General features: G+C 31.9%; 6 protein-coding genes across 10 annotated transcripts; 3 read left to right on the forward strand and 3 right to left on the reverse strand.

Annotated features, from left to right (window-relative positions):
• Window positions 1–3,338: 3,338 nt before the first annotated feature.
• On the reverse strand, window positions 3,339–7,009 carry LOC118028552 (methylsterol monooxygenase 1-1). The gene is made up of 5 exons (XM_035032165.2): window positions 6,571–7,009; window positions 5,733–6,055; window positions 3,957–4,104; window positions 3,845–3,877; window positions 3,339–3,647 (listed from the first exon to the last, which is right to left on the reverse strand). The coding sequence occupies exons 1-5, from the start codon at window positions 6,898–6,900 to the stop codon at window positions 3,567–3,569; spliced, it is 915 nt and encodes a 304-aa protein (XP_034888056.1). The 5' UTR covers window positions 6,901–7,009; the 3' UTR covers window positions 3,339–3,566.
• A 14,376-nt stretch (window positions 7,010–21,385) lies between these two features.
• Window positions 21,386–25,044, forward strand: LOC118028551 (pentatricopeptide repeat-containing protein At4g22760). Of its 4 annotated transcripts, none has more exons than XM_035032164.2 (2): window positions 21,386–21,529; window positions 22,484–25,044. In XM_035032164.2, exon 2 carries the CDS (start codon window positions 22,615–22,617, stop codon window positions 24,343–24,345), a length of 1,731 nt encoding a protein of 576 aa, XP_034888055.1. In that variant the 5' UTR covers window positions 21,386–21,529; window positions 22,484–22,614; the 3' UTR covers window positions 24,346–25,044. The 4 variants fall into 4 exon arrangements, with proteins under 4 accessions (XP_034888055.1, XP_034888054.1, XP_073263963.1 ...); XM_035032163.2 differs by having other exon boundaries at window positions 21,395–21,529; window positions 22,542–25,044; XM_073407862.1 differs by having other exon boundaries at window positions 21,421–21,529; window positions 21,623–25,044.
• A 2,634-nt stretch (window positions 25,045–27,678) lies between these two features.
• LOC118028777 (uncharacterized protein At4g22758) lies at window positions 27,679–29,355 on the forward strand. 2 transcript variants are annotated; one of them, XM_073408015.1, is made up of 3 exons: window positions 27,679–28,203; window positions 28,420–28,627; window positions 28,698–28,860. In XM_073408015.1, exons 1-3 carry the CDS (start codon window positions 27,853–27,855, stop codon window positions 28,706–28,708), a joined length of 570 nt encoding a protein of 189 aa, XP_073264116.1. In that variant the 5' UTR covers window positions 27,679–27,852; the 3' UTR covers window positions 28,709–28,860. The 2 variants fall into 2 exon arrangements, with proteins under 2 accessions (XP_073264116.1, XP_034888378.1); XM_035032487.2 differs by lacking the exon at window positions 28,698–28,860 and adding an exon at window positions 28,879–29,355 and having other exon boundaries at window positions 27,680–28,203.
• A 7,264-nt stretch (window positions 29,356–36,619) lies between these two features.
• Window positions 36,620–39,029, forward strand: LOC118028742 (protein cornichon homolog 4). The gene is made up of 4 exons (XM_035032448.2): window positions 36,620–36,907; window positions 37,421–37,602; window positions 38,561–38,683; window positions 38,778–39,029. Exons 1-4 carry the CDS (start codon window positions 36,836–36,838, stop codon window positions 38,815–38,817), a joined length of 417 nt encoding a protein of 138 aa, XP_034888339.1. The 5' UTR covers window positions 36,620–36,835; the 3' UTR covers window positions 38,818–39,029.
• Window positions 39,030–45,145: 6,116 nt separating this feature from the next.
• Window positions 45,146–50,372, reverse strand: LOC118028661 (AT-hook motif nuclear-localized protein 1). The gene is made up of 5 exons (XM_035032348.2): window positions 49,382–50,372; window positions 47,151–47,218; window positions 46,662–46,793; window positions 45,929–46,090; window positions 45,146–45,779 (listed from the first exon to the last, which is right to left on the reverse strand). The coding sequence occupies exons 1-5, from the start codon at window positions 49,749–49,751 to the stop codon at window positions 45,552–45,554; spliced, it is 960 nt and encodes a 319-aa protein (XP_034888239.1). The 5' UTR covers window positions 49,752–50,372; the 3' UTR covers window positions 45,146–45,551.
• A 15,827-nt stretch (window positions 50,373–66,199) lies between these two features.
• Window positions 66,200–69,525, reverse strand: LOC118028737 (ACT domain-containing protein ACR8). The gene is made up of 7 exons (XM_035032443.2): window positions 68,997–69,525; window positions 68,439–68,484; window positions 68,182–68,296; window positions 67,965–68,032; window positions 67,304–67,870; window positions 67,091–67,195; window positions 66,200–67,000 (listed from the first exon to the last, which is right to left on the reverse strand). Exons 1-7 carry the CDS (start codon window positions 69,056–69,058, stop codon window positions 66,635–66,637), a joined length of 1,329 nt encoding a protein of 442 aa, XP_034888334.1. The 5' UTR covers window positions 69,059–69,525; the 3' UTR covers window positions 66,200–66,634.
• Window positions 69,526–71,573: the final 2,048 nt, after the last annotated feature.

Genomic DNA, 71,573 nt, shown 5'->3' on the forward strand with positions numbered 1-71,573 from the left:
CAAGTTTTTTATTTTTTTAATAAATTTAGAGATGTTTTGAGTTATAAAATAGGTTTATTGACATAATAAAGAGGTTTATTAGGTGTTTTATTTTGTGAAAATAAATTGTAAAACTATATATATATATATATATATATATCCGTGCTTGATTTTCGACCACCTCTTTGGTGATCATAAATGGTCAAAAATTAAGTAAGAAGACAATATATCATTTGTTTTTTTTTATTATTTTTCTTTTAGAGAAAAGATACATATGAAATATTTTTCAAAAGATAAAAAAAGGGTAAGACACTAGAGGCTGGCCCGCGCAAATGCGAACTTTTCTTTAAATGAGCCAGGAGTGTTGAGCTAGCCAGGCTGAGGCGTTAAGACTTTTATATATTGGGTCTATTACATGATTTGTATATATTTTTTTATTATTATTAAATTTCATGAAAATAAGTAATTTTAAAATGTTATTAAACATTTTTAATATATTGATTAAACATGTATATAAACTGTTGTGTTGACAATAAAAAAATTCTTCAAGTTAAAAACGTGTTGCCAATACTCGCATTTTTGGTTTTTAGATTAAAAAACTAATTTTCTATCCTAGTCGTAGCAAAATGCGGGTAAAGTTGGCTGCTAACCAGTCCCTGAAATTTGCTTTCGACACAGCGAGAGAAGGTGGGAGTGATCAGTAAACATGTCTCCATTGACATTTACCTAGGGATCATGAATGTCACGAAACAAGTAATATCTGATGTTTCCATGATCGATATTCTCCTGTGGACCTAAAATAATAAAGATTGGTGTGTTTGGATCCATGATTGCCAATTGGTGTGTTTGGATCCATGATTGCCAACGGATTTTGTCCACGTGTATGATAAAGATTGATAATAAGGATATATGACCTTCCCAAATGATGCTCAAGAAAAAGAAGCCAATGAGGTCTCAGGAAATAATGAGAGGTTTCATTTGCAAAATTTCAAACTTCCTTTATAAAAAGTGGGAAAGAAAAAAAAAAAATTAGACCAATCAGATTTTAATACATTCTTCTTCAATGATATAACTTCATTTCGCAAATTAGAGCAGGTGAACGGTATATCAAACACATCATTGATGGAGCTGTTTAATCTAGGATGTCTGAAAATATATAATAATGATTGTTTTTTTTAAAAAAAATTTACTCGAAGGTATATTAAAATAATTTTTAAAATTTATTTTTATATATTAAACTGATCTAAAAATACTAAAAATAATAATTTAAAATTTAAAAAAATCAAAATTTCATCAGAAATCAGCTTAATCCGCAATACCAAATTGGCAAGGTTCTCCTTCAATCTGAAAATCATTCAAAATTAACTTTGATTGGACAATGCTATTTTTCTCATCTTCTACATCCTCACACTTTGATTATTTCGTGGGCTAATAACAATCTTAACATGTTTATGGCTGTCCCGTGACTATGCGGGACAATAATAACAGTACAGCTAAGCCCAAAAGCAAACTCGAAGGCCTTAGTGTTGCGACTGACAATGGGAGTATGGCCCATGTCCATAAATGTAATTATGTGCATCCTTAATCCCACGACATTACCTCTCTCTGCTGCGTGGGCTTACTTGGTTCAAAATTAGCATCGCCATGGAGTTTTCAATCTATAATTATATTTACAAATATTTTTTACTGACAGAATAATCACGATGACTTACATATGATATATTTTGATATAAAAAAATACGCCATGTCATGAATAAATGGGTGAGTAGCCTCTTTAATCTTGTATTTTAAACAATATATCCAATAAATCTTTATATACAATCTTTATATTATCATCTCGTATTCCATTCACATCAAATAAAAACTCAAAAATCCGCACTTGATAAAAAATTTGATACCAATACATAAAAAAAAGTTGATTTGAAAGTAGAAAATATAATAAGGTTAAAAATCAACATCTTGTGTCAAAGATAAACTTGTTGTTTTTTATAAGAGAATTGTGTTTACTAACAAAAAAGATGATAATTTCATTCAAATATAATAAATACTAACTTAAACCCACTTAAATAAATAGAAAATTTTTAGATTTAATTGGATTAGAGTAAAACTTGAAAATAAAAATTCAATTTTGAGTTGAGTGAATATTAAAACTTCGAATTTTGAGTTGATTATGAATATTGATTGGTCTTCTTAGCTTAAAATAAATAAATAATTTTAAAGTTTGAAAAAACTATATGAATATCAAACTAATTAGGTGCTAAATAATTATAAATTATAGCATTGAGGTTCATGTCTAGGTTTGGGTCATAAATGTACTTAAAAGTCAATTAAGTCAAGTTCAAATAAAAGATTTTGGATTTAAATAAGTTCAAGTATAAAAAATTTATAACCATTTAGGTTGTGATTGGATTTAAATAGTTATTTTAAATTTAAATATGAGTTTGGACATGGATATTACAAACCCAAGCCGTTGAATATCGAATACCATCCTCTGATAAGCTGCCAAATGACTAGCAATCCCATATCCCCAGCTTTACGCCCCTGAGAGTGAAGTAATTCACTCTCACTCTCAGGGGAGAAAAAAGGGGCCCTTAAAGAAAGTTACACCGCGATATTTTGTGGAAAGGCCTACGATGGTAATGGTCCAGCTTCTGTAGACATATATTTGCAGGTCCATGGCCCTTTTCTCTTTTCGGCTGTCACACAGTAACAAAAATCAACATGGAGATGGGACCAATGATCGAAAGGTCATGAACGGTTTACCAACTGAACTAAAGGACGTGGACCGTTGATCCAAATGCAATAAGTCTCTATCTTGTTTTCTTCTTGCTTAAAAAACCAAAAACTATCTGCATTTCATGCACGGATAACACAAGAAAACGATTGGCACCTTCCAATTTCAATCTGTGGCCTGTTTGGCCACAGCCCGCTCTGCTAAGATTAAAAAAAGCTTGGTTCAAACCCACGTTAATATGATGGCCAAGAGGTTTGCTCCCTCTGTGGTCTCAGGTTCAAACCCCAGGTTGCTCATATGATGGCCACTGGAGGCTTACATGGTCGTTAACTTCAGGGCCCGTGGGATTAGTCGAGGTGCGCGCAAGCTGGCCCGGACACCCACGTTAATCAAAAAAAAAAAAAAAAAAAAAAAAAAAAAAAAAAAGGAATTTAAGTTTACTGTTCTATTTAAATGTAAAAAGTTTATCTTAGGAATTGTGGTTGTATTTTCCCAGTTCGAACCTTTCTCCTCATTCTGGTGTGTTACGAATAATTACATTAGATGTTGAATGTTGGGTTTGCGGTGGATATATGCAGCTTCTAAATTTGGATGTTACGCAGAAACTAAAATAACAACACCGAAAGAATCTGAAGTTGCAAGACATTGTATCCAGCAGCTTTTCAATTAAAGAAAACCCCACATTCTGAAACTTGACAACATTCAACGCTAAAACTCCCCTCCTCAAGTTACAGAAAACATGAAATCATATCCACCTGGAACACTAACAACTTGAAAGTAACCGGACTAGCATATGGACAACGTCAGCTTGAACTGGTAGGTTTTCTTGAATAGGAGTTGTGCTGTTCGACAGCTAGTCAGATTTAAGATCTTGTGTAGGAACATAGTAGGAACCTCCATTCTGATCAACACCATTTTCCACTCCCTTTTTCAACTGAATTGCACAAAAGGGATACGATATTAGCTGGAATTAATGACGCAGAATCCAAGTAGAAGGCATAGCTATATTCATACTGCTTCACATCGACCTATCTTGAACAATAATTGTATGTGATTGAGAGCATCGATACAAGACATCAAGCAAGTTCCATTGGTCAATCGATATGTTTAAAAAATGAAAAATGCATTTACCTTCCAAAGAAGCTTCTTCTGAAACCGATAGCCCTGATCAAAGAAAGCATTCAAATATCAGTTATCATAATTTTCAGGATTGCATGGTTAGTTGCAGAAAATTCCTGCTTACCTTGTCAGTTCCATAAATAAAATCACAGTATGTGAACACCGATGCAAAGTTGCTCTGGCTTTGTCCTCCAACATAATGATGGTAATCATGGTAGTCTGCACCACCATAAAATGGAATATATTTTGTGGGAGTCCAGGGAAAGTCGTATCTACATAGCAAGACATAAGTTACTCTCTTGCATGCCATGTGTTCTCCAATAGTTAAGTTAAAACATCATTGCATAACATATATATCCAGGAGATGAGGAGCAGCACAAGAGTAAATCCACGGTTGTTATGCAGCTTATCAACAAAAAACAGAACACATGAAGGAGCCGTATGTATGAACTGGATCTGAAAAAATCATAAAAGTTATGAAACATGCTCAATGTGGTTCGAGCTGTAATTAACATAAACATTCCTCAATGCATAACTATTCCTCCCTGATAACTGGGAAAAAGGAAGTCCGGGAAATGTCCCAAGCTAAATGTCTATCACAATGAAACAATACATTAATATGTCAGTATGGACACCTCTCCATTCTTAGTTTGTGGCACAGACCCCATCTTCTGGAAGTATCCTTTCTGTTTCCTTTTTTCTTCCTTCATAAGAGGAAGGAAACAACTGAGTAATATTTTGCTTCTATTTAAGCTCCCTATGGTTTCCCAAATCCGTATTGAGAAAGGAGTTTGAAAAAAATGGAAAATAAAGGCGGCATCATGATCACTACCTCCTAGCCCCACGCAAGTCATTTCAATGCAAAATGAAGCTATCTATCACTTCGAGCCATCCCAACAGAGAAATCAAAACCATGGCTCCTTGGAGAAGAATGCTCCTCTATTGTAGTACCACTGGATTTTATCTCCATATATCTATTGCATATAGATTTACATGTCTTAAAGCCTACACAACAGTAAAATACTACAACGCTTATGAGGAGACTATGTACTTCCCTAACATCAAATTTACTTTCGAACAATTTCAACCTGCGAACCACTCTGCATGATAGCTAGAAAGCAAGCAGCATTTAGCCAAATGCAAAAGCAGAAATACAATATCACCACGCCATAATTGTCATGCGGGCTAGCTTCAGGTTGCCTGATCACCACAAGTGACTGGCTCTAATACGACATAGAACTTAGCAATGTTTTATTACTTGCACCATTCATATACCTTTACAAGGAATGCACAGAACAGTGAGCTTGCATAAATTTTGGGAAAAGTCAATGGCCAAAATCTAAATAGGTGATATTCACTGATCTTACGCCACTTGTCATGAATAATCTAAGGATAGGAGCTAGCGTACATCATTTCTTAGCATTAATCACATTATTCATCCATCACCTATGCTATGATTTAAAAATTTACAAAATAATAAAATCAACAAGAAGATGGAATTTGGTACTTTACAGAAGCTCTAGCTTGCTGTGGAGGAAGTGACATGGCCTAACCTCTCCAGAAAAACAATAGCTTCTTTTTGCAAGTTTAGCTTTTCATTTACCGTAATTCTACTAATTGATCAGGTACAAAAGATTGTCGATTTGTTTATAAATCAATAACAATTCGCTGACTAAACCAAAGAAGAAGAAGAAAGAGAGAAAGAAAACGGGCCATGCTGATCCCCACATCAAGAAAAGGTAAGCCACTACTGAAGATACTTGAAATCTCCCGCTATTTTGCAGAAAAGTCTATAATTTAACAGTAAAGCAGCAAGGGAGTTCTAAAGTTGTTATCATTTTGTCACAATCAAGTAAAGCAGAAAAGGGCTCTCAGAAGAAGAAAAGCATAGCATGCGTACCCGCTGTGCGTCTCAATCGCCTCAATCTGCCGTAAAGCAATCCAAAGCCAAAATGTGATCATGTGTCCAGGAACCATAGCTGGACCAAGAAAAGATGGGATTCCGAGGATCAAAATTTCGGCCCAGTGCGCATATGGGGCAGCAAACCCAATAGGAGCTGTATATTCATGGTGAACTTTGTGGATTTTCTCGTATCCCCATTTACCATGGAGAAATCTGTGGATCCAGTAATTGGTAAAGTCTTCCACCATGAAATACACCACCAACTGTAGAAAGACTTCCCATCCGGAAGGCAATGGCAAACTTGTTCGAATCCCTATCATCTGTTAAATATGCAACAGCAGAAGCCTTAAATCTCATTTCAAAATTTAACAAAAAGAAAAAAGCAGTCAGCATCACATTCTGAAGAATCAAAAATTAAAACTGATCGCTCAATAAACCAAAATAAAATCAAACATAGTCCCAGAAAATAAATCAAAGGGAAAACCATTCAATACAGATGGCTTTAATTAATAGAAACTCCGCAACAATTACCCGAAAGCAAAACATCAATAATTATCCAATATTCACATAAATCAACAAAATCTGTGATTTCCATTAGCAACCAATGCCAAAACCCAGCAGATCCCATGGTACAGAATCTACTACAAAGCCAGAGTGCTCATCAAAAATCAATTTAACAAATCAAAGCCACACTAACAAATTCTTATAACAGAAGATGCACAAAATTTCCCAAGATAAGAAACAAAAAAGTGCCCAAAAACCAGACTTTTAGAAATCAAAACCACACGAAATCTCACAAATAAACTCTCATGAAAAAAACAAAAAACTGTCTCACCTTGACAGATGGATAAGAAACCAACTGTAAAGGCCCCACGACAAAAAAGAACATAAACATAACATCCTTGTAACACTTGAAAGTCTCAGAAGGAGACAACTTGACTTTAGGCTGAATCTTGTACTTATCAAACCCACCAGATCGCCATAGACTTATGAAAACCACGGGTAAAGGCACGACAGAGAAGAGCAGAAAAAGAAACAAGATATTATGGCAATAAAGACAATAATCTGACTTTTTTGCAGAGTAATTGAACCATAACGTCTCTGCTACTGTCAAATTCCTTCCTAGCGCCGCCGCTGCCTCGTCCAGGGTGGCGTACGGGAGCATTGCGGCGGCGGAGACTAGATTTTGGTGTGAAAACTGAGAAGGGGTGGGGGAGAGAGAAGAAGGGTGGTGCGGGGTGATGGTTGTTTAAAATATGCGGGAATTTTTGAACCGGTTTGAGGACACAAAACAAAAGGGGGTTGTCTTTATACTGGTGTTCCGTGGGACCACGGTCCTATAATATAATAGTGACAACTAACAAGTATACTTAGCTTTTGTTTTTGTTTGGAAATGCAGACGGTGGAAAATTTTGAAAATTAATATTTTTTTTATTTTTTTATTATATTAATATTAAAAATAAATTTTAAAAATAAAAAATTATTTTAATATATATTTTTTAAAAAATAATCTCTATCACTCTTTACATCACCCATCAATACACACCACAATTACACTTGGATGCCATTATGTTTTCTGCTGAAAGTATATTGAGTTTTTTTTTTTTTTTTAATGAAAAAAAGTTGTATAAACACACACACATGACCCACCAGTACACCAGCATAATTACACTTGGATGCCATTATGTAAAGGTGCTTGTGAGGATTTGTTGTGTTTGCGAGGAAGATGCAGTAAGAGAATAAAGAAGAGATCGAATGTGAGCTCCCCTTGCATCTATTATGAGTATTAAGAGAGATGAGATTAGAGCTTCTCGGTCTTACCTAGTGACTTATAGTTTTTATTTTCATATATCACGTAAATTTACTTATTATATAATAATTATTATTTTTATTTTAGATGGTTGAATTATCATTATAAATATTTACCTTGTCATTGTAGATGACTGTTTCATTATATTTAGAATTGCCTCATATAATGAGATGAGAAGTAAGCTTAATCCCAATTCTGAAAAGAGCTTGTTTTAGAACTTTATTTGATATTTGATATATGAGGTAATAGTTGTTTTTTGAAGTATTTTTTATTTGAAAATATATTAAAATAATTTTTTATTTTAAAAAATTATTTTTAATATTAGCATATCAAAACAATTTAAAAATATATATATATAAAATAATTTTAAATAAAAAAATCAAATTTTAAATAAACAATATTACATCCTTTTAATATTGTTTTTATGTGCCACGGAGAGATTTGCTAGAAGGGTTTGATTTGAATTAATTTTCTAGCTACCATGCTCGGTTTTGTAGCCTCTCTCTTTTTTTTTTTGGTTGACTGGGCTTGGTTTTACTCAGTTTTTCCTTTTTGCACTCCTCCATCTGCGTCTCTCCCCGATTTTGCACCTCCTCGGTTTAAAAAAGAAGAAGAAGAGAAACACCAACATAAGGTGATTAAGATTTTTGTATTGTATATATCTTTTTCTATATTCAATCTATTATTCTTTAAGAATTTATAAACAGAAATACAGGTTACCTATTTATAAAAATATAGTTGGTGAAATAATATGAGAGTGTGCATTTCATAATTCAAGCTTTTGACTAATTATCCGTTATGATTTGATTTCCTCAGCAGATTCTTGGTTCTTGGGTTTTGACTGATTGTTGGCGTGATCTTCTATCGTTGATTATTCTGATGCAACCGAAGGAGCTTAATCATTGGCATGATCCTTTACAGGTTTGCCCTTTTCCCCTCGGCTTGGGCCGCCCTGTCATGTGTCCTGCCTGGCGACTTACAACTCGTCTTCTTTGTGTCTCTGTTTTGCAAATCGCCATTTTTCTCTTAATAAGCAGACACATGACAGGGCGGCCCTGTTAAAGCCGTGCTCAGAGCCCGTTTGGCATTGCTGCCAAACCGGTGTTTTGACAAAATTCAATTTTTTTTTTTTTTGCTAAAATTGAGTTACGGTTGTATTTTTTGGATCGTTTTGATGTGCTGATATTAAAAATGATTTTTAAAAAATAAAAAAACATCATTTGCATGTATTTCGATACGAAAAGCTATTTGAAAAGCAACAACTACTACACTGCCAAACACGCTCTTAATTGTCCTCTTAAAAAAATAGGTAGGACACATGACATATGCTTAACTGTCATGTGCCCATTTTTTTAAGAGGACAATTAAGCACCACTTTAACAACTTTTCAATGGCTAAAAACTAAGTTCTAACTTCCAGACAGTTAACCCTTTAATTTTGCAAGCACTGATTTTCTTGAGTGATTCCCGTGACATGAAAGAAAAAATATACAGTTCCGAAATTGCTACTACTAATTTCTCAATTTTGCTAGGATAGAATGGTTAATGTAATGAGTTTAGAAAAAGCCTCGTTGTGGATTTGATTGTGGTTTTCGTTGTTATTATTTTAAAAAGGTATTCAATATTAATTTCTTGAAGCGTATTTCTTGAACATAAAATCAATCATAAAAATTATTCGTAAACGAAGAGTAAATTTTCAAATGTATCTAAAGATAAAATTTCTCTGTTTGATTATCTACAAGCAAGAAACCTGCATCTACGAATAAGAGCTAGAAATAGTAACGCAAGTCTCGAATAATAGTAAGAGACGTAGAACTATGGACAGCCAGACTATGTTAATGAATCTAGATATTACTAGTTTCATTTTCCATTTTTGCGGGTATAGAAAATGATTTTATAAATATTTTTTAAAAAATAGCATTAATTCAAAACATATCAAGTTAAAAGGGTCCAAACATGACCTGTCTATAAGATGAACATGTACAAACTCTATTTTTAAAATAAATTCTAAGCCCCGTTGTTTTCTTGAATGTTGAATAAATGGCGGGTCATTGGAAAATTTTTGTTAGTAACCTTAAAACCATCCTAACAAATTAATCTTGAAATATTTTGATTTGATTATTTATCTAACTCAAATTTTCAAATTAAATTATATATATAAAAATTATCATGATGTAATTCAGTTAGTTTGAATGATTCAAAAACAATATAAATGATCAATAAAAATTTGAGTTAGCTAAAACAAATCAGGATAACTATTTTTTAAAATATTAAAATAATAATATATTAGATCTTACCCGATCAACCTGGGATAGCCATCAAATTCACTACCCAAGGCTTGAACACAATTAGGATGCTCTAACCCAATCAGACAACTATCTATTTCCTTTTCCTTCGTTTATTCTCTTCTCAATTATATATTTTTTTAGCTTGGATAATATGAAGTTCCGCACTAAATTAAAAAAAGATTAGGATAAATTGAAATAAAGGGTTGGGGTTGAGTGGGGTGAGATTCAAGACTCAATTGAAGAGTTGTATAAAATAAAAGACTATATAATTTCTAATCAATACACCTATATGCATATTCATTACATCTTTATTTCATGTTTCTCTTCTTATATATTATTCTATCTTTCTATGATTATTAATTTAAGCATTGAGGTATCTTATGTTTAACAAAAAACATAGTAAATATCATGATGAATATAAATGAGTTTTATAACATCAAATAAATACTCAATGTAAATGATTTATTGGCATATTTTATTTGTAAATTATAGGTGTTGTGATAAAATAAGGTCTAGACACCAATTTTATCTACTATATCCTTAAATTATTATTTTTTAGGCAAATTAAGTTTTGCTGTGAAATTTTGACTCGTAGTCTAAATAATGTATCATTGAATGCTTTTAACAATTTGAAAAAACATAAAAAAAAATACATATATATTTGTGTTGATTAATCAAATGGACAATATTAAATTGACAAGATGCATAAAGTTTGTCATTTTCTAATTATTTTTATTTGTAAAAAAATAATAATAAATTGTTTCAAAACAATGTAATCTATAACATTTAGACTAATGTTTAGAGTTTGACTAGTCGTTTTAATAGTTAAATTTGATGGCGGGCCTTATTTTATCACAATTCCAATAGTTTAAGGATAACATATGTCAATTCCGAGAGTTGTAGTTTAACTGGTCAGGTTTTGAGTTTGTTTCCCATAAATCATCAGTTCAAGTCTTATAAACCTCAGAATCACTGGAATAAAGCTAGCATGGTCGTTAACTTTAGTACTCGTGAGATTAGTCGAGGTATGCATAAATTAACCCTGACACCCACATTAATCTTTTTTTTAAAAAAAAGATAACATATGTTATCAAACCCAATACAAATACAAGAAGTCTAGTTCTGCCAAAAAAAAGAGTGCAGACGACCTTAACTACTTCAATAAAACATCATCATCTCCATAAAAAAAACCCATGCATGTCTAATAAAAAAAAATGAAGTGGATATGAGAACAAAAATATTAAATCTAACAACATAAAATATAGATATGAAATTATTGAAAAAAGAAAAAGACAAAATGTTCTTGTCGTTGGTTTTAACTGGAGCTAAGAGAAAACATAAAAAAAACTCACAGAATATGAAAAAGACTTCCAACCAAGAGATATTTATTCAAATATTTTTATTTATTTTATTTTATTTTTATTTTTATTTTTATAATAATTGCAGTATCTTGAATATCAATTGTGTTCAATTAATAATCCTGAATCCAAAAAAAAAGAGAAAGAGAGAGAAAACTCCAATTATTTATGAAGTGTAAGCATTTATTACTTTTTGTTTGGTTGTTTGAAATTGTTTTTTAAAAGGTTGTTTATAAGTTAAGTATCCTGTCTAGAAATTTATGGATTTAGCAAGTTTTTAGATCCATCATCTTTAATTTAAGATATCCTTGATAGATGAAAGATATTTTTTTTATATTGATGAGATCATAATTCAGAGATATTTTATCCAAATGACATATATATTCTACGGACAAACCAATATTTTCCCTACAAGAAAGAGAAGCACTTGGAGGAATATATATAAAAATAAATAAATGATTAAGCACGTTAAATACATTTTCTCTTTGTTTTAACAATGACAATTCTATCTTATTATTCAAAAGAATAATTATTTTTTCCCTGCATTAATTTTAATTTAATCATAAAAAAATCTCTAAATAAATAAAAAAAGATTTTTTTATAGGTAACAATGATGATTTACTTGTGCTTTCACCTTAAAAAAACAAGTCAAATTACTAGAACTAGAAAATTAATGATTTTATCCTACATCTAAGCCTGACCTTCAAGATCACGAGATAAATCAAGACCTCATCAACCTAGATATTTTTTAATAGGATATCTAGTATGATAAAGATGAATTCATAAATCATTTTAGCTTTTTAATCATTTAACCCAACATATATGAATTTCTCAAAAAACTTTTGTCAGATCTATCCTCTTATCAGGGAGCCGCAGTGGATGCAGCATTTGTATTTTTTTAATAATTTCGAATGTAGGATCTAATATATTTTAGTTTTACAGTTTATATGATTTATGTACTTCTTATGAAGTTTTTTTTAATAACTTTTGTGTGGATTTGTGGTATGAGGTTTTTTATGTCTTTCGTGTGAATTTGTGGTTCTACAAGAGGATTTCCTCAACGATTTTGGTGATTGATGTCTAAATTTATCTATCGGAAAGAATGATAATTATAAGATTTTTAAATAAAAGTGTTATTGTTGGACTTCCGATGTTAAAATATATATCTCACTGATCCCTTTCTCCTATTGTGTGTGTGTAAAAGAAAAAACTTGTTTTTTCTCCTGATCTAGCATTGTTTTCAACTTTCCTCGTAAAAAATTTTTCTTTATTTTTTTAGGTGTTTATTGATTACATTGAAATCCATTATTCTTTATTTTTCTCTACGAGAATGCTGTTTTAGATTGGCTTCAATTATATATAACGTAAGAAGCATTTCTTTTTCTACATCAACAAAGATTATTTTTTTTATATTAAAAAAACATTTTAATTTTTCACATTAAAAATCCCATAGTATTAAAACCCGAACCGACAAGTCGATCTAGGACTTAACTGACTCAGGGCTAGAATTGGGTTGTGTTTAATAAAAAATAAAAAAAATTCAAAAACCCTAGTAACTTGACAGACCTGATAGGTTGATTTGGTGATTCGGTTGATCTGATAAGACCCGATTAAAAATCCAATGATAATTCGTTGATTATTTATTTATAATTTAATTAAAATATATTATTTTAATTTATAAAAAAATCTGGCATGGTCTGGGCAACCACGTGTAGATGTAGGGTACACTTGTTATTGTTATGCAGTAGAGACATGCAGGCAACAAGTAGCATTACAAGTCTATAAGCAACTGGCTGAAACTGGAGGCGTCAGCATCTCTACTACGACCTTGTCCTCTTCTCCAATCTTCCGAAAAAGAAAACCTTGATAAGCACGGGGTTGAATTGAAAAGGGGTTTAATGGTATCCTAATTCTCAACTTTTTTTTATTTATTTAGTCCACTACTTTCTTTTGTCCTAATATCATCTCTTAGTCTCTAATTATGCAATCAACTTAAATTGATCCATTGCTTGTGTGTATAAAATATTGTGATGTAATGCATTTTTTAATTCAAAATATATTAAAATAATACATTTTTTATATTTTTTATATTAATATATTAAATTATAAAAAAATACCTAAAATATCAATTTAATATTTTTTTAAAACAAAAATAATTTAAAAAACACTACCACAATATCCAATAATCACTTTGGCCAACTTAGATAGTGACACCTGTTCGGACCAATTTCTAAAAGACATATGGCATGTAACGGTATAATTTAACACCGTATATGACAACAGTTAACAAAATGATCATCAAATATTACAAAGATAACGAGTGATGTCATTAGAATAAAAAACCGTTGAGGATCAAAATGAAATAAATTAGTAGTCGAATGTCCGATGCATCAATAACCGAAATTACAAGCTTCTTTGCATAAATAAGAGTTGATGGGGCCTTGGACCGGTCCTGGTGTACAAATTGTTTGTTTTACAAAAATATGATTCTCGCTATTGAATGGCATAGAGAGAATTTATATCATATCCATACCTACAATGCCCTTGAATTTATGTGCAGTTTGGGAATTTGATCTGAATAATATTTTATTAAAAAATTATTTTTTTATTTTAAAATATTGATATTAAAAATAATTTTTATAAAATAATAAAAAATTTTATTTTAAAATATTTTTGAGCAAAATAAATTTTAAAAAACATCTCTTATCATATTCTTAATACTCCTTTACCGCTTGTTTGGAAGCGCGGGACAACCCGTATTTTTAAAAGATTTTGATTTTAAAAAAAAAAAATTTACATGTTTTGCATCGTTTTAATGCGCTGATCTTAAAAATAATTTTTTTAAAAAATAAAAAAATACATATTATTTTGATATATTTTGACATAAAAAAACAACCACAACCATAATCACAATACTAAACATAATCTTAATCACCAACAAATCTTTGAAAACTTCCCTCACTCACTCATATAAACGGACTAGGTACAAGAAAGCATGAAATATTTAAAAGATCTAAATTACAATTGCTTCCACATTTCGATGTATAAAACGAAAGAATTGATAATTTTCTCATTAATTAAAATCAATCGTCTTAATTTGTTGAGGAAAATATTATTTGTAAACCGTGTTGAAGATACGATTACTTGTTTTCTTGATCAGAGAGAATCGGTTTGAAAGCTAGGGATAAATGCCCAGACTCCAAGTTTCGGGTTACATTATATATAATAATCAAATCTTATTTTGACCGAATTGAAGAGATAAATCCGATACATAATGCATCGGTTTGAACCCTTTTTTTTTTCTCTTTTTTTTTTTAACCTGATAGAGGGCATAAGTACTCTTGTTGATTAGACGAGATCATATGATTTTGATCAGGGATGTGTCCTGATCACCTCAGCTTGCTGTCAAATGAAACAATGTGCTGATCTGCGATGTGTCCCGATCACCTCAGCTGCAGAAATCTGGATAAGAGAATCCTGTCTCCATTAACTGTTTCATGTCATATTCAAAGTCTCATGATCTTTTCCATTGATTGTTCGGTGGACTTTTTCACTTTCCTGACGGAGCCTCAATGATTGTTTCTTTTGAAACACAAACTCTCTGTGTGCTTTCCACTTGCGAACTGGACAGTTGTTTGTCGAGACTAAAATATGCTCCAAGCACGTTGAAGCTATACTTCTACGAGATATGTTTTAATTTATAGTTAAATAATTAACTACAAAATGAGATTTGATAGCACTGGGACTTAGATCCATCAGATATATTTAAATAATATTTGGTATTATAATAATAATAATTATTTTTTAAAATATTTTTAATTTAATCAAAATAATATTTTTTTATTTTTTAAAATTTATATCTAAAATTATTTAAAAAATTAATTTTAAAAAAAATAATTTAATTTTAAAAAAAAACACGATATCATCACAAAAACAAACATTATCTTAATCTCTTCATGCAAGAAAGTTTTGGGTTCTAATTCTAACAGAAAGAAAGAAAAAGATATTAATTCGAAATTCAATAAACTAAAAAAACGATAAATTAAGCTAAATTGATTTCCCAATTGTGTGAACTAATTAAGGCTACTTCCATACGAGGGTCAACACAAATAATAAGAATGTGACTTAAAATATGGGAAGATTTTGAATTCAAGTCTCACTTCTAAATAGCTTGTGTAACATTAGATATTCGTCAATTAAAGATAAAGCGTAACCTGATATAACCCCCATTGCTTATGCCTATTTATACGCATGCTATGAGCACTGAATTAAATATGTAATAAAAAGGAGAGAAAATCCAGGTCGAAGTTATAAGCATTGCGTCCCTACAAGAAGCATGCATGCATGCTTGGAAAGGGAAAACATCCTCTAAAAGCTCACTTTTCAATCATATTCTCGTGCATTACGAATCCTATTGGTTAATTTATCTATTGTTTGACTCCCATCATTTTGAAGAAAGAACAAAATCAAGTTTAGCTGAAGAATGTGATGTAAGAAACGATATTGTTACAAAAAGAGGATAAAGGAAACGCCATTGCTTTCACGTTTGTCTTTCAAAGCCATCAATTATTGTTCGATTCACATGATACATATCCGAGGCTTATGATCTTGAGCAAATTATATACACATGCTAGGTTAATCGATCCAGTAGAAGAAAACATTTCTTTATCATGTTTCTAACCACGTTACAATTGTATTGATATGTTGAAATATATGGCTTAAATTGGATAATAAGATGATTTGAATTGATCGATCCTTTGATTCAGTACATGAAGCCAAAAGGACAATGAGATTGCGAAAGTTTAGGTGGAATTAGGAGGAAAATGATTTTTTTTATACTTTAAAATAACAATATGTAAACATGATCAATAACAATGTTAACAACATGTAAAAAATAAGCTAGCGAGCTTGTAGTTCAACTGGCACCCACATCCTTTATTTTTTATCATGTAAAATGGAAGGTATACTTCCAATCTCAAAGCCTTATGTTTTCCTTAGATTTGAAAACATTTTTGCCTTAATCTATTTTTCAATAAAACATTTTCGAACAAGCAAGAAATATGGCATAAGCTCAGTTATTTCCTAACTGGAACGATTGCCATAACTTTTGCAGTACAGACTCACGTTCTATACCGATTACCAGAACCTTTGCATACAGATTCATGTTCTATACAGACAGCTTTCCTTTAAGACCGAATGATTGGGTTTTGAAATAAGACCCTAATTAATGAATATTAAGACAGAAAGGCAATCTAGTTTGCTTTTTCGAAGACCAAGGAAAATCTTGCTACATTTACAATTTCCTTGAGATCTCATCTTCCCAGATACAAAATTTTGATAGACGTGGACCCTGTTTTTTCTTTTCCTTTCTTTTTAATTTGACTTCCTTTATTTGATCTGGGTATTAGCTGTGAACAATTTCTCATTGCTGTTTGATTCCTTCCACCTATATACAGAGCTAGTAGAATATTATAAGAAAGCCTTACCATGAAACAAAGTCATTGAGTGTTTAGACCGAGAATCGTCACAAATGACAATAAAAAACACGGTCGCCATGATTATAAGCTGCTATTTGACTTCGTAATTTTTTTAATCATTAGTTTCTTTCACGCTATAGCACTTCCTAATTAATCAACAAGAAGACTGTATATTTACACGTCATTGGAGATGCCCTTTGATACTCAGTTTGGTCAGTTTTTGAACAATTTTGTGATGGAGTTCTCGTGAAATTTGCGTGAATGTCCTCGCAGACACGAATTGCCTAGCATCGGTTTCAATCCTTTAGAAATTACAATATAAATAATGGATTTTGTGGAAGGTGTTAATGAGACACACGTATAATTTTAAAAACTCCCACCAGATAATTCTGATAAATTAAGGTTTTTCTTTTTATCGGACCAATCCAACAATTGGTTCACTGGTCGTTGGACTGATAATATCACTGACAATATTCTGACATCATTTGCGTTATCCCAAATAATGAAAGCAACTTGTGTAAAAGTTTTCAAGCAGAAAGCCTAGACCTAAGCAAAGCTCGCTCTGAGGATAGCATCTTCTGTCATCTTTTTCAGTAAAAACAGTTTTGATTTACAGCGAAAGTGCAAAAGGGATCACGTATCAAAATCCAATCATGTGATGGGGTTCATCCATCTTCACTCTGATGCAGTAATTGGGCCTACCTTATTTTGATCAAATGACTTAGTGATGTTGATGATGATGTGATGTGATGTGATTTGATTTGTGCTGTGCAAATGATTTGGTGTGAGGACTGTGGCAGCACAAAAAGACTCATCTTTTACCACGTAGTTGTCGGGTTTGAAGACATGATTGACCGAGCAGTAGTGCAGAAACTGACTAGCATGCGAGACGAGGCAAAATGGATTGCTATAATTAATGAAAGGTACAGCCATGGCCTCTATGGTGATCATTAACCTTCCTATTTATTTGTCCTCCATTGTTGTGGTATGTCATCGGCATACTTAATTGTTTAAAAACACTTGTTGACTGATAATTTTTTAAATTCGTTATGTCCAAATCCTTCTATAGTTATATATGCGTAAGTGACATATAGCAGCCTAATAAAAACGTAATCGCCATTGTCATGAGCAAATTAAAACCAGGAGGGCGCCATTATTAAACCAAGAAGAAATTGTATGGTAGAACGTCAAAGATATAAACTAATTACAATATAAACTTCAATAGTTATCAAATTTTAATGTGGCAGATTGTGTAATCGCAGACATAGATGCCCTGAAGATTGTTATTGTGTAATGGTAGCGCATTCATAGTGTAAAAGTTATTGTTGTTTATACTCGTAAAATAATAATTTGATTTTTTTTTGTTTTTTTAATTCTTGTAGTTTTAGATATTTATGTTTCGGTTATTAACTTTTTTTTATTATGTTTTAGTTTATAAATGTTGAGAAAGAAAATTGTTGAAAATAAAAGGAGTGAGAAAATCTTTGATTCGCCATATTCTTATGATAAATAAAAAACAAATCTCAATGTTGATGGAATCATCTGAATAAGAGTATTCAATTAAATTGATTTGAATTTCTAATCATATCAGAACTTGAATTTTTTTATTATTATTTGATTTAATTTTAAGTTTCTAGATTAATTAGAAGGTGAGATTGTAGTTGGAGTTATTGAAGTTCTTAGTATTTTTAGGTGAGAATGAGTTAAAAATTAAATTTTTAGATTCAAATATCTCAAACTCGATTTTAAAACTGCTAGAGATGGTAGGAATTTGCTGTAGTGGAAGACACTTGATAGGACAAACAATGTGTCCTGCACTTGAGTTTTTTTAAAAGAGAACAATGCACACTGGCCTGGGTTTTTTTATGAGTCAAGTACACGAGCTTGGTAATGTAGGCCCATGAGCGCTAACCACTCCTCTTCTATATATATATATATATCTTAAAATAAAATTATTTTAAAATAAATATTAAAATGATGTTTTAAAATCCTTCAAATATCCCATATTTTTTTAAACCATGATTGGAGATTTTTACGATTATATTTACATTTTTTTAACAATAATATATAAAACTAATATGCACCATATTTTATATAAAAAAATATTCATGAGAATAAAATATATATTTTATTATTTATTATTTTCATTTTTTTATATATTTCTTTGACTTGATTTTTTTTTCATTCAATGCATAAAAATAATCAAGATTTATTTTTTTATTTCTTTGTTAAAAGTTAGTTCATAGATCATGATAAGTTTTTAATATGAAAAACCATACTCCTGGTGAGAAAAAAAAATCATCCAAATAAATAAATAAATGAGTAGAAAAATGGTAGTTTTGGCTAAAAGAAATTAAAATACATTTCCTTCTAAATTTAATCATTTAAATTCTTTATTTTAATTGCACTAATTTATTATTAAAAAAACCTTGTTGTTGATACAAAAATCATAAACTTATCAAATAAAAAAATGCATGAAATGTTATTTTTATTAAAGAAATGATTTCTACTCTAAAACTTAAATTATTAAAATTCTTTTGGGTAGTTTTTAAAATTATTGAAAAATTAAATAAAAATTAGTTTTGAGAATACCCCGCAGCCTCTTTCAAGAAAAAAAATATATTTAATTTCTATAGTGGAAAGCCAGTCGAGCTTTCCTGCTAGGGCCCGACCTACAGCAATTGAGCCGGATGGGACTAGCAGGCTAGAAATTCATGCCTAGTCTTGTTCAGGTTGGACTGTCGGACCCATGATCATATCACACTCCATGAGAGAGAGAGAGAGAGAGAGAGAGAGAGAGAGAGAGAGAGAGAGGCTTGCTCATCTCAATTATTGGTGTCTGTTTATTTGTTTCGTAGTTTGTCTTAAGTGTTTGAGAAATTGCATGAGAGAGTGTTGTTGATGTCCTGTAGCTCTCTGTGGAAGCATTCAAAACTTTGTTATAACCATTGCTATGTTCTTGCACTCGAGCGTGACCTAAGCCTTAAACATGGTTGGTGATATAAAACCTATCGACCGCCATTGATGCTTAAGATTTTGTAAAATCCCTCGCTATTGGAAACTTCTTTTTAATAGCAAATGACCTCAAGCAAAGAATATTCACGAGGTGTCGTGCTTTCGCTTCCATGTTTTTGCTCCTTTTCCTTCCATACTTTTACATATCAATAACCATGTTGTTTTCTGTTTTCTCAGGGCTTGATAACCCTTGTTAGCTTTTATAGTAGAAAAGGAACGAAATATTATAATATATGGCTATCACCATGCATTTAGCCGTACGTGAAAATGCACGCCATTTGAATATGATAATTGAAGATGGCAAAGCTTTGATGATTCAGTAAGATTAATACCATGCGAATGACGATGTGAAAGGGGATGATCTCGCTGGTGAATTGATTGGTGAGTATATATACTGATTAACATGAGGGCGAAACCGCGTGAATTGAGAGGCGGGCCTATGCGGAAACTATTGATTTTCAATGCTTTCTCTAAAGTGGTTTTAAAACATGAAATAAAGGGGGGGTCCTGTTGCGTTGCTTGCTCATGACTACAAGCCTGTCTTTTCAATGTTTGTATTATCACCCGCCACTCGCTAAACAATGTCCAATTACTCTCCAAGATCAATAATTTAACAACAACAACAACAACAACAACTATATATATATATAAAGAGAAATATTAAGTAAAAATATTTTTATGATTTTTTACGGATCTTGAATTTTATTTTATTTCTCATTCTCTATTTAATTCTTTAAAAAATATATATAATAACCAATAGGGTGTTACTAATTATTCAAAATATACCATAAATTTTTTAAAATTTTATGTGGAATCAATTTATTTTTATGGAAGGTGTTCTAAATTTCATCACTATTATTTTTGCAATTGTTTTGTAAAGGATTGCGATGGCTAAGACACTACATTATCTTACATTTTATTGATGAAATATTTCATTAGTAGTTAGATAATGATTCTATCAGCATTATTTTTACTGACGGGCTTATAGATGTCATGATTTTTACTAATGGGTTTATAGACAATTCTTTCGGCATAAAATATTTCATTAGTATCAATTTATTTTATGGAAGATGATCTACGTTGTGAAACCTTGAAACCCAGATCAATTTAATTTATTTTCGTCTCAATATTATATAATCAATGAAGCACGTTGTTTTTTTTTTTTCAAAAATGTTTTCTCTTTTTCCTTTTATTTTCTAAAAATTCTATTTTTCTATTTTTTTCTCTAATTTCATTATTTACCATTTTAATATTTTTAAAAGGGTTGTCACGATTTGTTTTGATTGTTTTATATATGAGATTATTGCAATATTAGACAAACATCTCAATTTTCACTAAGTGTTTATTTTTGTTATCATATCATTAAATAAAAATTAGTTTAGAAAACAAAAAACTTAAACTCAGTGGAGTTAATAATCCTAGTCATGGGTTTTGTGAGTTAAGCTATAAAACCCAAGTTGATTTAATTTGTGAGTTAAGCTTTGGGTTTTGTTATCATATCATACCATTTTTTTATTTAACCATTTTTTCCTTTGTTTTTCTTAAAGAAACTAGTACCTTTATTCCAAGTCTAAGGTGACAGCCTTACCCTAAGCAGGCCATAATTGTAAGCCCATTATTCCAAGAAGCCCTTGTTTGATAAAACTACAAAGCTTTTGATTGAATTCCAATAAAGAAAGGCCTTTGATTTGGGCTCTTTGTTAGCTCCTCATAGTTTACCGTCTTCAAGAGCAGAGCCATAAAAATGTCGTAAGTTTACAACTTTACATGTTTCGAGGCAGGGGCAGGGAGATTAAGAAGTCGAAGAGAAAGCCCAGATAATGGAAACGGCATCATATTCAATTCAGGTTTGGGAATCCATTTTGTATTTATTTTAATTCTACCTTTTCAGTTCCTTTGGTTATATGAATCTCTGTTTCTTTTTTTCCCTCCTTGTTAAGGTTTAAAGCTCAAAACTTGAAGTCTTTTCTTATCGGGTATGCAAGTGTGTATGCTTGCTGGTATACCTAATGAAGGGATGAATGCTTTTGTTTTTTTTTTAATTTAGTTTTCTGGTCTTAATTTGGTTTACTCGAGCGATTTATGGAGATTCTATCAAATGAAGGAAAGGATTTGAGCTCTTTTAGTGACACGGGCTCCTTTAAATGATGACTTTCTTGCATTTGAGTAATGATGATTCTGATTGCTGTTTGTAGTCCTATATTTTTATCCAGTATGACCTTTCCTTCATGTATTTGATTTCTCTATAGATGTAGTCTTAAAGACCAAGATTATGTGCTGGGCTATCAGATTATTGAATTCATGCTATTTTTTTTGTTACATAGATGTATGCTGTGTCCAATTGAATCCTTTGTTATGCGCTTTGTGGTGTTCTACTGCGTGTTTGCTTGCTTAATGTGTTCATCGTCGCTAAATTTGGTGGATTGGACAGTGGGTACCAATGCCTCCGAGCGACCAGCTTGTAAATTCTAACTTGCAAGTGTGTTATCATAAAAAATTCAGTTGGATAAATGACTTTTTGGTTTGATGTTATGTCAAAGTAAGGTAGGTGATTTGGTCTTACTGTTTCTGGTCTGATTTATCTTTAGGACAACTCTTTTGTTCAGGTGAATAGCTTCAAGGATTGAATTCCTGTACTATAATACATCTAACCTTACCATCTTTTATTTTTCATGGGTATCATGGCCAATCATCCATCAGTCTGGTGCATGGTTGTGTGTTGACCTTCACAAGAGATAAAGAAGTATCATTGTTATTAAGGCTTGCGTTCCCTTGTTTCTTTTGTTGTGATGCCATTTCAGAAGATCAAGATATAATGATCACGAGCCAAACTGAAACTATGTTTTCCTAATTGATTAGAAACGAAGAATTTGCGACCAAATGGTTTGAACAACCACAGGTTCTTTTTGGATTGTTCGACCTTGCCATCCAGATGCTGGCTGCCAAACTGACAACGATATTGAACAATTATCTGACTGCCAATCAGGCAAAACAAACTCATGCATGCATCATCATTAATGGTTTTAATAACCTGGAGCCTCTCTTGGTTCGTCAAATCCTCCAGTCTGCTGGCAATAACTCTAGAAGAATTTCTCAATATGTCCATAGCATCCTTTACCATTTGCCACATCCAGATTCATTCTCATGGGGTTTGGCAATTAGATATTTCTCTCAGCAAGGCCAATTCAAGGAAGCCTTGTATCTTTATGTTCAGATGCAGAGACAAGGATTGTGTCCAAGCACATTTGCTGTATCTTCTGCTTTAAGGGCATATGCTAGGACCACATACAAGATGGGTGGAATGTCAATCCATGCTGAGAGTTATAAATATGGGTTCTCTAATTGTGTTTATGTTCAAACAGCACTTGTGGATTTATATTCAAAACTGGGTGATATGAACACCGCGCAGAAGGTTTTTGATGAGCTGGCAGAGAAAAATGTGGTTTCATGGAATTCAATTTTATCTGGGCATCTGAAATCTGGGAATTTACTGGAGGCTCAGAGGGTGTTCGACCAGATTTCAAAGAAAGATGTCATATCTTGGAATTCAATGATATCAGGGTATGCGAAAATAGGGGACATGGACCGCGCATGTGTTCTGTTTCAACAGATGCCAGAGAAAAACTGTTCTTCTTGGAATGCATTGATTAGTGGATACATCAATTGTGGGGACATAAAATTTGCTTGGAGATTTTTTGACGCAATGCCCGAAAGAAATAGTGTTTCTTGGATCACAATGATTGCTGGGTACTCAAAATGCGGAGATGTTGACTCTGCTAGCAAACTGTTTGATCAGATAGCTAAGAAAGATCTGCTCACATTTAATGCCATGATATCTTGCTTTGCTCAGAATAGCCAACCGAGGAAGGCCCTCCGGTTGTTTAGTGAGATGCTTAAGGCTTATGCAAATATTCAGCCAGATCAGATGACTTTGGCAAGTGTTGTATCAGCTTGTTCACAATTGGGAGACTTGAGATTTGCATCATGGATTGAGTCATACGTAAATGATCTTGGAACAGAGATTGATGACCAGTTGGTTACTGCTTTACTTGACCTCTATGCAAAGTGTGGGAGTGTTGACAAGGCATACGAGCTATTTCATGGCTTAAACAAGAAGGATGTGGTTGCTTATAGTGCTATGATCTCAGGATGTGGCATAAATGGCAAGGTTGCTGATGCTATCAAGTTGTTTGACATGATGGTGGATGCCCAAATCCATCCAAATTTAGCCACCTTTACAGGGCTCTTAACTGCATGTAACCATGCTGGACTGGTCGAAGAGGGCTACCGATTATTTAGTTCCATGAAGGACCATGGCCTTGTACCTTCAATTGATCATTATGCAATCATGGTCGATCTTTTAGGGAGAGCTGGAAGATTACAAGATGCATATGAGCTGATAAAGAGCATGCCAATGCAACCTCATTCTGGGGTTTGGGGGGCATTGCTGCTTGCATGCACCGTTCATAACAATGTGGAGCTAGGAGAGATTGCAGCTCAGCATTGTTTTGATTTGGAGACTAATGCAACTGCTTATTATTCTCTTCTCGCCAACATTTATTCCTCTGCTGGAAGGTGGGATGATGTCGGGAGATTGAGAAAGTTGTGGAAAGAGAAGAAATTGGCCAAGTTATCAGGGTGTAGTTGGACAGAATCAACTTGACTTTTTCGTACTCAGAGGGTAAGATGCTAGCCTGTGAGTCCTTGTAGATCGTAGACCCTCCTGGCTCCAAATCTGGTCTTGGGATGGCAAATTCAATTTGCTAAATGTAGAAGAAAGTTGGTCAAGTCATGCATGAATCTGCTTTGAGTTTTAAATGTCCTTAAAGCTTCATCAGGGAGGCCAAGTCTTATATTACGAAGGCTAAAATCAACTTAAGAGCAAAATCTAGTATGATATGAAGGATGAAGCTGATTGGGAGAAAATGAATATCGTCCCTGCTTTGTCATGAAATTGTGGGTTGGGGTCTTATTTTCCAGTGGACCATCCTCCTCAGCATGGCAAGATCATTTTATGTCTGTGGACATGTCCGATTTATGGTTGGTTCATGAACTGCGGCATGGTTATATACCGATGTTTTCTTCATCCTCTGGTTCGTTGTCCACACAAGGTGCACGGATCTTTTCCTAGTAAGTCATTTATTTTCTCTACCTTGTTCAAATAGAAGCTGGTATTTTAATGGTTTCATAAAAGAACTTCACTTGTAACCTGCCATGCGGCAGCAAAACGAGTTCTGCCTTTCCCTGACTTGTTCTCGGCATCATTGATGCTTGTTCTTTTGAAGTTAATGTATTATTGATTCTTCAACTCGCTGATTTCAACCCTGAAGACGCTGAATAATATGTGGATTTGGTGGAGTTAGATCATTGACGTTTCACTGTCGTTTGAACACTATTATGTGGATGAAACAATTATGCAAGATGTGTATTCCAAGGAAAGATGGAGTAAAGAGGGGGAGGGGACAAAGGGCAATGATCTAGGAATGTTTTACAGCAAATAACCACCAGTCCAAGCTCAGGGAAACAAAAGAGATGGAATGTACTCGATTTAATATCATTACCTTCTTTTATATCTCGCCAGCTTGGTGCTCGTATGACAAGTACCTTTCCATATTTTAATATTTTCGAAAATATTTAAAATAATAGGTAAATCATATTTGAGTTTATTAATTCGATGAACAATACAATACCACAGGCAGGGGCAAAACCAGGGGAGGCAAGGGCCCTGCAAAATATTTCAAGTTTTTTTTTTTTAAATATAAAATAATATGGTATTTTTATTTTAAATAAATAAACTTTTTAATAATATGTCTTTGTTATATTAATTTTGTTGTCTCTTATCAAATACTACCAGCTCTTTTCCTGACTGCAGGCCTAGTTTTTTTCGAGGAGGGGAGGGTTGAATAGTCTGTTGATCTTGGGACTTTATAATATATAATTCTTTAGATTATTATTATTTCTCATGGAGATGGTTCTGCTTTTTGAAGAAAATGAGTAAGATGGGTAATGTAGTAGATATTGTTTTTTATTTAGAAATTTATTAAAATAATATTTTATTATTATTATTTTTAAAATTTATTTTTAATATTAATATGTTAAAACAATTTGAAGCAAATAATAAAATAAAATATTTTTAAAAATACTTTTAAAATTTAAAAACAAAAAAACCTTTATTAAAAGACGACGAAAATTCAAAAAGCAAAGAAATGGATGAGAGTTGGATGGATAATTGGGTTCCTTTACAGTTAAGTTACGACAAAAGCTAATTATCAAAAGGAACAAGTTGCCACTAAAACCTGTAAATGCCATTAAAAAATTATGGAGAAGAGTTATAAAAAGGACCAGGCAGCCACAAATATGATAAATAAAATTTAACGAAGAAAGAAAATAAATGGAAAATGGGCAGACAAACCGAGCATCTTCAGCATGCAGTGTCTGAAGCAAGGAATAGAAACCATCCAACTTTATTTCTTAAGACCGAAGTTAGATCTGGTAAGTTTTTTAAAACCATCTCCACATGAACATCGATGCTCACTATGTGATCAGACCACAGAACATGGACAAGTGAAATCCCTCGTCCAGGCAGTCCATGAATGAGAGGCGTTTGAAAATATAATAATTGTTTTTTTATAAATTAATTTAAAATTTTTATAAAAATATTTTTAAAACATAAAAATAATCAATTAACCAAAAGGGAACAAGCAACCATATAACTTGGTTTTTGGAGCAAATTGAGACCTTGATCACAAAAATTGGCTCTAAATGCGGCCTTAAAGGCGAATACAAACATTGAAAGTGTGATTTGGCAGTGGTCTTGGGTCGTCAAATGTCCAAAACGCTGCAAACCGCCTATTTGCGACACGGGGTTAGGTAATAATAAAATAGGAATCCTTCTAGGTGACCCCCGTGTCGTGAGACGAATTCATATCCACCGTTTATCGGTGGGATCAACGGCTGACACTCTTTCTCCCATAAAATAATTCCTGGCGGTGATGCTAGCCATCTATTGTATTATTATTCTACCACTCAAATGATTTATATACACAAATCTCGGTTCTGTTGACATTCTTTCTTTATGTACCACGTTGAAGAGTAGCCGTTAGTGGTTAAGATTATGGTAGTTATTTTTTTTTTAATTTTTTTTATTTAAAAATATATTAAAATAATTTATTTTTAACATTTATATATCAGAATGATTTAAAATTATTAATTTTTTTTTAAAAAAATTAAATGTATGAATAATAGAAAATCTGATTTCATTTTATATTTACAATCCAAGAAGATCCATGAACAAATTAAGATCAAGTCGATCAATTTCTGTATATAACCAATCAAGTTTATTTTTTGATAAATTTTGGGTATCTCATTTTTTATTGCTGCCCCATTTGTAATATTGATATAAAAAAAATAACTTCCTATAATAACAATATATAATACATTTTTATAAATCACACCATTTTATTATATATATATAAAATCCATTACCAAAATAATATATTTTTGGTTTTATGACTGGAATCTATTTGAATGAGATTATGAATTTGTCTGGTATTGGTAGTAGTTTTTTTAAAATATTTTTTTTTATTTAGAAATATATTTAAATAATATTTTTTTTATTTTTTAAAATTTATTTTTGATATTAACACATTAAATCAATACAAAAACAAAAAAATATTTTTTTAAAAAAATATTTTTTTTCAAGAATTCTTTTGAAATATATATAAAAAAAGCTCTACTTCTATTATTTTATTTATTTGATCAAGAAATACCATATACAACGAAAATATTTTAACACACTATATAAACTTACTTTATATATTCAGAGGATTTTTTTTTTTTTTTCGAACCTTTCTAAAAATAAGTAGAGGGAAAAAAAAATATTGCACCAATGGAAAGTAATGACGTTGACGTTGAGTTCAAAGAAAGGGAAAGGCCAGAAAAAAACAGTTAATAAGAAGGAAGTTTCCTCCATCGTCACGCGAACACTTCAACTACCTTTCCTTTGCATTTCATTTCCAACGGTAGATTTCCACCTTCTCTTCCGCGCCCGCAACCCACCCACCCCCCGCCAATCTCCGAACAAACTTTTCATCTCCATTCTAAGAAAAAACCCCCCATTAAAAATTCACCCTATTTTATCACTGTTTTAATCACACATACTACCACGTATATGCCAGAGAGTCATGTCAGGCGGAGAGTTCCGGCGAAAGGTGGTCGGAAGACCAGGCCACCACACCCATCTCCTTCTCCAAGTGCACGAACACCACCACCACGGCGATCGGTGAAGCCCTCCAAACCCATAAAGATTTTGAAACGATGCTCCTCAGAGCCCATGATGGCGTGGGGGAGCGGTACTGAAGATAGTATTGATCAGCAGAAACAGAGGAGTAGTTTCTTATTCTATGAGAGTGATGGTGGCAGGAGTATTTTATTTAGGCCTCATACTTGTACGGATGTTTTTTTATCCTCTCCTTCTCTGATCATGCCTCCAAATTTCTCTCCTCGCTCCAGTTTTGATCAGGTACCAAAAGTTCTTCACTTAATTAGCCCTTTACTAATACATTGTTAAAATATGGTGAATTAACCCTCAAATTACTGCCAATAATTTGGATTAAGATTTTACTGAATTGAAAAAATTTGAAACACAAATATATATATATAAAATCCTTTGTGATCCTTTGTGAACATTTTAGCTTTCATGTTTAATTGTTCGATGCAAATTTTGGAGTGCGTGCAGGGATACAAGAAGGATGCAAAAGTGGTGGTTAATGTAACAGTTGAAGGGAGTCCAGGGCCAGTTAGGACCATGGTTAAACTGGGATCCAGTGTAGACGACACGATTAAGCTTGTGGTGGACAAATACAGTGAAGAGGGGCGAACCCCAAAACTTGATGAGGACGCAGCAGTAACATACGAATTGCATCACTCCTATTTCAGCCTTCAAAGTAAGTCAAGGTTTGAGCTTTAAATCTGATTACTAGAATCGTATCACAGTGGATTTGCATTTTATTTCAGGATTTAAGTGAGTCTCTGTCATTCACCAGCCAAACGAAGCGAAAATCATCAAGGGATATTATTGTTTTGCTAATTTCTTTATAATTCAGCTAATATGCATGGATTTTGTTGATATACTCTTTAAACTAATCTTCTTATTTGCAAGTTGGATGTTTTAAATCTTATAACTTGGTGTTAACAGGTTTAGATAAATCAGATTTAATTGGGGATGTTGGTAGCAGAAGCTTCTATCTCAGAAGAAGCAGCAGCAATCGTAGTTTTAATGGAGGCTCAACTTCTTCCATTGCAGACACTGTTTCTGGAGGAGCCAACTTACCACCAACACCAATACAAGGTCCTCCATTCTTACTGACAGAATTCCTTGCTTGCAAATGGGGTAAAATTGTGAGAAGAGCGCGTAAGCTTTGGCGGGTCTTGGTTTGCTGGAAATGACCCCAAGATCTTGCCATTTTTAGAGTTCAATAGCATATTATTTACTGGACTCTAACATCTATTAAGATCCATTTTTTCATCTTCTTAAACTTGTAAATGCTACTGTAGATGTCACGGTGCACTTCTCCTTCACTTGCTGGTGTCTTTGGCTTTGTAATTGTTGTGAAAATCACCCTGTTGCGGAGGTAATTCAATCAAATGAAATATGATAGAGTACTCTGGTTTTGATGCGCTTTCTATTTCTGCTTCAATCAGTACTTGCAGGTCCATTTTTCTTCCATAACTTGTTTAAAGGCTTGAACACCTTGCACTTGAAAATGCAAAGATAACGTCCTCTAGTGCTGTAGATGAGAGAATAATACCATTCTATTTTTCAACAAATGGTCGGCAAATATGGCGTTCAAGGTCGGTCGCGGACCTTGAGGATTTAAGCCAATAATCTTGACTAGTCATTATGGAGTGTTTGCACATGATAGGATGGCTTGGCGATTATTCCTTTTTGTTTTTACTGTCTTTATGGACTGTTTTCATGACTCTTTTTTAGTCCAATTTTTGAAGTTCTTACTGGACTAGTGTTGGCTTATTGGGCTATAAAATGTTGGGTTTTCTCTTGTATGAGTTGGAGTCTTGGTCCATTTAGGTCTCGGGTTTGGGCTCTTGAGCTGCCTCAATGTCTTTTGCTCTTAATTATTACTCTTCCTTCTTTATTTTATACAACCACTAATTCCTCTACCGTGAACTGTTCGTGCGTTGTTGTTATTTTAATTCTTATACATCCTCCATGAAAAAATAAAAAAATTATCTAGCTGTTATTTTTTTCTCTTGAATAATTTAGATTGACTATCCGGAAAACAAAAACATTTAATAATTTTTCATAATGGGCCAACCCAGAAATCAAATCTAGATTTTTGGCCCAAGACCAAAAATAGCCCAGTTAAACAAGAATAGCCCAGCTCCCAAACACGATGGCGATGAGATAGAAACGGTGACGATTTGTCCTGATGTCTGTTTTGAATGGACTAGCGCTGGCTTGATATTTCCTTATTAATGGTTTAAGTTATAGCAACCATTTAGTAAATGACAGACTTCTATTATTATTTATGTATAAGGTGATTAATAGTGTGGTAAGAGTTGTTTTTAAAGTGTTTTTTTTATTAAAAAAATATATTGAAATATTTTTTTTTTTAATTTTAAAAAAATTATTTTTGATATAACACATCAAAACAATCTAAAAATATGAAAAAATTAATTTTAAATAAATACAAATTTTTAAAAATTTTATGAAACAATGATCTCACTGCATAACCAAATACCCTTGTAACTAAAAGAATGGGCTTTCATGACTACTTCTGTTAACGTGAATGATGAAAAAACTGCCTTCCCTTTCCTTTTCCTTTTCCTTTATAAATTATGTCTTTCAATTCCTATTTCTTTCCATTAAATTCTTTTACGGCTTAATTATATAAGATTAATTTTGAAATTTTGATAGGAATATCAAATTAAAAAACAAATAACTAGAATGTAAAATACAAAGAAAATACATGGTCAATTCTAAATTCATATCAATTTTTATTTTGATCAAAAAGTTTATTTTGTTCATTTTATATTTCTTGAGTTTGAGAAAAGAGATAAAAAATTATTTGTTGTCACGATTCTGACAATTAAAATAACTAAGCTTGGTATCAAAATTTTTATTCGAGAAGAAGAGCTGATGCCGATTGTTTTTGTTCTTCATCTTGCCAGAAAAAAGTGTACACATGTCTAGAATGTTTTGTGAATTTAGGTTATTTTTGTGATCTATAACTGATTTTTTGCTATTTTTAATGTCATGAATGTATTTATTAAGGTTTCCAGAATATTTTTAGGTGTTTTCATGTGAAAAATTGATTGAAATGGGTTTTTTGATCCAACAAAAAAACCTTGGTTTTTGGGTTATTTTCTAGCCACTAAAAATCTTGGCAATAGACGATACATACATTATCTACTTTATTTTTTTTAAAAAAAAAAGATATAAAGAATTGGATGACACTAATTATTGGAAGAAAAAAACCATATAAGCTCAAGTGCATGTGTATATGTTTACAAGCCCCGAACATGCCTGAGCTTCAGTTAATTAACCAGGTTTTTTCTTTCTCTCTTTATTTATTTTTGTGAAATTTTTAATTAATACCTTCTCTCTTTTGTATTTATTTTTTATCTTACATTAATTTTTTTTTAATTTCAATTTTAATAATACCCCATCTCTTTTATTTTTAGATTGTTTTGTCTATATCTTTTAAATACTATTTTTTTTAGTTATTTTGTATTTTTGTTTTTTTTAGTTGTTTTTTTTTTCAATTTTATCCTTTAATATTAAATTGATTGAGAATTAAGTTTCATAATTTGTTTTGACTTGAGTTCTATGAGATTATTCATGTCTCATGACCCGGTTTATGGTGTTTTTGGTTGACTCGAGTGGTTTTTTTATATTTTTTTAATTGATTTTTTTGATTTTACAATTCAACAATGGATTGATTGGGAATTGAGCTTTGTATTGTTTCAATTTTTTTGGGATTATCCTAATCTCTTGACCTATTTTTAACAAGTTAACTCGAGTTGACTCAATTTATTTTTTTAGTTAAATTTTGTTTCAATTTCATCATTTATTATTGAGTTAATTGAAAATTAGATTTAATAATAATTTTTTTATCCACCTTTTATTGAATTATCATAGTTTCATGATCTGAGAGCAGATTTAGTAAGTTAACCTCAATTAATTCGAGTCGATATAATATGTTGTCGTTTTAATATTTTTTTAAAAAAATATCATTTTGATTTTTTTTCAAACTATATTTTTATCAATTATCTAGATTATCCGTGAATCTATATAAGACAATCATGCTACATCAAATTAACCTCTACATATTTATTTAAAAAAAATTATTAAGAACACTTGAATATTTTTTTATGTTTGTTTTATAAAATAATCCAAGCTCTAACGTGCGAGCAATGATCTGAGTATATATCCAAACCAGATGCAAAATATTTTTGTTTCCAAAGTGACAGAAAACTGGGAAAGACGTAGAAGGGACATCCAGAACAAAACTCTCCGTGTTATTATCCAAAAGTCCAAGGGCAATCGCATATGTTAACACTTTCTAGGAAGTTTCCGCCTTTCTTTAAACCGTATCAAAATCCAAACATTATTGACGTTACTGAACACCACCTTCCTCTACCTCCATCTCCTGATGCATCAAAACCTCTTTAATTCTCTACTAAAACCCTAACAATAACAAACTTCTTCAGCTAACCTTTTATTTTGAAAAAAGTATACACATCAACAATGACTTCCCGTTCTCCATTCACCTTTCGCCACGTCATCGAAAGCAGGCATCGTCGTCCCACCTCCGAGAGGTCGTTGGAGACCTTCCCACCGGAGAGATACTCGGGCCTTGTACGGCGTCGAGGAGGGTTGATATCGGTTCCCAGAAATCTTATCTCGGCGAAGCAGAAAAATGAGTCATCGTCAAAGAAAGTGCTGACGAAGTTGCTGCTGAATGTAAATATAGAAAGGAGTTTAGGGCCCGTTCATGTTATTTTGTCGCCAGAGAATACAGTGAAGGATTTGGTAAAGTCAGCGATTGATATTTACGTAAAGGAAAGGAGAAGGCCACTCTTAGAGCAGATTGACCCCGATCGGTTTGAGCTCCATTACTCACAGTTTAGCTTGGAAAGTAAGTTCTTGACTGCGTGTATACTTTCTGTTTAATTTCATGTTTTCGTGATTTTTTTATTATTATTAAAGATAGTCCTCTGGTTTTGTAATTTCGTGGTTATTAGAATTTTCTTTCATGGTTAATTTGCCTGAAATTTAGTAATTAATGTGGTCAATTCTGAGTTCCTTTTTATTAACAGAAAAAACATGTATTGCGTGTAATGTGAGTTGCTACACTGAAATTATTATTTTGTTATTGAGTGGAAAACATGGGAGTCTTGTTGATGGAGTAATTTTTAATGACTCATTGATTATTAAAAGATTATTTAAAAGTACACTAGTCTTTTCAAAAAACATTTTACATATTTGAATGATGTATTTATTTCCTAGATTAACAAAATATACAACTATTGATAAAAAATTATTTTGTTTTTTCAAAAAACTTTAAAACAATGAAAATATTTCTTTAACCCTATATCAAAACATGACTCATATAAAAATTATCCATGAGTGGCCAGACCAATTTCATAGTCTTATTATAGACACGTGAAATGCTTTTAAATAGAACTGCTAAAATCAGCCCAAAGAAACCTTTCGCAGCTTTTCGAGGCCCAAGATGAAAAATCCTATAGTTTTATTAATCTTTGTGAAGTTGGGTTGTGTCCTTTTCTTTTGTTGCTGTTTTCTTACATATTCAAAGCTTGTGACGATGTTGGTATTGTGCTGCAGGTTTGAAGCCAGATGAGAAGTTGATAAACTTGGCTTCTAGAAATTTCTTCTTGTGCTCGAAGCCTCCAAACGCAGTCAATTCTTCTTGCAGAGAGGGAACAAAGATGACAATTAAATACCCATTTCCATTGACAAAGTTGATGGATTTCTTGCTATAACTCCTTCCGTTTCTCTAGCTTGTAAACGTTAATGGTCACGGCACATTACAGGTGCTTTCCACTTGTAATCAGCTTCTTGTTGTGCAGATGGGATTTGAAAATTCTACATTTTTACGTTGGGCAGATAAATTCTAAACTATTTGTGCACCCGTGCTTGCAAAGATGTAATTTCTATGTAAAAACGCTGGTTCGATTTAGCAGTAGTAAAATTTTACGCTTTTGCTTGATGCTCAAATAGTTCCCAAGCTTTCTTCCGATAAAAATTTAAATATTTTTTGCTATCAAGTCAACTTAGGTTTTTTCAAAAGATTCTTCATGTATGATACAGCATGTAGTGTCTTGTGTTTTTTCTTCTTCATGTGTTTTTATCATTTATGAGAATTTCCTTTTCATTGCACTAGGAACTTTCAATTTGAGTATTAGCTACTCTTAAACATTATATAAAATACTAGATTCTTATAATACTTGTCATGAAGTGCCTAAGAACGCCTTCGATTGTACAGATTTTATATCTTCTTTCATTTATGATTGTATTATTAACACAGCAATTCATTAAGAAATTATAACCAAATTCTTTGGCAACTTGGTAATGAGAATCAACTCATTAATATTCTATTCTTTATTTCCACCCAAGCACCACAAATTAATCTCACGGCCCACTGAACATTCTGCAAACTCAGTAAGCATGTAGGGATGACATGCGTGTATAATAAAGTTTGAACCTTGATATAAAAGAAGGGAATAAACCCCTTCTACCACTAGGCTAAACCTTAAATGCCCACCAAACCATTTTTTATAAAGTAATCCATAGTTATTTGTCACGTATGATTTCCTTTATTCTTATATTCCATGAAGAATTCACCTTTCTGCATTTCTTACAAGTTTCTGATTTCTCTTTCCTTTTCTGATCATCTTAAATTCAAAGTTTAATGCTCAATGCTCAATATTTCATACAAGCATTAAACTTTTTTATTTATTTATTATACTCTTAAATGCTTTGTGAAGATTGCATTTGATCATTGCAATGAAAGATTGAGCATTTATTAAACATGAAACAAATGAATATGCATATAAGCATCACATTTCATTCTATATCAAATATACAAGCAAAAAACATTCGATATCAAAACTTTACATATTCCTTTTTTTTTTAGTGTCACGCACTCACATTAATTAGGACCGATCTTGTATATATACTTTCAACCATTGATTCAAAGTACAAATCAAATAATACCAAGAGCTTTTTTAGAACATTCCAAAATTGAAATAGTTTTACAAAACCATTGCAATATATATAGTTGATAAATTTTATTTATCAGACTCTTGAATATGGACACTCGAATTTACAAATCATACACATGAATTTGCAATAGAATTTGTTCTTTTGAACAACCAAGCTTTAGAGCTTTTAAATATATCAACTTTTCATAAAGAAATATATAACCATCGAAAGTTATATTTCAGCAAGAATTTAATTCAAAACTTTATATATATATGTCTAATTAGAAATGCGGTTGAGGCTTTAACCTCCTGTTTGTTTGAATTTTTAGTTTTAACACATCGATACTAGATGTTTCAACGTATGGTAAACACTTTAAACTAGTATTCTAAAGAAAAAAAAATTGAAAAGATATTTTTTTAAAATTTTATTCTTTACACTTTGATCCTTAAAAGTTTTATTTTATTTACCTTGATCTTAAACCTTTTTAGTATTATAATCTAGCCCTTAAATTTTTGTTTCTTATACCTTGAATTCAACACAATATTTGCTTGTAAACCAAAACATCATTATTCCGAAGTCGTCCTTTATTTAATTTATCCATCATGCCACATTAAGTGAATTAACTGGTACTAAAATATTATTCACTTCAAAGTTTTTGAAATCTATGTTTGGAACTTGATTTGGTGCATAAACTAATGAAAAACAGTAAAAATGTTAAAAGTAAAAGAAAATTAACTTTATTGAAGAAAGTTGTCGTATGTAGGAAAAATATTTTCTTCTTTTAGGTCTGGCTCCACTCCAATTTAAATTTCCTCATTAATTGTTTCTTAAAATGTTAGGTGGGTTTTGTGACATCTTATTTAAAAATATCTAAATAAAAATTCAATTCTCTGGGATAAGGGCTGTCAATTTTTTACTTGGCTGATGAAAAAAAAAAGAGATAAATTCCAGCCAGATGCAGAAAATTTTATTAGGTTTACAGTCCTATTACTTGAGAAGTTTTAAACCTTCCAAGTCCAAATGACTCTGGTTTTAGAAGTGAAAGCTTTTACTCAATTGGATTTTGATTCTTCCACTCTGAAATACAAAACTCTTAACACCAATTGAGAGAGAATACTGATTATCTAAAAAGGGAAATGGATTTCTTTAGGTATAAATGAGCTGGATTTTTATTTATTTATTTAGTAAATTAAATGGTTTTTTTAATAACGGTAGCATGCTTTTAAAATTAGGTGTAACAAATCAACCTAAACTCAATATTTATTATACATATCCTAATAATATTTATTTATTATAACTTCTTATAATAAAATTATTGATTTAATTATAAGAAAATCTCTAAAATTTCCTAAAAAAACCTATTTAGCAAAAAATCCAGTTTCTGTTACCAATTCCTAGAGTTATTGGTTATGGAGAATAGAAAATGAACATGAATACACGATCATTTATTATCTAAATACGGCAAAAAATAACTTCCTTAACATTTTAGATTTAGAAGCATCATTAAAAAAAAAAATGGTTATTTAATAACCGTAGTATACTTTTTAAATAATGTGTAACAAATCAGCCGAAAATGAAATGGTGGGGAGGAGGCCTTTTTAAAAATAAAATAAAAAACATAACAGAACAAATATTCTACATGGAAACTTCGATGTCGGAAGACTGAACTATATACATGCTACTTGGACTCGTTTATAAACCCAGCCCAGAAAAAGAAAGAAAAAAAGAGTTAGAATCCTAAATTATCGAATCAAGGAAACGCGAACAAGAAAGGAATTGTTGCATTTCAGACAGAACGAAAACCAACGCAATCACTTAGCTGTGCCTCTTTCTGAGGCTAACAAAAATTTGAAACAGAGTTAAAAGGGAAGAGAGGAAAAGATTTAAGAGTAGGGTAAGGAGCATGGGAGATCTCTTTGTATGGTTGATATCCTTCTTCATCCTTATTTCCTTAATTGTTATCGTCATCTATCAGGTTATTCTTCTAATCCCTTTACTTATTTTTCTCTACTTTACTTTGTATTTTGGTCAAATTAATATCTTTCAAAAGTTCATAACTTTTGGTGACTTTTGAATGTTATCTGTTTTAAAATTAAATTAGGGTTTTGCTGAAAGTTTTGTGTTTGTTTCTATCCATTTTGTTCATTCTTTGACTTCGATTGCTTATTGGGTAGTGAATAATGCTAAATGCTGATGGGTTTTTTATCTTATTGGTTTTGATCAATTTACTGTCCAACTTGATAAGGCCCTGGAATTTATTGTTTTCTGTGGATAATAGCGAAGACCCATTTTATTAAAAAGCCTTAGCTTTAGGTAGAGTAACTGTAACAAGTAAGATGATTTTAGAGAATGTTTGCTAAAGAGATTCGAAGAAAAAATGTATGGGAATTGCTACATGTATGGATAAGTCTGGCATTTGCTTGCGTGTATGTTTTGAGGTGTATAATGTTGAAAAATGGAATTTGACATTTTGAAGAATTTGTTGCAGCTGATGGCCTTGGCGGACCTGGAGTTTGATTACATCAATCCTTACGATTCCTCATCTAGGATAAATAAAGTGATTTTGCCAGAGTATATAACAGAAGGGGTTTTGTGCTTATTTTTTCTTGTTACAGGGCACTGGTGTATGTCACTTTTGTGTGTTCCATACCTTTATTACAATGCGAGGCTGTAAGTTTTATCTTCTTCTTTGTTCTGAAGGATTATACTTTGCTCACATCTGAAAATTGTTGTTTATCTGTCTATGAGAGAGAGATAGAGATGTAGCTTCTAAGAGGGAGGTCTACTGTACTAAGACTAAACATCCATTGCCTACCAGTGAAAAGCGTACCATTTCATCAATGCAGTGTGAATAAGATATTTTCAAATAACTGCTGCTCAATCCATGCTATCATGATTGGTCAAGATGATTATTTGCTCAATTATTAGACAGAAGCATGAGAAGTACCTCAGAATGTCCAAATGAAGTAGTTAAATAGCTATAGTTTTAGAAGGCTTCAATGCTTTAGAAGTACAGCCTTGAATGCTGCTTGGACTTGAGTGTCCATGTTTGGAGCCATGAACTCATATTCCAGCAACCTATTTGTATCCCTATCATGAGCTTCACATGGTTTCCGAGTCTTGCACTGTTTATTTCATGTTTTTCAGTCTATGTAGGACAGTCATTTCTATTATTTAGCCATGTTCGTATTGGAGTTAGACTTCTATCTGAAATTCTGCCATTACTCACAGTGGATGCATCAATGCTTTTTTTTTTCTCCATCTTAATCTTAAACTATCATCTTGATTTTATGATTCACTGGGCTGACATGGTTATATTACATTCTGTGTTGCCATTGTGAGGTTCTCAAGCCATAGTTTTTAAGTTTTGGGGTTGATGGGTCAGGGTCTTCCCTGATATCCCAGGCAAGTTGAATTGATTTCATACATAGCTAGGGTTAACACTCTTTGCTTACCTTGCTGATAGAAGCAACCTCATGCATTACTTGAAGGGATCATCATGTAAACAATCTCATTTTGTTGCAGTGATCGTGACTTAGGAATATACTAAGCTTTGTATTTTGCTGGTTACTCATGATGGAACATGATATGCTTTGCTTCTTCCAACCTTTTTCATTCTTTTGATTAGTTACACACGAAGACAGCATCTGATAGATGTGACCGAGATATTCAACATGCTCAATTGGGAAAAGAAACAACGACTTTTCAAACTAGGCTATCTCATTGTTCTCCTGTTTCTTTCGCTTTTCTGGTAGGTGACAATGCCATATAGCTGCTACCTTTAAAACGTATCGATATCACTAGTGAAGAAACTAAAACAAGATTGATTTACTCGTTGTTTACAGGATGATTTTGACCGCCTTGGAAGACAGTGATTATGATTAGTTGGGATAATTGCCTGAAGACAGTGATTATGATTAGTTGGGATAATTGCCTGCTCCAGCGAGGAATGAATTGGAGATACTGGGTACCGTAAACTGCTCCCTTGTGCAAACTAAGGGGCCTGTTGTAACTGATATAGTTCCAGTTCTAGGACTGTAAGAATGCTATTGATTTATTGAATAACATTTGAGGTTCCACTGCTTTTGGCTAAGTCATGATATTTTGTGGTTCCCTGCTGGTTTCTTCATAATTTTATTTTGCTTTTTGTTGTTTGAATATCCTCCCTTGGTGACAAGATGAATTAATTCAGTTCTTGGAACAAGTTCTGAGAAGTAATACAGTTGTCAGAAAATTGTTTCAATCAATTGATGTGGTTTTAAGTGGCCTTCTTCAAGATGTTGGAAGCAACTCGACTTCAGCTGGAATTTTTTCTTTATTAAATTATTGGAATCATCAATTTATAGAAGTTTAAGATCAATTAATCAAAAAAAAAAAAAAGTACAAGAGTTGATCCCTTTACATAATGAAATGATCATTTTTACTCTTCACTAACAAAATCTAAGAGTTTTGTTTATGATGACTTATTAGTCATTGTAAAATTAATTGACAACAAATTGGTTGTGATAATTTTATCCATAATAAAATTACTTTATATTCTTAAAAGTTAAAAACTACAAAACTTTTTTCAAGTGATTTTTAGTTTTTTTTTTTATTATTCTGCACAATAAAATATCCTTAAAATCATAAAATTATTAAATTGAATTCAAGAAGCATTTTCAACTTTTCCTTAAATGTTTTTTTTATATATATATAATCATGTTGGTTTTGAAGAAATTTGGTTTTTTTTAACAAATATAAAATATCATTTTAATAAAAAGATAGTTGATATTTACTAACAGGTGAGAGTTACTTGTATCTTTTGAGTGGTGTGTGTGACCTCATATGATGACAAAAAAATGATCTGTCAACATGCTATCTGAAGAGTCGAGTGATGATGCATCCATTGAGATGGCATATGTTATATTATGAGCAACAATGAAAGATTTTTCTCTCCCTATCTTTTCTCTCTCCATGCCTTGGGATTCGTGCTCGGCAGCCAAAATAAAAACTTGTTCTCCCCTTTGTTTTTATTTCAATAATAGTTCTCATTTTTTTATTGATCTTTATTTGTTTTAAATTTTTATTTTATTTTATTTTTCAATGTCATCCATTACCATTTGAATTTATTTAATTTTTATATCAAATATGATCTTTATTCTTTTGATTACTATTTTTTTTTATATATCATTTTCTTAATTGAATCTATGTTTCAATTTCATCCCCTATTATTTTAATTAATTTTATTTTTATGTCAAATTTGCTATTCATTGTTTTTTCTTTCTTTGGATCCTTTTTTGAAACTAATTTTATTTTTTTAATTTCATTATTCAACATTATATTACTTAAGATATGAACTATGTCGTTTTTTTTTTTTGGTGCTATGATCTTAATCTTATGACTTTAGTTATATGCATGAAATGTTAACCCTAATTGATAATAGCCTTTTCTTCTTCTACTTTTTAAATTGATTTTATTTTTCATTTCCATCCTTCAGTATTAGATTTATTGAAGATTAAACTTCTTTACTTCTTTCTTTGTTTACTTTCTATAAGAATAACCAGACCTCATGACTCAGGTGAATTTACCATGCTAACTTGGATTGACTCATGGCTTTTACATCATTTTAATTTTATGTTGAGTTTTGTCCCCATTTGTTTTTTGGCTTTGGATCCATTTTTTAGATTGATTTTTTTTTTAATTTCATCCTTTAGCATGGATTAATTAAGGATTAAGTTTCTTTTTTTTTTTTTTTCAAATGCGGTGTTCTTGGTTTTGTGGCCCGGGTTATGAGTATTAAATGTTAACCTAGACTTCCATAATTTTTTAAATCTTTTTTTACACCATTTATTTTTCAATTTCATCATTCAATACCAAGTTTATTGAAGATTCAACTTCTTTATTTTTTTTTTATTTTTATTTATGTGAGGATATTCTGACTTAATGACCCATGTCACGAGTTTGTCATGCTATCTCACACTGACTTGAGGCTTTTTATATTATATTATATTATTTTATTTTATTTTATGTGAAATTTTGTTCTTATTCTTTTAATTGATTTTTCTTTTTTGGGTTGTATTCTTTTTTAAAATTGATTTTTTTTTAATTTCATCATTTAATATTGAATTGTTGAAGATTAAGTTTTATAATTTTTTTGTATACAATGATTTCGATGTAATGACCCAGATCAAGAGTATGAAATGTCAACCTAGATTAACATTAGTATATTTATTGTTGTTATTTTTTTTTTAATCATGTAATTAAATTAAATTCTTCTATTGGTTTTAGTAGAGTTTATACATAATTCTTTTAATCTTTAAAATACACTAACAACATTTGAACAGTATTTTTTGAAGTTATAAAAAAATTAACTTTGTCAACAATGAAACACCTACCACCTATCTAGTTTTAGGTGATTCTTGTTCGACCTCAATGTGATACGTTGCAATGAATACAAGGTAGTGTTTCTTTCATACTCACTTATTTATCTATCTGGGGGGATTGGTATGCTTTCAAGTTTTGATGGCATTATTTATCATTTTATTCTAATACAAGCCTTTCAAGAAAGTCATGTTATTCCAATGATAATTATATATTAAGTAAATTATGATTACAGTGTAACCCAATTAAAGTTAGAGATGACTGAAAAACACCTGCCCTGGTTTTCTCTCATGTCTCCCTGCTAGGTATTGGGGTTTCATAGCGAATCTATCCAGGTTCTCTCTTGTTTTTTTGACAAGTTTTTCCTCACAACTTGCGGGTTCTCATCGTAGGTGCTTTAGGTTCGTATTAGACAATTCTCTCATGGAGAGGGGAAAAAAAAATAGAAGCGAGGGTATTGTTAATTTGTTCAAGAAAACAATTATTAGAATCATAAAAACAAATTTTAACAAAGAAAAAAATTCAGATGAAAAACTAAGGTAAGCCATGGAAGGTAGAAAAAAATAGCTGGATAATTTTATAAAAATATTGTGTTGATATTAAAAATGGAAGTTTTTTAAACATATTAAAAAAACATATTTCCAATCTTTAAAACAACATATTTTTGAAAAATAAAAAATAAACTATAAAAAAGAGGCAAGCCGGTTGGATATAAGTGGCCTAGTGCCTAGCCCATTGAAAAAAAAAAAAGTCTGATGCATGGGTCTACAATAACCCTTTTTTTTATTGCACATACAATAGATCACTTGCTAGATTGTTGTCTAAAAATTCAGCCGCTATTATGATCACCGGAAAATCATGAAGAATAAAAAAAAATCCAAGTAATTTATTATTCACAAAAAATTTCTAAAAATCCCAAATGTTTTAGTTGTTTAGTTAATTATCTTCACGGCATACAGACCGGAGTTGAGGTTAAAATGCAGTTGAAGGATTCGTCCTGACCAGGTTTGCTTGTAGCTTGGAACCTTAACCTTGGGAGTTCACCGTGAACCAAATGTAATAGAAATATTTTACCCTCTGCAAGCAAGCGAGTTGAGTAGCAGGTTGTCCTCTGCGCATTGCATGTTTCATTTGACCACGTCGTTGACACATCGTGAAGCAATTTGGAAAAACCTCACCTTGATGTTTTCTTTTTTTTATTTTAATTTTATTTTGTGTGCGCGAAGTTTCTCCGAAATTGTTGAAAACGACAAAAAAGCAAATAAAGTCTGCTGATATGATTGAAGTCGGTTTCGAGGATCTTCTGGTGTTGTTTGTCTTAAAAAAATATATTGACTTTCAAAGGCAAATTAAAATATGTTTTTTGGTATGAGAATGCTGTAATAATTAATTTTTAAAGTGTTTTTTTAAATATATTAAAATAATATTTTTTTTTTTTATTATTTTAAAATTAATACAATAAAATAGTACAAAAACATAAAAAAAAAATCGATAAATAAAGTATGAATATTATGGTGCCATCAAGTAGCATCATGTACTTGATTATAAGATCAGATTTTAGTTTTTCTTTCTTCATTTTCAAACGAAGTCTGGTTTCCAGTCTCACACTTGAATGGACAAGTGAGATTCAGTGGACTCCGAAGACAGCTTTAACAAAACGTTCAGTAAAGTGGATTCTGTCCAGTAAAGTTACGTTTTGGTCATTCTTTCTCACATCAGTAAGGCAAAGACCAGAGTAGAGTACAAAAGGGAAACTTGATGAAGAGAACCAGTCTGGGTTCTGGGAATTGCAAAAACCATTGACTGTAAGTCTCAATACGTGTTTCCTCGAACCACAACTTATGATGAAGGTGACTGGTTATTGGTCCCTTCTCTTAACATTTCTTCCCTCCATCCTTTATTAACCTTAGCAATGAAGTCTTCAATTCTCTTCTCCAGATTATCATCAAGTTCTTCTGCAACATCTTGCCAACCAATCACACCGGCACTCCCATTGTCGTAGTCGTCTTCAATACAACCATCAGAACAACTGTGTTTCTCGTCGTTGTCTTTGCCATTGTCATTGTCCTGACCCTTCTCATTGCTGTGATTCTCACTCTTACTCTGAACACATGTGTGTCCAGCAACTTCACATGAAGATTCAGCATTCCCATTGCTCTGATTCTCACCTTTATTCTCTACATATGGATATTCACATAAAGACGGTTCAGGTTGCCGGAGTCCATCAAGTTCATCTTTGGATGGCTTATAACTCCATAAAACGATGACCCAAATTAAGATGTTGAGCAACAAATGCAAAAACACAGCAGATGAAAAGTTCCGAACCGGAGAAGCATTTAAGAACAGTGATACTGGTAACGCAACGAGCTTCATTTCCTTGTACAAAAGTAGATGATACAGCTAAGCAAATAAAAACCAGAGCGATGCTGTTGATGCCGTGCTTTTCTAAATAATTTGCAGTGGGGTTTCCATTATATAGTTGCATGGGGTTATACGTGAGACCAACCAATGTGTGATTCTCGGAAATTGCTGTTTTTATAATTGGTAGGGTATATGACACTTAATTTCACAGAAGTTTCGTCATTATTTCTAGCAACCCGAATTTTCAATCACAAGGCAGAAACTTCCGCAGAGCTTCTTAGATTATGTCAAATTATTTTTTCATTTTAAATTAATTAATTTTAAAAGAAATGGATTTGCTAATCTCAGCTTTTTAGAAATTTTCCTGTTTTTAAATTTTTTTTCTAAGAATGAGATTTTTTCCCATAAATTTTCACGATATCTTATAAAAATATTTTAAATCTCAGATCTTTTATATCTCACCTCATTTCTCCTAGATTTTTTCTAAATATAGGTTTCTCCATGATTTTCCTTTATATATTTAGAATTTTTTTCAAACATAGTGCACACCTATGTACACGGGTTTTGCAGTTTATTATCTAGGGTTTCAACCCCTTTTCTCATATTAAAAATATTAAATAAAATCATCATGATAATTGGATATTTTTATAAATATTTACGGATTAATACCGCAAAGACTTGAGGGCGGTTAATAGATCCAAATAAAATGAACTTAAAAAAACTCTCAAAATAAACTTAAAACATTCCCTTAAAATAAGCTTAAAAAACATCTATTGAGCTTAAGTTTGGTAACTCGAGTCCAATGTACAGTTGGGGCTAAGAAGAGCGGGCTCAGACATTATAATCCGAGCTCAATGTACAATTCACATTTTTTATATATATCTTATATTCACTATAATTTTTTCTTAACTCATTGATGTAAGATAATTATAGTGAAAATCATTTCATATATATTTTTTTAATAACCTATATTTACATCCATTGCCTCAAAAAATATATATAAAAAATTTTAAAATTTTAAATATTTTTTTTTCTTTAATTTTTCTAAATTAATTCAGCTTAACCCATGTAGCCTAAAACCTAGCTACTTGTTCGGTCAACCCATGACTGAGCTCAATAACTATGCTAAAAACAACCAGTTACGTGCCGTATATGCGTGCGCTTCCAGGGAATTTAGAACTCTAAGGGCGTTGCATTTGAAATGCTTGATCTCATTGACATTCTGATGATGACAGGGAGCTGACTTTAGTGGGAGTACTGTACATTTATGGAAGACCCACTTGCAGTTTTGCAACCAGAGAGGGGAGAGAACATAAAAAAATCAACACTTCTGCCTTTCTTTGTTAGCTTTGCTTTGGTTTCTGGCATTGAAAATTGTTTATATACTGGTCTGGAACTGCAAAAATACAGAGAATTTTAAACAGCTGCGAAGACTGAACCTGTATGATTACATGGAAAAATAACTAAAAGTAAATACATTCAAAAAGCATAATGAGAACAAAAAATTATAAAAATAGTTGAAAATGTCATTACAACTATTTCTAAGAAGTTGCCCTGTTGCATCACGCAGAGCAACATTAACAGCCTTTAAAAAGAGTAGATGAAATGTTAGAAATAACAGCAATTTGCAAAAGTCCATCAATCCCGAGAAAGGCAACTCTAGGGGGTAAATATTACATTAGCTATTCTACATGGCACAACAGCAACAGGGCCTAACGAATCAGCTAACTATAATTCTACCTGAAAAACAAAATAGGTAAAATCGACATGCCAGTACTGATAAATTGTTGATAAAATTACAGACAAAACAACACTTGAAGGTGAGATTGTAAGATTGGAGGTTGAATGCCATTGTCGTCAGTGACAAGCCTTTTGATGCACAATTGAGGTGAACCCCATTACCCTGCTGGCAAAGTTAAGTTAATGTCAGCCGGCTTATTCCTTGATTCCGGAGGCAACGGAGACCAACTATCTCCTCGAAATGAGGGAGATGAGAAGTTGGATTTGGGATCAGCAATAGAAATAGGAATGGCAGCAGTCGCCATGACACCTGATAACGAATCATGCTTCTGTTTCTTTGGCTTCTGCTCATGCTGGTTCCCAGCCAGAAAACTACCTACTACAACCTAATCAATTAACAAGAAGAAAAGGAAAAAGATTATCAAACTCTGTCTCAAAAGCCATCCATGATGATTATTACTTCTGAGATGGGTTTAACACCACAGTTTAGATAGTGCACTGGGATTGGGGAGAACAGTTAAATTGGAAAAACAACCTGTACGGGACTTGCAGCTACCAGCAGACCAGCAACTCCACCGCCTACAACTCTTCCATCAGGACTTGCTAATGAAACACTCATCCCACCAGATCTGCTTCTTGTTCCTCCAGTTTCAGTGGGCATAAATGAACCAGATAAAGACAGTATCTCAAAGCGACCCTGGAAAAATCACAGAAAAGATTGATAAATAATTATTAAAAATCAAAAAGTACAAGCAACGTGAGGTGCTAGGATTAGGTAGTTAACAAATGGTCCTAAAGTGTTATTACAAGTCCAATATTGAATTAGTGAGGAAAAGTAGTCTACAAGTTCAAAGGGCACCAGTAAGAGGAGGAGCAAAGTAGATAAAGATCCCATTTTACAAATGTGATTCCAGGACCATGTTAACATCCACTTTTGAAGAACTTCTAAAGGTCTAAACTAAGACCTTTATTTTAGATGAACAACCAGCACCGTAACCCAAGTATAAAAAGCAGCAGGAGAAGAGAATTAATTCTAAACAAGAGCTTATGATGAATCCCAGCATGGAACACATCACCAACCACAATCATATGTTTCTTTTTCATTTTATAAAGAGTTGAATGACACAGATTTCCTGATTAGAATTGTTAGAAACTCTTAATGTAGAAGTGCAGTTGCTGAACTTTTGTACAGAAGTGCACCTTTAAGGTAAAGGCAAACCATTGTTTTAAATGAATCATTGTACATAAGGAAGGATAAAATGCATCACCTCGTATGTTAGTGTACCCCCTGAAGAATCAGGCTGACGAAGTGTAACGCTAGAGATCACACCATTAGCTGAGAGCACACATATAGCTCGAGGACCTTGTTGGGAAAATGATATGATTTTCATTGTGACATCCTAAACAACCAAAAAATGATAATCTATTTATGTAAGTCATCCTTGAATCATAGGAAAACATATAATTCAATCTCAGAAGTTATGACAAAAAATAATGGTTTTGCAATTTCCAGGCTATTTCACCGAATATCAGGGAATGTTACATAAAGCAAAGTTTTTAATCAATTTTTTCTGCCTTCTCTATTTTGGAAATTTATGGCATCCTGATCAATGTTTACAGTTGCTCAAATCCCAGCAACAGTTTCTTAACACGAAATTCAGGTTATGTTTGCACTTATATGAACAAATGGCCATAAAGGAAAAAAAAAATGCAATGTCAATACTATGCATAAATACAAAGATTCAGTGGTTATGTACCTCGCCCGCATTGACTGTGATGATATGGGGAGTAAAATTTGCACCTACAGAGCATGCAACCCAATCACCTAGAAGATCAAATTGCCAAAGCATCAGCAAACCAAGACACAGAAATTCTCATTCCGCAATCAGATTCTCAATTCACAGACTTCAAGCAACATAATGCACCTCAAAGGTAATAGGAAAACCAAGGCAGAAAATTTCAGAAATTTCAAATTCAGAATTCTTGCTTTGAAAAGAAATGCAGGCAAAACATCATATTTAGGGTGGCCTTTTCGGCAATAGGAAACCCCATTGATGTGGAAAAAGACTACATGAAACCTTATGGTGGCATGGCCAAAGAAAAACAGCTCGTATTGCTTTCTAAGGCAGCATTACCAATAAAAAAAAGTGACATTTCTGCAGACCATCAAGAACTTAAAAATTGCATAATCATAGAAAAGTCTCATGCATCGATGACTGGTATGACTTGAGTACCAGCATAAAGATATTTGGCGGCTCTTCAACCTCCAGGCAGAAGTTCTCAGCAACAGTTGTTAAAGGCTCCTCAACCGATAGGGCATGGGTGTAGATAACTAACTCAAACAACCAAAGGAAAAGCTCCAAGCCATCTCATAGCAAAAGAAGAGCCTCTCTAAGGACAGAATCTCTATAATTAAGAGAAGGGCTTAAAGATATTGTCTTATGACCCGATTTCTAGATAATTATGTAAAGCTATTATGGTGTTTCATGCAAATGGAACAATCCTCCAAGGGGGGTAAAACCAATGCACCATCTAAGCTACCTGATTACTCATGAGCAGGAATCTCAATTCTATGCATCAGATTCAACACTGCTACTTGAAAACAGAAAGAAAACAGGAAAGCCAGAAATTGAAGCACTGTTGCTAAAGGGGTAGCAAGATAATCATCATGAGCTTAGACTGCCCAGTGGAGGTGGTCTCAAGAGTTCAAACTCATGGATTTTGTCTGTGGAATAATCAAACACCAGGTAAATTGAGGAGGAATTATAGAAAATGTCAAGCAAAACCCTTTTTACTTGATAAATAATATGCAAATTTTCAACTAACTATGAAGAAATGAAGTGTCTTGTCTAAAGTAAACTGTCGATGGCTTGTTGGGAATAGATGGCACTTCATTCTACTGATGACATGCTCAAAAGACAGCCATGCATTTTATGGTCTCTGCTGCAATTTGCAAAAAGTTCCAAGTAATGCAGCACCCATGAAGCTGGTTACCCAGGTCGATAGAGAACTACAAAATAATTATTCCCATCTTCGCTCTCTTTCATCTAAGCTAGAAAATTGTATTCCAGGAAGCAACCAAGAAGCCCAACTCAACCGGAGATGGAAGAGATAAGAAGTCAACACTCAAAACTACGTAACTAGATTGTGCGTGCTTAGTCACAGTTGACCACAATTCTTCTCTTCTATATGACTCATGTAGTAGCTACATGGATATTAAGAACCTTGAGAACTGCTCGGGTAGAGAAGGCCAATTTCAGCAAGTGAGCAAGCAGCACACCATGATAAAAGAGGCCAAGTTCGGCAACTTACATCCAGACCCTTTTGGCAGGAAATGATCACACAGCATAAGGAACAAGAATCTAAAAACTAGCCACAAAAATATCCAGAATACAAAACACGGTAAGCAGAACCAACCATAAATATCAGCAAAACATGGAAACTAAAAAAACTTCCTCCATTGTTTAGGAAGGAAATCGGTGAGATCTCTCTATTCCAATTTTGTTTAAACCATAACACAGCAGCAGACCTTTACCGGTCATTTAGCAAGTACCCAACAACAGTACCTTCCACAAATTCTCTTCCCCAAAAAAGGGTTCATAAGTGCCAAAATAACACCCTCATAACAAGATTCCCTCATTACCACACACCAACTCACATACCCTCGTTCTCTTTCTAAACCCACCACACACACTCAAACACACATATCAAGATCTCAACTGAAGCATCATTTCACAGGTCCCACGTTCACAGAACCTGTACTAAAAACCACCCGACTTTCTCTAACATTGAAACAGACAACACAAAAAACAACGTATAAAAACATCAAAGATGCAAACTTAAAACCTAAAACAAGCACAAAAACAATTAAGCTCAAAAGGTTACCTATAAAAATGTCAAGTTTCTTACCAAGATTCAAACTTTAAGCACAAAAAACACTTTAGCTCAAAAGGGAATAAATAAATTGACAAGCTTCTCCGTTCCTTACCTAAATTCTCCAGCTCAAACTTGGCCTTGCTCACTGGCTTTATTTTCTTTTGCTTCACAACCGAGAAATCAATCACCGGAGGAGATGGTGCAGGAGCCGCCGACGAAATCGGCTTCGGAGACAAAGCCATGGTGACACTCCCGTCTGGACCATACTTTCTAGGCCTCCCTCTCTTCTTCTTCAATGGCATAGTCGCCGCCGCGGAAGACGGTTGGGGAGGTGGAGCTTGCGGCGAAGCAGGTGGCGCAGATCCAGTTGTTGAATTCGGGTTGCTGTCGGACCTAGGAGCGATTTGGTAATTTGAAGGAGCATCGGATGTCACCACTGTTACCCCCCCGCCACCACTGTTACTACTCACAGTTGTTTCCATGCTTAAACCCTTTAAAAGAGATTTTTCTTTTATGAAAATCTTTCCTAAAAACTCATTTTGATTTTGAGCTCAAATCATCTCAAAATATTAAAAAAGTTCAAATTTTCATTGAAAATTAAACCTAAAAAAATCATCCTTTTCAAGAGGAAAAAAACAAGCTCCAAAATTTAAAACCCAGAAAGGAACAAAAAAATGAAAGGAAAGCTGAATATGAGGTAGAAGAGAGAGCTTTGTACAGGAGAAATTAATCTTGAAAGAGAAAAGAAAAAATAAATAAACACATGCGCTTTTTTTCAGCTTAATTTTTGAGATTAGAGAGCTCAGGTTAAGCAGAAACAGAACTTAACTGAGGTTTTAAGAAAAAGAAAAAAAAGCACAGGGAAAAGAAAATTTGTGTTTTAAATTTTAATTCTTTTTTTTGGAGTAAAGAGAGCGATGAGAGGAGAAGGAAAGATTGGATTTAAGCTGTGAAAGTGAATTTTGATTTTTGAATTAGTGGGGTGGTTTGGATTGGAAACTGGTTTTTTTTTTTTCTCTGTCATAAAAATAATAGAAAAGTTTGTTTTGTTTTTTAGTTCTTGTTGAGCCAATTTAGTTCTTAACCTTCCTCCTAAGTCTGTCTGAAATATGATTAGAAAAACAATAATAAAAATTGCAATTTGAAAGAATTTAATAACAAAAAGAAAGTTGGCATTGATGAATATAAATGTGCGTGCGCGCGCGTAATGATTATTGTAGAATTGTATTTTATGATAGATAATAAAAGATATTGATGTTTTGGTTGGAATCTGGTGGAAAAATAAATAAATAAAATAAAGTGGAAAGTGGGAGGGGTTTTCCTTTCTCTATCTCTATCTCTATCTCTATCTTCTCTTTTCATTATTTTTTTCTATTTTCGACAGAGAAAGGGACAAGAGATGGTGTTATTGCCATCATTTTATTAGCAGTTTTCTTTTCTTTTCTTTAGTTTTGAGTGAATGGCAAGTAAAATTAAGGTGCCAGGGAAATTTAAAAAAAAAAAATTGTCTAGAAAAGGGGAAAAGGAGATTGGCTCAAGGCAAGCATGTCCTTATTTTTTATGGGGCCTGGTGAGCTTTCATCGGATACAAGCAAAAACATGAAAAAATGGCTTCTGCAAAATGGCTTTCATCGATGAAAAGAGAGAGAGCACAGTGATCCAATCCTTTTGGTTATGCAAAATGGCTTTCATTCTCTTGCTCTTGTATTGTTCCCTTTGCCTGTCCATGATGATGCTGCCGTGAAAACGATTGATGATGAAAGCTGTTCTCATGGATTTGCCATGCATCCTGATGGTTGGGGAGTGAGCACATAGATCTTCTACTGCTTGCTTATTTGCCTCTCTTTTTTTTAGCTGGGCCCTACTTGAAAATCAAGTAATAACCAAAACTTTCTTCTTCTTTTAATTTTAGGTTTTTTTTTTATTATTATTATTAATATAGGTGTCTGGAGCAGTTTATTTGCATCTTAACTAATTTCATAGATCCTGAAATTAACGACTATGCAAGCTTTCAATGACCATCATATTAATAACTACAAAGTTCTTACCATCAAAAAAAAAAAAAAAAAAAAAAAAAAAAAAACTACCTTTTTTTTTTATTCTATGAGTGTGTGATATTCCAGTTTTTGAAGATGTAACAAAACATTTTTGTACAAGGTGTGATGAACCGACATTCAAAATGAATCGACATTCAAAAATACATTTATATGTCTATAATTCAATTGTTTATTTGTGTTTTTTTTTATGATCAAATAGTTACCCTCTCTTTTCTCTCTCTTGACCCAACCAAATTTTAATTGCCATCCCTTTTTTTATTTTTTTCAATTGCAATCTTTACGCTTTTGATTGCTTTTTATTTATCTTGAATTCTATTTTGATTGATTTGCTTTTTAATTTTATCGCTAAAAGTTTAGTTGTCATTCTTTTAATTGTTTTTATTTTTTTATGTTTTTTTTAATTAAATTTAATTTTCAATTTATCATTCAACATTTTATTTTTATGTCAGATAGATCTTTATTCGTTTAATTTTTTTTTTTTAATTTCATTATTCAATATTAGATTGATTATGAATTAAATTTTATTATTTTTTTCTATGCGATAATTCCAATCTCATGGCTCTGGTCACAAGTATAAAATATTAACCTAGATCAACATTCGAATTTTTTAAGAATATTTTTTTATATTATTTTTTTTAATTTTATTATTTAACATTAAATTTTTTTAAATTTTTTGTTAGATTTTGCTTTAGAAAACATCAACATCGCTTCATTGTCATTGAGTTACATAAAAAATTTACCACTTATGAAGAAGCAGGTTTTAAGCCAAACCACTTTGTACGACCAACATTGGATGAGTGTGCACGGGCCATTTATCTAGTAAGATGCATTTGGGTTTTTTCCTTTAGTTGAAGAGGCTGAGATCAAACTAATTTATTTTCATCTTAGCTGACTATTACTAAAAACTTGTTTGATTTTAAAAAAAAGAATATAAATTTTTTATTTTTTTTATTTTAAATTAATTTTTTTTATATTTTCGTATTATTTTGAAATATTGATGTTAAAAATTAATTTTTAAAGATAAAAATTTATTATTTCAATATATATTTAAATAAAAAATATTTTAAAAAATAATTATTATCATAATACCAAATAAGATATAATTAGTTTTATACTTCCACACTTGACTTGAAAAGGAAAAAAAAAAAAAACACAACTACACCCTTGTAGCGCCTCCTCTAAAAAACTTGTAGCCTCTGGGTAAAATTATTGCTCACATTATTTCGTTTCCTGACCAAACGTTAACTACTTTTGTACCGTTTACTGATATTCCGAATATATATATATATATATATATATATAGACACACATTAACTATTTTACCCTTGATTTGTGGCGCATCAGATTTTTTTTTTTCTAACAAAAACAAAATTAAATAGATATACACATAAAATTTATACTTATAATCAAATAAATTCAGAACTATACGTGCTATTAAGTGAAAAAAAAGTCATTGATAATAACTAACAATAAAATTGTAAAATTTAAAAGATAATTGTAAATCAAGATATTTAATTTTATAAAACAAAATATTTACTCGGTTGTGTTTGCTAAATTTATTTATCAAAATCATTTTTGTATTTGGTCAAACAATAATAAAAATAGATACACACATTAAATTGATTAAATGAAATAAAAGAGAAAAAAATATTATATAATGCTGTACATATTAGAAAATATGTTTTTCAAAAAATAAAGTTTATCTATACAAAAGATATATAAAAAAATTATAAATAAATTAGAAAAATCTCTTCAAAAGTTAAATACACAAAAAAAATTTAAAAAAAAAACTATATCCAAAAAAGGTTAAGTAAACAAAACAAAATCACATATGAATGATATTAATTAAAATATATATTTCAAATTTATGAAAAAAAAATTAAAAAATTATATCAATTAAAAAAAACATAATAGCCTAGCTGTTGCGGCTTAACTTGTTAAACATGTTATTCGGGCTATGGCAAAAAAGAATCCATGCACACCAGCCTTTGGTTAACACACCTGGGGCATTGCAAGGAAAATCCCGGGTTTGTATGTTGGCCTTCAAGCCTAAGGTTGCATGCCTGAGTTTTTTTTTTTTTTTTTCAAGGTGTTTATGATCTGTTTTTTTTTTTTAATTACATAAACAACGTGTCATCTGGAAGTCTAAATTTCAACCACCGCCATGAAGGCTGAAAAAATAAAAAAATATCTTTTTTGCTCGAAAAACATAAATTTTTAACTATTTCAACCAAAAAAACCTCACCAACACCCTTATAACACTTGCAAATCAACCTATCAACCCAAAAATCCCTAAAAAAAAGATTCAAAAACCCGAAATCAAACCGAGTTAGATTTATCCTTTTCGACTTAAATCTATTTTTTAAGTAATATTGAGGCTCTAAAACACCATCAACAAACCCATCACATAACATAGAACATGTGGAAACAAAAAAAAAAATTCTATTTTAATGGTTGGAAATGACTTCAACGAAGACTTTTTCTCCCATCACCGGAATTCGGCCACCTTCCTTTCCTTTATCTAATCATGAATTGAAAAATAATACAAATAAATTTTTATAACAAAAGCAATTTTTTAAAATATAAAGGGACATACACTATATAAATTGTATTATTTTTAAAAATTAAGGACTTAAGTGTACTTTTCATAAAATCTCAGGTACGCCATCCATGTTTGACATCTTTTTTATTTTGGTTTGTCTTCACTCAATTTCATTCTTGCCTAATAAATCAAAAGTAATTAGCTTTAATATAATTAAATTGTTTAAAATAAAACCTCGAGGATCAAAATAAATTATTAAAAAATAAACAATAATTCCGTAGTAAAACGGAACCACATCTTTTATTATTTTTATATATATACGTGAGATAGGAAAAATAGAAGGGATCACATATCATAAAATTAGTTTATTCTTCTTTCGCGGGACCACAACATATGACCTTCTTAAAAAAATGCTATTAACGACAGCTTTAAAATTCACAAACAAAACTAAAAAGCATCTTTTCTGAACAAGGGTTAAATTATTAGTTAGCAAAAACAAGAAAAATATATAAACTAAGCACCTGTAGATAAGAACCAATTAATTATTAAATTGCTTGAGCATTTGAATAAATATGGTGATGACCTCGATGCATATTAACTTCCACAACTTTCTTTTTTTTATTTATTTTTATTTCTTTTTGCAAGCTTATATACTAATATTTTAATTATTGGTCGGTAATCAGACCTAACTTGTGCATTAATTTAAGTAATGGGATAGAGAAAACTTGAATTAACAATAATAAAAATCTCCAAATTTGATATAAAGAAATTACCACTTGAAGTTAGTGGTGCTTATATTGCACGTCCATGTCAAAAAATGGAATCTCATGGAGATGGAGCATAAATCAATAACTTTTTTGTTAAAAAGAAATAAAAAAAACTTTTTTTTTTTTTCTTTCTGTCTTTATAATTATAAAAAAAAATTATTTTTATTGTCTTCGGTGCCGGTTCTCCATTTAATGTGGGTTATTGGCTTGACAAAATCGCAATTTTGGGAAAAATATATATTCACTGGTAATAGTTAGTCAAATCTAACCTAATTTCACTGACATTGTTGCCATGTTTAAACAAGCTTGTGTCTTGGAAGTATAGTCAGTATAAGTTGAAATATCAGTCAAATGAGTTGTTGCAATCTAGGTTAGATCTTGAAGAAAAAAGTTTTTGACTCTAGTTTAATAAACGGAGAAGGAGAGAGATTCAAGGTTTTTATTTTTTTCTGAATAAAAAATCAGATATCATGAGGGGTTTCTCTGTAGGATATTCATGCAGTGATCAAGCCCTTTGGATCATGGCAAGAGCCATTTCATGCTCTTTCTGCATCGTCTGGTTCATCATCATCCTCTTAGCATGATTCATGGCGGTAGAGCTCTTCATCCAAAGCTTGATGGTTCATTAACAGCCGAGTTTGTTAGCAACATCATTAATTTTGCGATTCTTTTTATTTTATATTTGGTGAAGATCTTTTTTATTGTAAGGCTATGAAGATGGAAACATTATTAATGCCATCAGACTACGACTCTTTCTTTATATATGTATAATAAAGGATATTTTTGAAAATTTAATAATTCTCTTGATTCAAGATTTGAATCTATAAATTGAAATAGAAAATAATAAAACTTTTTAATAAATTAACAGGGCTTAGGTTTAGAGGTAGGTGAGTCTTTTTACAAGACACATTGATGATTACTAGAAAGAAAGGGATTAGATGATATTTTTAACGTTTTCTTTATAAAGTATAATTTCTTAATTGCTGTTGAAAGACAAAAAAAAAAAAAAAAAAACAACAACTTGGGTCAATGGGCTTTGTAGTCTTTCGATTAATTTTTAAATAGGTAAGTGATTTCATTGCCCATGGAAATTAAAAGAAAATTATCTTTGAACAGGTAAGTGATTTCATTGCCCAAGGAAATTAAAAAAAAAATTTATCTTTGACTCAGGGTTCTTTTATCATGTAAATGTGGAGATTTTGTAGTTATTGAGTATCATTATAGGTAATGGGGTGATTTTATAAAAGAATTTTAAAAAAATTAAAAAAAACATGAATAGTGTTTGCCGCTTTTCAACCACGCACGTGGCACATTTAATAACCAAAACCATGATTCCAGGATGGTAAGTAAAGTCTTCCTAAGGTTTGTTGTACTTAAAATTTCCATTCCTATTCTCTTTATTGTAATTTTTAAAATTTAGAATAATTTGTGAAATCAAGGTTTTTTTTAAAAAAAAATTTCATCCTTGTTCTCTTTTATTGTAATTTTTTTTATTTAGAATAATTTATTAAATTAAATATTTTTTTCAATTTCATCCTTGATAAATATTTTCATCTATTATATTTTCGTTTCTATTCTTTTGATTTCTTTTTTCCATTTTAGATGGTTTTTGCAATTATTTTTTTTAAAATAATTATTTTTTTAGTTTTTTTTCTGTCAAATCTATTTTTTTTTTGACATTGAAAAACTTTTTAATTGATTGTTTTATCACTTCGTCCTCCAACATTTAATGAAGCGGATGTTTAGCTTCTTAGTTGAGTTTAAATATAGAATTTAACGATTTATGAGTTTAAAAGATTAACCCCGATTTATAAAGTTGACATGGATTTTCTTGGTTTTTTAAGCTTTTTTTTCAGTTCTCTATCATTTTTTTTAAGTCATTTTCTATTGTATTTTTTAGTCGTTTGAAAAAGTAATGGCTAAATAAACAAGGTATAAAACGTGTATATGTTTTGAGCTCATCATTATTCAAAGCCATCTTTTTTTTTTTTGAAAAATTACTAGTTATGGTAGGATGAGAGGAAAAGGGAGAAAAATACTATGTAAGTTTGGTTATGTGAATAACAATAGTAGATGTTATTTTCAACAATTAAAGATATATTAATTTATACATTAATTAAGATTTTTAATCAAAGAAATAGTTAGTTTAATCAAAGAAATACATTTCTATTGCTTTTAATGCTAAGGTTCGGAAGGTCAAAATTAAAAATAAACGGTTTTTGACCATCAAGGTAAACTTTGGATTGAATAACAATTATAATGATGATGATGATAGGCATTGTACCTAACAATCAATCCGTTTTGTCGTTAGTTAAAAAAACAAAAAACCTTTTCTCTGAGCCACACGAATCAGATTCATGATATAAATTTTCATGTTTTATAATACATTAATACCTCGAATGCCAAATCAGAACAAACAGTTGACAGGCTTCCTTAATGCGAAAATTTACGTTGGGTTCCTGTCGGCCCCTTCCAAAATTCTTGGTCTCAAGAGGCAAATACCCAGCCCAATTCAGTTAGCTAACAGCTGTTTCCCGACACATTCCTGCTATAAAAAGGCTTAAACATCTAACGGCCCATTAATATTATATGAAGTAAAATGATCCATTTCTAGGGCCTTTAAGAGGCCTAAGCACTTTCGCAATATTGGATTTGTGCTCTCGCTAGATAAAATTACAGGCTCTAACTTAAGGCCAGCGATCTCGATGCCCGACCAATTTCCTTGAACCTCTTCTGCTCTCGCCTTTGTTAAGCAAATATCTGAAAAATCAAGAAAAATAATTCAATCCTTATTGTTGAATGATTCCCTTAATTAGTTCTTCCCCAACATTTCAACTTGCTCCTTTTTCCTCCAAAGAAAACCACTAAGTACTTCAACTCTCTGTCTTGTTTTATTAACATTAATATTTTTATTCTCTTTGGAAATAATGGATCATTGCAGATTTCTTTCTTTTTTTCTTTTTTGATCATTAAAGAGTTTGTTTGCCAGCTCTCATCATGTTTATCTAACAGATTTTGAAGCATTGAATGCATGGAGTCTACTTATCCATGGCCAACTTGAAAATCCCCAGCATACTTGCAGCACCAAGGCTAATAATTCAACTCGAATATATATATATATATATATATATATATATATATAGCTCGATCAACTAGTTCGATCCTTTTCACAGGGAGACAAAAGGAGTCCCTACATGACATAGGCAACATTAACATGTGATGTGCCATATGACAAGAAGCTAGGGCACAGGGAAGCCAATTATTGTAGCATCATTCGATGATTTCAGCTAATGGCCAATGAGGATCTTCTTTCTGTAAGGTCTCATTTAGATGACAAAGCATCGTTTTGGAACATTCCATTAAAAATATTACAAACCTTCTTCCATCATCAGCTGGAAAATTCAACGGCACAGGCATGAGTATATTACAAATACAAAAGTCCAAAGGCAAGCATTTGGATAGATTCCGGTTACAAGCACAAGAGAACATTTAGTTTCCAAGATTCTTAAACAAACTGTCCAAATAAGTTAGGCGTTTTATACATTGGAATGATGATGTGTATTCACGGACGGGACTTTTACTATATTTAAATTCTATTACTTAATGGATAAAAATTCTAAATTTACATACTCTATTATTTATAAGGTTTGAAGTATTTACACGACTACTAAGTATTCGATACTATCATAAAATAAAAGCATCCAACGAGTGGCTAACCTTATCATAGCTATGTATTTTTAATTTAGTAGATGAATTTGCAAAACTATTATATAAATGATGAGTTGTTTATTTAATAAATTAAGAATATAATTTGACTTTGAGAAATTCATTTATTTTAATTGGTCAGTCAAGTGGTTAAGATACTTATCTAGTTGTCTTTTTCTTTTTTTAAAAAAAAGAAAAGAAAAGAAAAAGAAGAGACAACTAGGTAAGAAAAATAATATCCAACATTATTAACAAAGGCAGCTAGTTAGTCAAGTATTGATGACGGGAAGAGAACCTTTGTTCCTAGTTTAAAAATGATTATTTTATTTTCTATGTTATAGTATAAAAATTTTATAATTATAATAATTTTATAATTTTTTTTAAAAAAGAATTTTGGTCCTAAAAATTTTATCTTTACTGTAAATTAATTAAATAAATATTTAATATATATTAAAGATAAATATTTTATTAAAATAAAATTAACATCATATATAACTAATTGATTGGCTAAAGGATATATTCACTAACAAATGTAACACAAGAGTTGCAAACCATAAACTTGATAAATAGATGGATATTTTTGAAATGTCACTTTTCATGCCAATTCTAAAAGGAGGTCTCACTTCTTAACTTATTTTTTTTTATGAATTAAATTTTATTTGAAATTCAAATTAATAATCTAAAAAAGGATTTCAAATATAAGAATTGATTTTTTAACTCTATAAAATTAATTAAATTCACATGTTCCAGACCTAACATGCCGTGACCAGACGAGGTTGAGATACCTCGAGGAGAAAGATTGATTAAAGGAAAATGCCACCATGACACGACATATTGTATTCGCCTAGAATGATACGTATATTGAGGAGATATTCTTCATATAAAGACACTTGCTACTTATTGCTACTAGCTAGGTAATAACTAATCATAGTTCTTAGCATTATACGAGTATTTTCCAAGCCAAGTGGAATCTCCTTTGCAAAAAGGATCGATAAAAGGGAAAGGGGAAGAGAAAAGTGAGAGTCCTTACTATTTATTTCTGCTAGAATAGCTAAGGCATGCGGCGAAAGAATACTCATATGTAATAGATGCTTTTGCAGTGCATTTTGCATAAACAGGAATGAAAAGCTATATGAAACTAGAAAAGGCTCCGAGCAAGAATAAAATTAAAGAGATTCTTGCTTGCAAAAGAAAACAGCTAATGGCAAACAAAATTTCTAATCTTATTATAAAGCAATAGCCTGTTGGATTCCCCAACAAACTATAGCAAAAAACCGTTCAAGAAAAATAGATTAGTGGGATTATATATATAATTAAAAGCAAATGACTTATCTTAAGCAAAACAATACACATTCATTAATATATGTGTGTGTGTGTTTGGTTGTTTTTCATGCCATTATTATGACTATCTCAACTTATTCTTTGTCCCTTCTTATTAAGCATATATATATATATATATAATCAACATTTTTGTTTAAATTACGTACGAATTACCATACAAGGGGCAAGGAGATGAATTTTTTTTCTAACTTCCCCACTTTTTTTTTTTTTTTTTTTTTTTTCTTAACCTGATCCTTTACTATTTTTTTAATTTTAAATTTTCTTCATAAATTATTTTAATTTGCATTTTATGAAGTTATTCAAGCCTCTAATATCCTGATACATGGTTTGTGCTTGATTTTTATGATTATCAATTTATTTTAGTTATCGATCGTATAATTAAGTAATCCACATATATGTCGTCGGTTTAATATTAAAAAAAAAATTATTTTAATTGTTTTTTTTTAAGTCTAACTACTATTTTTACTAATTGATTCAGATGTCTTTGAACCTTTTAAGTTTGTCGGGTCATGTTGGAGCAATTAGGTTCATCATCTCTGTTGCGAAATTATATATTTTAATTTATATCTATCTCTTAATATTTTAATTTATTCTTTTAATCATTATCAACAATTTTTTTATATTTATTAACACAAATAATTATAGATTTATCTAATATACAAATAAAAGAAATTTATGTTAAAAAACCACGTTGAAAGGGCATGCGCTGACAGTGAAACGTGTGCCAACTGAATGTTTAGGGGCTAAGATTTGAGATTTGTGTGTCTCGGAAAAGCATCTAAATTGTATTAGGACCTACACACCTCCTTTTGACAATAGTATTAGACATTAAAGAGGATTTTATTTTTTCGTCGTTTGCACGAAAAGAATCAATCTAGTAGCTATTATCAAGAATAATGGAGGTGGAAAGAAAGTGATGGCTGTTAAAGAGTCACTTGTGGTGTGGATACTTGGTTTTTAAGAGCTGACTCTGAAAAATCCCCATGCAATATCTTGGAACAAATGCTTGGATCATCTGGCCAAATATTCCACTCGTAATCTCTGCGTTGCACAAGTAGCTTGTGATAAGGTTTGCTAAATGCATGAATCCTCTTTTACAGCTTGTCACTTTTATGGTTTTTTTAATGTTTTGAACTCTTGCCTTCAGCTAGCTTTAAAATTATACCAGTAGCAGCTGATTTACAATATGCTTCTTTCTGCAAATGGGCTGCAAAACATTATATTCGAATCGGTACACGACTTTATCGATCCCACACTTTAGCGTAAAGAAGCCACTGATTATTCAAATCCACTCTCAATAATTCTAATTGCCTCTATGAATCGCCGTGCCATCGGAATGTCATACATGTTTGAAATCTCAAAGGCTCTGCTAGGAGTAGCGAGCTCAACCTTTAAATTTTTTATGCTAAAGGTTTTGATTAATTGAATGTAGATCTCTATTGTATCTAAATTATATAAAAATATTAATAGATATACTTTTGGACTAGATAATAGACCTAGTCGCATCAACCGGCTTGTTTGATAAAAATAAACATTAATCTTTGAATTTACAATTAGATTTAGCTCGAATTATATCAAAAAAATTTACAGATCCGGTTTTATAGTATTATAGTATGTTGGCTTATTGTTGTAAAAAGTTAAGATTGGAAAGTCTTCGAATTATGCTAAAACATTGATGTTAATTTTATTATTTGTCTATTTAATTTTGAGTTTTTAACTCAATTTAATATTCATTTGTGCCAAAATTTGGCACAATTAAATTAAAAAAATTCAAAGTTTATGCTACTCCAAGCGATGCAATCTTTGAGAATGTAGCGCAACTTATTGAAATTTAAAATTTCAACAAGCTGCGCTCCTCATAAGGACAACCAGCAATAGTGTATTGTTTTTTTAATTTTTTTCCATGCATGCTTGTTTGCAAAAAAAAAAAAAAAAATGTTGCCATGCGTGCTATTTTGTAAATAACTCTTAAGAATAATGATCAACGTACGGGGGGGAAAAACAAAAAAATGATTAGTGTATGTAATTTTCGAGTAATTACACCTCAAAGTCTAGCGATAGCTAGGTTTCTTCTTCTTTTTCGTTTTTTTACAAGCGTCTATCATAGGTTTGGCAAATAAATTACAAAATTAAATTGAGTCCAATATGTGTGGACTACCCAACTAAATAATCGATGAACTTAATTAATATACGATGTAAGCACGTGCATACGCATGAAATCTCCCCTGCTATTAGTACAAAGCAACATTCATTATAAATACTTAATTAACTGATTGGTTAACAAAAATAGTTAATATATTTAAGATATATGAACAATATGTTTGCCCTAAACTTTTCTATCTTACAATTTCAGAAACTAACATGTGCAGTAGATCCACTAACCTTGGAGTTCACAAAGACACAAACCAATGACCGATGGAAGGATTGCTGGGTTTCTGTTCCAAGAAGGAAAAAGACCTCTCAAAGCTTGATAAAGGAAACTTCGAAGTATTCAAAGTTCCAAACTTCAAAACGACTGCCCAGTTTTCTCTTTTCTGAACTGGTATTAGCTATATTTTGCGCAAGAAAACGGTAATCTAGGCAAGGGTTGATTAGATGGGTAGTTTAAAACTCCTGTCCAGTCCTCTTTTTTTTTTTTTTTTTCTATTTTGAACTGTGGACTGCTGCCTATTCAAGAAAAGAAGAAAATCCGCAGACTATTTCTAATATTTTAATAAGAGAATTCAAAAGCAAACATGTATAAAATATGGGAGCCATGTGTGCTTTTTTGAGCCCCAGGCCCAGTCAAGGCAACATCCCCTTGGTGTCCAGTTTTTCTCCAAACTAGGCCACGACATGTCCGCAGAGCCGGAGAGAAAGAGATTAACAAATCTATGATTCTATTAAAAGCTGAGCCAATGAAGATTTTCAACTGTGAACAAGCTAGCACGTGCCTTGCACACCGCAACCTTCTCTTAATTCTTAGCAGTGATTGACAGCTCAGTTACCCGCCAAAACCGGCACGTTAGCCGGTGAGTTGAAGTCAGGTGTTGTCTTAAGTCTTAACCCCACGCTCACGCAAACCAGGGCCAGGGAGAACCATGCATGCAAATTGCTATTCAAGAATCAGCCTTTCGCCCTTTCAGGACTTCTGGACTCGCAAGTCAAGACTCTTAGTTGTATGTCACCCACCTCACTTAAAAGTGACAGAAAAAAACCCATTTCTATCTTCCTCACGTGAACCACTAGCTTGGTGGTAGCTCCACCAAGAACTTCTAGCATTGAAGATGAAGATCCCAGAATTGCCGTGTTTACATCCACCCAGATGACTCAAAATTATTTACTCTTGAGGTCTTTCATTTTCAATAATTAGGGGATTTTCTTAATATTCAATGGTGTCACGTTAAGTTCATTTTTTGGAACTTTTGTACAGTTAATTACTCGGATTAATTCAATTGATGTGTGTGTGTGTATACACATATATATATAATTCATGATCAATAAGATTAATAAAAAAAACCTAAAGACTCCCCTCCCAGGCATTAGTTGTAAAATATGAGGGAAAAGGCTCTGGATTGGAATAATGTTCTCTTTTTTCATCCTCTTTTGTCCTTCAAGCATTTTTCTATTTAAATAGCTGATTTTTTTTTTTTTAATTTTATCCTTATACATTGTGTTTATTAGAATTTGAAGCTGATGATTTGTTTAAAATAGTGGTTCTTCACAATTTTGAAAATATATTCTAACATTAATTAATTGGATGTTCAATTAGACTAAATATTTTTCTTAAAAGAAATTATAAAGATGTTGTCTTGTAAAGAAAAATTAAGTAAAGTTAGGCAGATTGAAATCATGTTTGGAGTCAGTGAGTCACCAGATTAACCGAGTCACATCAGAGCAACTCCCACCCAATTTGATTTTAAACAAGGGTCAAAGTGTTTTTAGCTTGATTCAATGAGCTGAATTTAATAACATTGTTAAAGAAGTTCAACATGGAAACTCATGATCGGTGTATTATTTTTATATATTTTTTTATATATGTGTGTCAAGTTTAACATAATATTATTATTTTTAATTAAAATTTGCTTTTATTTTTATGATTATGATAAGATACTGTCAAAAAAGTAAATCTTATAGTATAAAAATACCTAAAATGATGGAGCGTTTTAATAAAATAAAAAAGTTTTAATTAGAGAAATAACTTTTTAATCTATGTTTCAAATTAACTATTTTTTATATTTCTTTTGGTTTTTATTAAATAAAGAACATAGGAAAAAATATTTGTTGTGGAAAAAATATTAATTAAAAAAGGAACCATATTTCAAAAAAAAAAATCAATGAAACTTAAACTATTACTCTACTTATAAAAAAAAAACAATTATTATCATATAATTAAATATAAAAAAATTGAAGGACTTAATATTTATATCTAACTCTTATTTTCTCACCTTAATATTTAGCTAACATTAACAAAAAAATTTAAAATTAATTTATGTATAAGATTTTTTATTTTTTTCATTTTACAAATAAAAAAATTTATAACTTATTTATTCTGAATAGTGATAAGCTATAAAATTCACGTTTCTTAATTGTGACTAGATCAAATTCATGTTTTTCAATTGTAATTTGTATAAAACTATGTTATTTTTTAAAAAAAAAATTACCTGTGAATCTCACAACAATTTTTAAAAAAATGTACATAAGTGATTCATCAAGAGTTAATTGACATAAATCAGGCACCTGAAGGGATTTAATTGATGGATGTGGACTTGCTAGCATTGAAGTGATTGCTTATGAGGCAGCTCAAATGAAGCGTTATATGTATCAACTTACGAGCTAGGACAGGGGCAAGACTTGTTACCTCTATATATATCTAAATGATTTTTATTTATTTTTTTTAATTCCTATCACTTGGACCTGTCATGGTAGCTAGCATATGCATCTACAGTTATTAGTTGATAAAGACCACCTATGTTTAAACAAAACAGTCATCGAACTTGTAAGAAATTTAAAAAAGCATTTTATAATGATTTGGTTAATGTGCCGTTTGAAAAGGCTGGTAGAGGTATAGCATAAAGAATCATATACAGAAAAACCTAATATTAAATTTCAATTCTATTATTAAGAGCAAAAATTGATTTAATTAGGGAATGCAATACTCAAGGGAATATGGCATCTTGAAATATACAGAATGTTTTTTTTTTCTTTTGAAATTTGATTGCAGGGGTGGGGAAGAAGACGAATCAGAAGTTCTGAAACAAGAAAACCTGCTTTTAAGAGAGGGACTATATGCCGGCAGTCGTGTTGTTTTGGTTCGACAGATGGAAACATGGTAAAGACAACTAGCCGTCTTGCATTATCTTTTTAAATATTTCTATTTCCTGCTTTGACTGCTTTACCTCTGCAATTTGCAAATAAAATATTTGATAGTTAAATATTATGGCAAGCAAGGGACTTATATTCAATCATAATCTTCTTGCGTCAAATATGTCACGATATTTTCCAAGTTTGGAACCAACTAAAAGAATTCCATAGGCGAACCTTGTAATCAATATCTGCTGCAATCCAGCCGGAGATTGAGTAGTTGTAGCAGGACTAGGACTTACAGGTGTGGAAGGATTAGGAGAAGGACTTGGTCTCCTAACACCCTCCTCAAGCACATGGGCAAAGGAGCAACACGGGTCTTGTCTTTCGTGAATAGATCAAAACTATTACAAGAGAGTAGTTTAGTGAAGACATCAGTAACCTAATCAACTGAGCTGATATTTGAGCCAGTGAAACCTTGTCCCAAAAGTAAAGTATCAAGGCGAGAAAACCAAGCACTTGATTGATGCTTGTTTTAGACCATAAAAAGACGTACCCGGTTTGCAAACACGTAAAGGTAAGAACCAGGTCGCTGAGACATGAAGACTTTTTCTACTAGGGCACAGTTAAAAAAAGCATCATCACCACCCTCGAACCAGAGCTGTAGCCGAAACAACCCGAAAGCTTTTGAGACATTTGGACGATTAATGTCACTATTTCTATTTGATGCCATGACAGGAAGTTCCTAGAATAATTGGGAAGCTACGGATCCCTCCATATCCTGGACTATCTAAGAAATTGGTGGCTGTGCTCCCATTTCAACCAACATTTCAAAGAAAGCATCTCCTTCTTTTTGTTTGCAAAATTCAACTAATCATGAGGTTTAGGCCAGTGGATGTCATGAAAAGTCATCTTAAGCTGCTCTTCCAATTTCTAATTACTCAATAACCCTTTGATAAATATGCAGAAGGCTGTCAATGAATGATAATAGTCACATAATTCTTTACTTGATGCCGTCAGTTTTTTTCATTTTTCCAACTTCCTTCCCCAATCAAGATGAAGTCATGAATTTAGGCAAGTTGTAAAATGGTCAACAACTTGCGCCTAAGTAAGAGTTTTAAAATGGCATCGAGAAGCAGTGGGATACTTTTAATGCATAATTGTAGGACCATATGCTAATTCTTTTTCATCCATGGAAGAGGGGGGGGGGGCGAGAGAGTTAAATAAGACTGGTATATAGAATAAACCAAGTCAACTATTAAAACTAATATATTAAAGGGTTGTTATATGTACAACTGTGAAAGGTATATGAAGCCATTGATTTTCTATCTACCTAATTTTCTCCTCAGCAAACCTCTATTTACCACCGAACACCTTTTACTTTCCATCTGTTCTTCAAATTCAAATATTTCCCTTCAAACAGAGCATTCTCTAAATAAATAATAGTAATGGTGGAGCAGCCTCCGATCTGTGTCTCCATCTGTTCAATCAAATCCAACCCAACCCAGCTATAACCAATCTACTATCACCAAATTCCTCCACCTTTTTCCACATGTACAGAACAACACAAAAGCCCAAACCTCAAGCAAAGAATATGCCAGCAGCAGCAAAAGAGCAGTGAACAATAAAAATCTCTTGCCTAACACCAAATTGTCTTTTATGTTCCCACTTTAAGAATATGATCTGATCAATCCCAAATGGTATAAATTCCTTTTAACTAGGCTTCCAAGCGATAACAATACTGTCCCGGCAACCCCTGCTGTTTGATCTTCCCTTTCTGCCTCTTGATGGTAAACCAATGGTGGCAATTCCTTCACTTTCAAACTACTCATCCCTATTTTTTGTCTAACTGATTCGATTAGTTTAGGATCAGCCGCATTACCAATTGCATCTGTTACATAGAACACATTTAGAGCCATGTCTCTTGTTGTGGATATCTCAGCCCTAGTCACATTAAGACCATTCTCTCTAAACGTTCTCGTCACATCGGCTAAAAGGCACTGCCTATCGAGTGTACATAGTTCTAGTCTCACACCCTGTCCACCAAAAAAGTTCTCATTAACATTTATAATAAATGGCCTAACAAGTGCGGAGAAGCTCACTATAAATTGGAATAGAACAATCACCTCAGAAGCTCTTCTCTCAACCGCAGCTTGTAAGCATTGAATTACGCGTTGCCTCTCTGGCTCTGAACTAATTGGGGTTCCATCCGTGTGCCTAATGTAGAATTCCTGAAAGATATTAATTTAAATGAATTCAGTAAAACTAAAACAGACAATCAGGTTTAACAGCTTCATCTATAAAATGGCACACATTATACTAAGATGACTGATAAGTACCAGGTATGCTCTGTCTCCAGATGTTTTGATAGTGGCATGAAACACAATATATTCCATGTCTGTCAATGTGCAAACAACATCAAACAAAAGCTTCGTTCTGTCCCTGCACTGAACATTCACAACCGAATAGCCTCTCTCTACCCAATTTTGCACTGTCACTACAGGAGAATCACCACTAGGCTGCAAAATAGGATTTCTCTCATAGTCCCTATCAGCAAACATCATCTGATGCAACCTTCTCTCTGTGTGTGTGACTGCCATTGAAACCATAGTTTTCGCACTCCTAATATCATTGTCTCCCTTAAGAACATTCCTTAAACGTGCCTCTATTCTATCAATCTGTTGTGTATCCTCAATCGGCGACCCTGAATTGCAATCCTTCACAAACATTAGGGCCGCAATCCGGCCATTGTGAGTCCAAACTTTAGCATCGACCACGTTGCATTGCAAGTCAGCTAGCACAGCAAATACCTCCGAGAGAAGCCCAACCCGGTCGGTACCAGTTAGTTCTAGTGCTGTTAAACCATTAGAACCGGTTTTTCTCCCATAATGAATGGTAACGAGTGACTGTTAAAATACAAAACATGAAACACACTTCAGTTACCACTAACTTCCATCATTTAATTGTTAATTAACTAGTCATTTAAGGATAACAAATTACCTGCTCAATGTAGTTAATAACGCTCTTATCAGTTAACTTATTTCCGTTGAGATCAGTAACGTGAAAAACTGCAAAACGTAATTCAAAAGCAAAAGTAAATTAAAAGAGAACTTCAAAAGGATATGAAACTGCTAACGTGCGCATGTATACAGGCGCACGTTAGCAACAAAAAGAAAAATCAGCAAAGAAGATGCTGCTGATGTAACAAAAAGCTTACCATCCATGAACCACCGTCCATCAGAAGAAATGTATGCCTTCTTTATAGAAAGGTTCAGATCCGTGAGGACTTGAACAGCTTCAAGTAAAATTCCATGTTTTCTAGCACTATCCACCTGTAAAACCAAACAAAAGATTCCCAAATGATTAGTCAATTTTTTTGAAGAAACTATCGATGAATAGTCGTTTTTTTGAAGCACTTAAAAGAAGACTGGTTTGTGCTTTTGTGTGGCCCTGAGGGTTTCGTAGAAGGATTACCTTGACAACCGTCGCTTTGGGGCAAACAGCATTGTCGATGACGACTCTGTGAACACAGGAAGGTCCATGTCAGGGAAGAATTGCGTTTTACATGAGAGTTTAAATTTCAAAGTTAAGGAATTGCTGGAAAAGTCTGGTAAGAGAGGTTTTAAAGTTCCAGAGGCTTGAAAATCACAAGACAAAGTCAAATAATTATTTTTAAAAAATACAAGTCTTCAAAATTAATTTAAATTGGTAAAAAAGGAAAAGATTTGAAGGGGAGATTTGAAATCAGACCGCATGTGATGTGGGGTTGGCGACCAGTTTCAGGAAAAAAAATGGAAAGTTAAGATTTTGATGCCAAGCAAAAAAAAAAAATTAGCACACAAATTGTTTATTTCATTCAGTTGATACAGATAGGCTACAAATCAAGAAGAAAATCACAAGAATAATTGGCAGGAGAAACAATGAAACTCAAACAAGAAGGCAAGAACAGCAAAGAAACTCAAGAAAAGCTTTTTATAAAAAAAATCAAAAGTAGGCGAAAGCAAACTGATGAAGATTTTAAAGGAAACTAACCTGGGAGTGGTCATCCTTATTACAAGCTTCTCATATTCATCTAAACAAGCACTCCACTCCATTTTTGCAGTTTCCTTTCTTTCTAACAACAAAAAAACAGAGCCAAAGAAAGGTCTTCTCTTCCTTTTTTTTAAGACACTCAGTGTTTTCACTTTTCCCTTTAAAAAGCCTCAACAAACGACGAGATAGTCTAAGACCCAGCAAGACAGAGTCCGTAGCTCGGAGAAAAACTCAGAAGATAGATTCTTTAACACTCTCGCTTCTTTCGATCAAATCGACACTAAATCCACCAAACTCCAGCTTGTTGCCTTGTTTCTTTCTCTCTTGCACTTGCGCTGGCTCGGGCTCCGGCTACAGAGAGCTTCTTTTCTTTTGTTTTTTCCCCCCCTCTCTTCTCTCTCACTTAACTACTTATGCTTCTTCCAATTGCAAAGCACGCCTTGGTAGCCACTCTCCCCCTCTCTCATATTTATATTTCCCCATTTAATTTCTTTTTTCCGTTTTTAATATTATACTGTTATTTTTATTAGAGCATCGAAACCACGCCTACAAGGAAAGGCTCGAGTCACATGGCGTGCCTAACGCCTCATTCGCTCACGCTCACTTTCAAAAATAAAAGCACTGGTCCAGTTCTTGGTTGACATGTTGTGGCTTTATAATTTGCAAGTATATTTGTTCATCGTTCTGTGGCGGACTTATATTAATTTTTTAAAAAATATATAATAAAAAAATATTAACTATATAGAAAATATTTTAAACATTTTAGATTTGATAGCCATGTCAAATCCACACACCTTGCTGCCATGTCAGACTCAATCATCTTGGATCTATGACTAATATCAGACCTAAGCAAATAACAAATTAAAAAAAAAAATGTACATTTTAGTTGTCAAAAGAGAAAAAAATAAGGAAAAACACAAATAATATATTACTAGCGACAATCCAACCATGATATATCTACACACGTCGCACCATATAAAAAAGGACACGATTGTGTATCTAGTAATACGGCAAATAGCCAAATTGGACGTTTAAGAAAGTTGTCACCAGCCTCTTTAATGGTGTAGGATATTATCCACTCGTTGAGGCGTTTGAAATATTCACCATTAATTTTTCTATTAAAAAACTAAATAATACAACATGAAAATACTACTCTTAGTCACATATTATATTTGTGTAATTTTATTGTTGCAATCCATAGTAACACGTGTCTAGAGCGAAATCTCCATGTTATTTAACTTTTTTTATAATTAAATGTTATTCAAATTATATTTTATTTAAGATAATATTAAATTAATTTTTAATTTTTTTAAAAAAATATATGTTGATGTTAAAGATGAAAAAAATAAAAAATTTTATTATTTGATATATTTTAAATTGAAAAAACGCAATTTTCCTAGAATTTAATAATTGATAGCTACGTGTCACTTGATCCCCAATCGTGGTGGTTCAATAGTCCAGCTAGGACGACACGTGTGCACTTTAAAGGTGCTTTGCTTGCATTCGACTCGATAGGAATAGAATGTTGTTTGATTCTAGATGAAGGGCAAGGGCAGTCCTAGTGGCTGGCTATTCTTGTAGGTTCCTATTTTTGGTGAGAGTTGCTTCGTTGTTAAGGCGAGATTGCCGACTATTGTAATGACGTCCACACGTGACGTCGACATACGTCGTTTCGTCTCTGGCTTTCTCTCACAAGTGAATTTGTAGATAAGAGTTTTGGAAGTCTTGATTTTTTAAAATATTTTAAAATAATATTTTAATATTTTTTTATATAAATACAGTTAAAATAATTTAAAAATAATTTATAAAATAATTTAAAGCAAAAAAATTTCAATTTTAACAAAATACATATTAAACCTTAATACCAAACACCCCTATAATTCTCGGTGTGTATCTTTATGATTAAAGCTACTGGATTTTTTATTTTCAACTTTATTATATTTTTTTAAAATTGAATCCAAGGCAAAATTAATCAATGATTACATCAAAAACACCAAACTAATCTTAAATTGGCAGCACTTAATGTAATGATATTGAACAAATTTATATAAAGTTCAGTTGATTTTGACAAGTAATAAATTTAGAATGATCATAATATCTTTTAAAAGATTTTAAAAATTAAGTGAAATATTGAATTTTTTGTAAACTTTGAAGGGTCACAAAAATCCTCAAACGTTTCATTTTTCATTTTTTAATTTATCCCTGGTTTTGTTTACAGTTATCTATAAAAATCAATTTAGATTTTGAAATTTAGATCATATACATATCTAGGATAATTCTCATATAGTATACGTGTGTGTGTTAAGATATGTATGAGATCTTGTGTTATCACTTGACATCAATCTAATTAGATATAAACATTTATCTTAAAAGTTGACACAGAAGTATACATGATTCATCATAGAATGGAAATAATATCAACTTGATCTCCCTCTGTATTTCTCCCCGTACTTTCGTATAATCTCGGTATTAGATCCTGCTGTACAAAATACCAAGCTTTACGGAACAGTGTAGGAGGGCAAGCGAATAAATCAAGGTGTGTGATCTCACGTGGATGTCTTTAAATTGGTAGGGGCA

Source organism: Populus alba, chromosome 3 (assembly GCF_005239225.2).
Source record: "Populus alba chromosome 3, ASM523922v2, whole genome shotgun sequence".
In the NCBI taxonomy this organism is placed as follows: Eukaryota; Viridiplantae; Streptophyta; class Magnoliopsida; order Malpighiales; family Salicaceae; genus Populus; species Populus alba.

Excerpts from the sequence above, each read along its gene's own strand:
- LOC118028552 (XM_035032165.2), bottom strand. The coding sequence starts at position 6,900 with ATGCTCCCGTACGCCACCCTGGACGAGGCAGCGGCGGCGCTAGGAAGG. Across the intron at positions 4,105-5,732 it reads GCGATTGAGACGCACAGCGG|ATACGACTTTCCCTGGACTC; the intron begins GTACGCATGCTA and ends CTTGCTATGTAG. Across the intron at positions 3,878-3,956 it reads TTATTTATGGAACTGACAAG|GGCTATCGGTTTCAGAAGAA; the intron begins GTAAGCAGGAAT and ends TTCTTTGATCAG.
- LOC118028551 (XM_035032164.2), top strand. The coding sequence starts at position 22,615 with ATGCTGGCTGCCAAACTGACAACGATATTGAACAATTATCTGACTGCC.
- LOC118028777 (XM_035032487.2), top strand. The coding sequence starts at position 27,853 with ATGCCAGAGAGTCATGTCAGGCGGAGAGTTCCGGCGAAAGGTGGTCGG. Across the intron at positions 28,204-28,419 it reads CTCGCTCCAGTTTTGATCAG|GGATACAAGAAGGATGCAAA; the intron begins GTACCAAAAGTT and ends GAGTGCGTGCAG. Across the intron at positions 28,628-28,878 it reads CTCCTATTTCAGCCTTCAAA|GTTTAGATAAATCAGATTTA; the intron begins GTAAGTCAAGGT and ends TGGTGTTAACAG.
- LOC118028742 (XM_035032448.2), top strand. The coding sequence starts at position 36,836 with ATGGGAGATCTCTTTGTATGGTTGATATCCTTCTTCATCCTTATTTCC. Across the intron at positions 37,603-38,560 it reads CTTTATTACAATGCGAGGCT|TTACACACGAAGACAGCATC; the intron begins GTAAGTTTTATC and ends TCTTTTGATTAG. Across the intron at positions 38,684-38,777 it reads CTGTTTCTTTCGCTTTTCTG|GATGATTTTGACCGCCTTGG; the intron begins GTAGGTGACAAT and ends CGTTGTTTACAG.
- LOC118028661 (XM_035032348.2), bottom strand. The coding sequence starts at position 49,751 with ATGGAAACAACTGTGAGTAGTAACAGTGGTGGCGGGGGGGTAACAGTG. Across the intron at positions 46,091-46,661 it reads GGGGTACACTAACATACGAG|GGTCGCTTTGAGATACTGTC; the intron begins GTGATGCATTTT and ends TGATTTTTCCAG. Across the intron at positions 45,780-45,928 it reads TAGCTGCAAGTCCCGTACAG|GTTGTAGTAGGTAGTTTTCT; the intron begins GTTGTTTTTCCA and ends TTAATTGATTAG.
- LOC118028737 (XM_035032443.2), bottom strand. The coding sequence starts at position 69,058 with ATGGAGTGGAGTGCTTGTTTAGATGAATATGAGAAGCTTGTAATAAGG. Across the intron at positions 67,871-67,964 it reads TTATTAACTACATTGAGCAG|TCACTCGTTACCATTCATTA; the intron begins GTAATTTGTTAT and ends GTATTTTAACAG. Across the intron at positions 67,196-67,303 it reads CTGGAGACAGAGCATACCTG|GAATTCTACATTAGGCACAC; the intron begins GTACTTATCAGT and ends AATATCTTTCAG.